Source organism: Rattus norvegicus, chromosome 15 (assembly GCF_036323735.1).
Source record: "Rattus norvegicus strain BN/NHsdMcwi chromosome 15, GRCr8, whole genome shotgun sequence".
NCBI lineage: Eukaryota > Metazoa > Chordata > Mammalia > Rodentia > Muridae > Rattus > Rattus norvegicus.
The window spans coordinates 7,160,352-7,232,440 of NC_086033.1; the positions used below are offsets into that span (position 1 = coordinate 7,160,352).

Genomic DNA, 72,089 nt, shown 5'->3' on the forward strand with positions numbered 1-72,089 from the left:
GTTGCTACTGCTGCTGCTGGCCGCCACCCTCCTCCCCTCCGAATTAGATAGACCATGTCACTCTTAGCCGCTAGACCCGGATCTGCGTTTTGCCTTTTGTATGGGTGGGTGGATCACGAGGTTGTCAAGTGTGGGCAGAATCTGGGAGACAGCTTTGCCTATCGAGGTTGGTGTTAGTCTTTGTATGGTTACCAGGGACCAATTCCAGATCCTCTGGAAGAACAGTAAGTGATTTCAACTGCTGTGATATCTTCCCTGCCCCTTCCTCTATACCTTGATCTTTCTTTTTTTTTTTCTTTTCCGGAGCTGGGACCCGAATCCAGGGCCTTGCGGTTTCTAGGCAAGCGTCTACAACTAAGCTAAATCCCCAACCCCATACTTTGATCTTTCTGTAGTCTCTCTGACTCCATCTGCCATAATGAAGACTTCATCTCATAAAACACTGTGGACAATAGCTACTGTGAAAAATACCATAAGTTGACAGAGCCTCCATTTTCACATAAATATATAAACACATAAATACCTAAAGAAACACAGAGACACACATAAACACACGCACAGAACACACAAAGACACACAGAGACACACACAGCCCAAGTCATCATATTCTTTAGTAATTCTGTCCAGAGCCAAGTGGTTATAGGGATAGAAGAAAGTACAATTCCCAGCAATTTCAACTGAATATCATGTAATGCATATTTATGAAATGCATACTTCACAGTATTTTAGGATTCGAGTACATTATACTATCTATCCTTTATTTTCAAAAGTATCGAAAGTTATGAAGAGAATTCCAGCCTAGTTTCAGACTTGTGTCCATCAGAATCAGAACAGTTTGCTGTTTGAAACTTTCTTTTATTACAACTGTATCCTAATGTCACATAGGAAAACCGGCTTCAGCCAGAAATGCCTTTAGCTACCACATGCATCTGAATCTCACCCTGGGAAAACCATGAGAATCCATGAGAGAATGTGTGTGGCTCTTTGATGTCCAGCTTTCCTGTAGGTCTCTTCTGGCTTGCACGGATACCACTCCTTGATTCCTCCCTCTAAATGGCCGTGCAACCTTCTTGCCTTGCTCTGCTGCTGGTCACTGACAACTTGAGGAAGGTAAAAATTGCCTAGTGTGTTAGTGAAGCAGGCCTTTGAATGTCGCTCTGAGGGGTTTTGGGGAGAGAATCGACGTAAAGCTCACTCTGAATGGTGGTAACACCATAACACTCAGGCCAGGTGCCTGCACTGAATGGCACAGAGAGGAAGCTAAGAGCTAGAATTTCCCTATTTCTGCTCCCTGCTCCACCCACATGGAAAGAGTCTCATTCACATCCTGCCAGCCAGTCCACTTCTACCAAATGCACCTCTCACGGCTACACTCACCCCTTATAGGATGGAGTCTGTGCTTCCCGACTCTGAGCCAATGGAACCCTCCTTTCTTAAAATGCTTCTGTGACAGAATGGGAAACACGACCAGTGCAGTCACTGCTTCCTTCTGCCTTTTGCAGTCTCCTCCCGCCTGGTTCCCTCACAGCCTTCGCAGTCCAATGTGTCTATAAGAAAACAGGGTAAAGATGTCACCTTAATTCTCCTTTGACTTGTCTCTGGGAAGAGCCTTTTGCTACATCAGCCCAGATAGAAGAGTGAACGAGGAAAAAGAAAAGAGAAGACAGTAGATGGCCTAGGCAAGGGATAACTGAAGTTCTCCTTGTAACACAAGCTACTTCCCAAGATATTACCACTAATCCAGTTTCTGTGTCAATATGACCCCCAAAACCTAACCACCTATCATTAGAGCACATTTGCTGACAAAATTTTGTTGCAGTTAAATTTCTATTATATGTCTTTCCAAACACATCTAAAAGTGGAGTGGGCTTTTCCAGCTTGATTCATGACCTCCTCTCTCCCACACAGCACCCATACTCAAATCACCTGTGACATCTTGTTTCCTAAACACAGGTATGGCTGTCACTTTTACTTTTCTCCATGGGATAGTTTAGGTAGAGTGACCTGACCACACCTGCCCATCAATGATTGGCCTTCTAGCTTTAATGACTTCGAAAAATTTATGTTTGTTGATAATGGAAATCCTCCCACAGTATAAAGTCATTTGCTCCTGCTCTCAAACAGAGGAAAAGAAAGAGAGAGAAGGTCTGCCTGCTAGGCATAGTCAAGGTAGGGCAAGGCCTGTTGGCAGATTTTTCAGCCTGCTGAGGTATGAAACCTTAAGAGAAGGTGTACTTGAGGCTTAAATTTCTATTGACCTTGGTGGTTAAAAACAGAGTAGTTTGGGGGATGGGAACGAATGCATTGTTTATTTTAACAATTTGTTTCTGTCAGCTTGTGGTTATGCTTCCCACAATGCTATAGTAAAATAGGGCTTTGAGAAATGTGCTTGTTGTTTCCTTGTACCCACCAGCAGCCCCTTCATAGCTGTCTCTTTCCTCTTCTTTTGGCCTTTCCTCATCTGCCCCTCAGAGAACCTTTCCACTTCCTACCAGTCAGTCCACCAAAGTAGGGCCATGCCGTTTCAGGAAACTGGAATTTCTGAAAAGCCCATTGAATATGGAAAGCAATATACCCCATGATATGTCCTGCAGCTCAGAGTAAGATGTTGCAAAAAGAGGATAACTGACTGATCTCCCAATTTGTGCTTTCAAAAAGAACAAATACTTCAAAACCATAGTTTCTTCCGCCTCTCCATTACAGAATCTGATTTCAGCCCTGCACACTGTGCTCTCCTGGATCCATGGATGCTAAGCTGCAGGTTCTGGAGATGCCAACCCCTCAGATGAATTCAATGTCTGCTCAACTCAGTCCATTCATTCACAATTCCTGGAGTCTTTGCGTCCACCGACCCAGACGCCCATCGCCGGTCGAGAGTATTCCACGCAGCGGATCGAGTTCCAGCAAGCAGAAGGATCTTCAGTCACAGAGCACATTGCAGAACTTACCTGACAGGCTGGACAGAACTAAGAGGTTAGTGAGAAACAAGTTTGTGAAAAGGATCCTATGTCGCCATCTTCTGGGCAAATACAGAATTACATCCTATTACCTTACTTTGGAGTCTGAGGCTTCCTTCTAGCCTCGCATGTGCCTCTGTTCAAGACATAGATGCAGATATTCACAGCCAACCATTGGACTAAGCCTGGGGACCACAATGAAAGAGTTAGGGAAAAGCCTGAAGGAGATGAAGGGGATTGGAACCCAATATGAAGAACAACAATATCAATTAACTGGAGCCTTCAGAGTTCCTCGGGACTAAACTACCAACTAAAGAGGATATATGGTCCCGGCTATGGCTCCTGATACATATAGTGTAGAGCATGTGTAGCAACAACTGGCTCATCTGACATCTCTGGGATGGGAGGCAAATGGCCCTGTAGAAACTTGATGTCCCAGAGAAGGGGGATGCTAGAGGGGTGAAGTGGAAGTGGGTGGGTAGATGGAGGAGTGCCCTCTTAGAAACAAAGAGGATTGGGAGGGTATGGGGGTTCAAAGTGGAGAGACCAATGATGGGGATGACATTTGAAATGTAAACAAATAAAATGACTAGTGTATAATAGATGGTAACAGACGTCTCCATAAGGACTAGATATTCATTATCTGTAACAGGTTCATTGAAAGTCAAAATCCATAACTGTTGTGACTTACTTATTATTGAAATTTCACATAGATGAACACAATCAACATTTTAACTTCTCTCCTTGCACCCATAATAAATCATTAGTTACCTTTATAAAACAATTTAAAAAGCAATTAGGGTTTCTACTCTCTTAGGCTTCGATACAGCGCCTCATTTTACTGTCCCTCTCTATGTTCCCTCCATTGCTGCCCTCTCCCTGTCTCTCCACATTTCACATTCCTATCCCTGACAGTGTCCCTCAGCCATCCATGAGTGAACTTGTACTTCCCTAAATGAGGACAGTCTGGCCCACGTCCCTAGACCCTCACACTAAACTGATCATACAGTCACACAGATTGAAGAATCAACAGCTAACACCCACACCCACATTTCAGTGAATATGTATCCCATTTGTCTCTTTCAGTCTGGATTGCCTCATCCAGAATGACTTTTACTAGATCCATTCATTGTCCTGCATAGTGCATGCTTCCTTTTTGCCTTTTGTAATTGTTAAGCAGCAATGCAGTCTGTAAATGCACCACGTTTTCTTTATGCATTCATCCGTTAAGGGACAACTTAAATATTTCCAAATTCTAAGCATTATAAATGAGCTTCACTGAACATGGTTGAGCAAGGGTCTGTATTCTAGGATGAATCAACATCTGGACATGAGACCTGGAGTTGTATCTTAAGGTACAACAATTTTCACCTTCCTGAAGAACCATCATACTGATCTCCGAAGTTGCTATAGAAGTTTGCCTTTCCACCAGGAGAGTATGAATGTTCCCCTTGCTCCATAACCCAGTCAGCTTGAGTTGTCACACGTGTTATTAACCTTAGTCATACTGACAAGTGTGAAAAGTGATCTCAGAGTAATTTTGATTTGCATTTGCGTGATGTGGAAGGATGATGAATATTTCTTATGAATTTCTGTCATTTGAGTTTCTTTTATTATGAATGTTATGCTTAGATATGTAGCACTTTTTAATTATTTTTCTTCATATACAGTGTTTTAGTTTTTCCAATATATATTTATATTAGCCTGTTGGGCCCTACCTTGGAGTGTTTCCCTTCCCCCTCGCTGTGCCTTTCAGCCTACTATGGCCAGAAGTTGTTTACACCCTTGGCAGCTTCTCTAGGTCCCTGATTTGGGGCCAGGACCTTCCATGGCACCCATTCCTCTTGCTGAGCCTTTCAGCTTCTTATTGTTAAGAAGTTGTTTACGCCCCTGTGTTGGGGCCGGGACTTGCCACGATGCAGATTTTTCCTGTTTTCCTATTTTCCTGGTTGGGGTTTTCACCTGCTTTATTGTTTTTCCACGGCTTTTGCCTCTGGTATATAAGGAGATCTCAGTAAAGCGTGGACAGCCTTCTTTTAACACGAATGACCCGAGTGTGTGTTTCTTCTTAACTCTTATAGGCCTATGCCCGGTTCTGAGTGTCCTGATGACACAGGCATCATCAAATGGAGGTCCCACCAAGATTGGAAAAGAGAGGACAACCTGACGAGATGGTCCCAGGAAGCCGGCCAGTGAAGGAGGGACGTATTAGGGAAAATGGGCCAGGAAAGGTCCCAGTAAGCAGGATACAGAAGCACCATGGGCATTGAAAGCACTTGCAAAGAAAAATAAAGATTTGGGGTACTGGTGAGTAAACCTTGTAAAAAGGGACAAGGTAATAATGGTCAAATGTTTTTGTGTGTGTGTTCTTTTAGAGTTATGCTAAAATCTAGAGAAGCAAAGTTAATTCTCATAGATGCTTTTAGTCTTTGGACCCTGATTAGAGACAGTTTACACCCTAGACAAGAGAGAAAATGGTTTGAGAAAAACATTCCTCCCAGACTCTCCACAGATGCTTTGGCAAAAGAAGGAAAGTGAGATTAGGCTTTTTAAGAGCTCTCCTAGGGACATCCTGCCTCCTTGCTGGCTCCTATTGGAGAAGTGCTTATTTCTGGTTCTATGTCCTTTAGGTAGGGTATCTGAGTCCTTTTGGTGGGACACCATCTAGCTCCTTCCCTCTATGTCTATTGTCTGTCCTTGTTGCACCAAGCTGTCCATGGATGTCAATGTATGTCTGGGTTGTGCTTCTTGTTGCTTGAATGTTTTGTGTTTCATGTTTAAAAGAAAAAATGGTGAAAACTTTAAATGCTGGTTGATTCCCCCTTGATTTAGTTTTAAGTCCTTTCAAGAAAGGAACAAATAAATAAAACAGTTTCAATTGACCTTTGGAGCCCAGCATCCTAGATAACTAGTTATCTCTGGTGTTAACTGTCATGTGTGTCTCTGACTGAATCCTGCCTCAATGGAGGAATGTAGCTAGGAGCCTAGGTCTGTCCACTGGGGAAGCTCCCCAGGGGGCTGGCTCAATGTCTATACTAGCTGGCCTTAAAGGTGCCAGCAGCTTCAAAGCTTCTATGGTAATGGAGCTGTTAGCTGTTTCTCTTAGAGAAATCTTTGACTGTGATATTTGGAATCAACAGGTAACAAGGTGCTTCTTTTAAAATGACAGCTAAAGAAGTAAAAATGGTGTTTGATCTAAGTACTAAAGATATGTGTAGTCACTTCATTTTTTTCTGTTTGGTTTTAAATGTATAATAAGCTTTACATGTCTTGGCTATAGGTGACTGGCTTTTAAGTAATTGGGTATGGTTGAAAATTTGTAATATTTGTAATAGAATGTTGGCTTAAAAAAGGAGTCATTCGAGAAAACACGTGGCATGTGCCAACCCAGGGAAACAGGTCTAGATTGGGATAATATTTTAATATAACTCTTATCATGGAAACCGGACTTGTAAAATAATTTAGGGCAATGTCTCTTTGGTGAGGTATTAGAGCCTGCAATATCGATCCTTCATATGCAAGGCTTGGCCGTCATACTTTATAGCATGAGGAATGGACTTGGTGTTTTGGAGAGACTGGATTTTGGAGGATAGTTTGGTGGAGGGTGAGTTTTGCTTTCCAAAGATATGGCTGTGCTCTGATGTTACAAGGGAAACTTAAAGATTGTGGCTAATGATTGCCAGTGTTACATTGACTACAGTTTACAGTCTGATCACAGACAGACCTCGGGATTCTAACTCACACATATTTGTGCTTAAGAAAAAATCAAACAGGTGGAGATTGTCACAAGGGTTGATGAGGCTATGGAACTTATAAGAGCATGACAGCCTGCTTCCTCCAACTGCTATTTCAAGAAATACATATAGAATTATTATAGATTTAAAAGATTGGTCTTTTTTTTCTTTTCTTTTCTTTTCTTTTTTTTTTTTTTTTGGTGCTGGGGACCGACCCGGGGCCTTGCTGCTCTACCACTGAGCTAAATTCCCAACCCCTAAGAGATTGTTTTTATACTGTTTCTTGCACTCTTGGGTTGTTGTGAAATATTTCATTTCTTGTGTTTCCTTGGGTTTTGTTTGACTTGACCATACATTTGTATGCCTTTTTGAAAGAAAAATGTACTAATTTTTATTTATTTTGGTGAATTGTTCTTTGGATGACTTTTGTCTGTGGTTCCTCTGAATGCAGTTCCAACGGTGGCCAGAGAGACACCAGATACTGAGTTATAAATGATGGTTAAGCACCCTGTAGGTCCTCAGAGTGAAGCCAGCAGGTTGCCCAGGTTGAACTCCAATTCTAGCTCCCAGTGCACCATGATGTGCTACAGCTTCTCTGCTTCCTCTTGCTCTTCCTTGGCCAGCAGCACCTCTGCATTCTGCCCCTCCATGGCTCTCGCTTGGGTCTCAGTTCCTCCCTCACTTTTGGGGATTTTAACTTTAAGAATGGACAGAAAGTTTACAATTTGATGTTTGCTCTATACCTGAGAAGCTTTTTTGCCAGGAAAAGGGAGTTTCCATTGCACAAAATGGGATGGTAAGACAGAGATTTCAGGAAAAAACATGGGTGAATATATTGAAACCATGACCCCTCTCAAGGCACACTCCATGAAACAACATACTCCAACTTGCATACATTTAAAGGTGAAGGAAAAAAATATTCGCCTCTGGGGAACAGTAACAACTGTAGAAATTGGACTATATGTCACATGCATGGACACTGGGTTTATACATTTCAGGAAGAAGAATATCCCTCATCCACGGTCTTTAGACCTTCGGCTGTTAACAAAGATGTTCTATCCATTTCAAGGTCTGATACAACTCTCCCTCTCCTCAGCAACTGAGTTGTAATGAAGGAGTGAGAACTCTGAAGCTCTGGAAGGAGAGTGAGCGAATGGGTGTTCCCTGGCTCAAAAGTGAGTCTCTGGAAAAGCCATTGCAGGAACTGGTCAGTCTGGGTGGAGGTAGTTAGCAAGTAAGCTATGGCATTTCCCAGTGACATCGCCGGTAGTGTCTTCCCTGGAAATTCTCTTGTATCCAAGAGACACTAGAATGTTCTGTGATGTCAGCAGTGTTGTGGTGACACCAACTGCCTGAGTGATTTCCCTTCATTTCCTAATGGGTTCCCGAGGAGGCATGTTCTCCAGGATCCTCAGTCTCTTTCGGAGGGACAATCATATCCATGCAGGCACCAGACCAAGGCAGAGGGAGGCCAGCCTTCTATCATGTTGGAGATGACGACGAATGGAAAGGTCCTTGAGGAGGTCAAGTGAGTACTGGGCAGGGCAAGGGGAGCTCCCTGGAGGAGGTTGGCTTGTGTTGGTCCTTCCAGGAGTAGGACATATGATTTAGAGCCTCAGTCTTCCTAATGGCTGACCCAGACACAATAATTTCTGATCATTAGTTTGACAGAAAAACAAGAACTGTTATATGTCAAGGGGCTTTCCTTGGATCTCTTTAGTGTCCTGGGCAGTGTCAAAGAATACCAGGATGAGCCTTTTAAGAATAACAAAGTGTCTCTTCCAGGATCGGCTGTTGAAACACTTCATTCTCAGCAGTGTCCTGTAGATTACTTGGGTAATTGATGCCAAGAGGGATACTCTCCTGGTCATATACCAAGGTCTCAGTTACTTTGTCCTTGAACACACATGATTAGGGATTCAAGACGTTAAGCAGTTTGAACTCAAGGACTTACCTGCCTCACATCAGACATTAGCTGAGAAGGTCCTCCAATTCTTCTTGTTTAGGCCAGCTTTAGAATTTCAGTGACAGAGGAATGGATTTAGGAGGTGTGGTCTATATCTATGGTGGCATATGTCATCATATGGCTATGATGGTGGGAACAGGGAACTAGCTGAGTTCAGCTTAAAGATAGCTTTCTTGCTCTGTCAGGGATTCACTGTATCTGTAGAACTGTTCATCCTCAGACTTCTGTTTAGAGTAAGCATAGTTTTCCTTGACACTGTGTCCACATATATGCCTGTTTACTGGTGTTTATCTACCTACAGAGTTTGATCAGAAGGCATCGTCCCAACCCTCCACGACACCTGTTGAAGAGGAGAGAATGAAGCGTTTGGAGAACATCAAAATTGCTCTCCAGAAGATGCAGAAGGAGAGAGATGAACTCAGGAGTATCCTGGCCGATTACCCGGGAAAGAATTTAAATGACAGGTAGTCACAATGCAAGTTCTGTTAAATCCACATTTCCTCACATCACAGTAGGCTACAACTCCAGGGTGTCCTCATGGTCAAAATCACTTTCCTGATTGCATCAGAATGTGAAGTTCAGATGGGAATGGGATGGTGGCACAGGCTATTTTAATTCCTACAAACGGAAATCATAGCCTGTGGCCTGATTGAATCACAGTCTGGGAGTGAGGGTAGTAGTGTGTGAGCTCTCATTGTGTGGTTTAAGGAGACTGGACAGGTGTTGGCTTGTGGGAATTTCTAGGTGCTCTGATTATGACCAATCATTGTTGTAATTGACGTGGAGGTGCTTTGGGTTCAATAGGTCCTGTGAAGAGCTGGAGGGACCCAATCCCACTTGCTGCCTCACAGTGTGTGACTGGACTGACAACAGGGGATCATTGGTTTTCTCTGATTTTATTCATTGTATTTGGAGATAATGCCACATCCTTATATTTAATTGGCATTCTAATTGTATTTGAGAGAGAGAGAGAGAGAGAGAGAGAGAGAGAGTGTGTTTTGTGTGAGTTTGTGTGTGTGTATGCATGTGTGAGTGTGTTTGTGTGTATCACTTAAGATCTGGGTATTCTATGTACTGATTTGGCCTGAGAATTATCCTGTGTCAATTTCCATGGCATGATAATGATGAGGGTGAGAGCCTCACTGTGAGCAGTAGAACATTTCACATCTGCTCAGGTGGACGCACATGGGAATCTCCTGGTGCGTGTTATGAATTCTTTTCCCTGTAAATACTGTTCATGTTCCTTTGGGTTTTCATGTAGCAATAGATTCTATGATTGAGAATTGTTACCTAAGAACAGGAGAATAGTCTTCATGGGCTTACGTTGGAGCCTGGATTGTGACACAGGGTCCTCGAATGTTCTTGGCAAGCTAGTCTATTCCTTCAAACCCCCTCAGGGAGCTCAAGGAAATCAGCTCCCTCCTTCTGTTTCCTGGCACTGCTGTCTCCGTGTTCACAATAATAAACTTAATAAATATCAAATGACCCAGTACCAAGAAGCAAGGGCGTGGCATGTCCTAGGCTGGGATAGTTCAGGATTCAGTCTGAATTCATGTAATTCTTGAATCCTTCATTCATAATGTTATTTCATCCTTGGACCATGCCTTACCACAGGAACAACTTTGAGTCTGAGATGCTCACGATGCAGCACCAGGAAGTGATGACCGACATGAAGAAAATGAGCGAGCAGGTCAATAGAGCTTTGGTCAAATGTACACACCTCACACTGGAAAATGACTGGTACTGGTGAGTAACTTACAAGGTTGTGACCCCAGCACTAGGCACAGCATGTGTCAGCCCATTCTTATCTTTGAAGTAAAGTGAGGATCAGGCTTTTTAGTGTTTGAAGCAGACCAGGAAGCCTGTGTCTAAGGAAGGCTCTAGGACACACAGGACACAGAAAGATTGGCCTCCAAGCGACATTCTAATAAAATGGACAAATAAGCACACATGGGGATTAAGTCCTCTTCTGGGAAAAACTTGAATCAATGGTGTCAGGTTTTTGAGAAGTGCCCTGAGTCTTCTGGAATGTGGCTCTTTTCTCCATTTGACCTGTCTCTAGGTCATGCTCCATGGCTACTGTGGACTTGGACTATAATCTTTGACTCTCTTTAGATCAGGACCCTAGAAGGAGTAATGGACTTGGAGATGTGGGAGGAAGTTGGAGACTGGCTGGGATTCACCATTTTTTCTTTGTGTCTCAGACGCAGCTTCTGCCCCCTCCTAACTGAGTTGTTTGAGCTGAAGAACAATGCCCAGAGAGCACGGCATGAGAACAGGGAGCTTTTATGGGAACAGATTGCACTGGAAGAGTCTATTAAGGAAACAACAAGGTTCTGTGGGGAAGCCAGTATGAAAATCCGTGTAACAAGCAGCCTCAGGTAGGATGAATTATGCATCAAGGGCAGGTTTTCCTGATATCTAAGCATAAACCAAGTCAAACCAGTTTAACCTTTCTCCACCTTATCCAGACACTCTCCTAGGTCTCATCCAGTTGTTCATCTCTTTGAACATTTACAAAACTTTCTGTGATGTTAGCTTCATGCAAGAAACTGGAGGATTGACAACCAAATCCTCCTGCTCAACTAGAAAATGCATTTCCTTAAGGGGGATCTGTTGATCACACACTGCACACTTACATGCCATTATGCTAGAGGGATGCCATGAGGTAGCCGTCTTTGTAGTGCACAGAACTGATTAGAGTTCAGTTCAATTGCCAAAAGAATGGCTCTCATTGTCAATTATGATGGGGCTTGTGGACTTTCTCTTCTTTTCCCCATACATTGAAAATGGTCCCTTCTGCCTGTCCAAATCGTGGTTTCTAGTGACAGAGCTTGAGAAGCAGTTTGTCCGTCCTGTTTTATGTCAGTGTTTTAGTGTTTTTTCCTGTGGCTTATGTCCTGGAGCTGACTTGATGAACAGGGATGTAGGAAAGACTTCTCTCAGGGTGAGGGTTTGTGTGAGATATGTGAGGATTAGAGGGATATTTTTGTCCAGCTCTCTCAACCTAGTGTGCCCAAGAAGTGCATTCTCTACACAGGTTTACTCTATAAGGGAGGGATAGCAGTGTCTAAGCTCTCACTTGACACATTTCCTTTGCCTAATCTGTATTCAACAACTGTTCTTCCAGCCTGATGGCCTCCCCATTCTTTTCTGCTTCTCACTTATGATTTCTGTTCTCTCTCTCTCTCTCTCTCTCTCTCTCTCTCTCTCTCTCTCTCTCTCTCTCTCTCTCCCCCTTCCCCTCTCCATCTCTCTCTGACTCTGTGTGTGTGGGGGGGTGTTTTTTTGTGTGTTTGTGTCTGTGGGCACATACATGTGTGATCATGTTTATGGCTATGATGCATATTGTACTTTGGAAGTTGTTTGTTTTAATTGTTTGTGATATGGGTGTCTTATATATAGAAGTGTGTGTATATGTGTGTTTTTTCGCATGTGTGTGTGTGAACTCATCAAGTTTCTGAACACAGACACATATACATGTATTTATATATATTGTATAAGTCTATATGTGCATATTTAGAAACATGTAAAAGTATACACACACACACACACACACACACACACACACAAACACTCAGAGAGAGAGAAGAAGAGAAAACCTAATCTTTCCAATTACATTTTAAACTGTTCTTAATGGGGTCTTGATCACTATTCAAACTATTTAAACTGGGAAAACTATTCATCAACATTGACATTACTTGGAGAAAAACTCAGGAATAGGGTACAGGGATGTGAGGAGAGGCTGCTGTGTGAAATCCATGTACCTGAGTGTGGAAACTGATGACTGAGGGCTCTTCTGCCTTCTTTGCTCTCGGTGTATAGTAACACTGGAAGGTCATGTGGCTTGTTGTGTCTTCTCAACATCCTGGTTATGTTAATCATTTCCTGCCACCACTTTCTTTACAGATTGGCCTAAACTTGGTTGAATATACCTTGGCTTTGGAGTTTGGCCTGGAATTTGTTATTTGAAAGATTAATTTGCTTAGAGTTGAATCTGCAAGCAGAAGATGTCCAGGAGTTATGCTGAGGTGGAATCACATCTTTGCCTCAGACAGAAACTTAGGCTCAAAATAGTCCATAGCACTCACCCTGTGCTGTGTTGTGGCACTCTTAAACATTGTTATTCAAAATCATTTGATCTGAGTGAAAATCATCTGTAAGGAGGGTTTAGAACAGTGAGACCCTCAGACATTGCTGGAGGTGTCAAATGGGTAGCCCTGTGAGACACCATGTACAACTCTTGTGAAAGTTCAACCTTTTGACACAGCGATTCCAGAAGAAGAAGTAGGTGTGAGCAGAGAAACTGGGGCACATTAGTGTTGTAGGGGTTCACCTCAGAGCAGCCATGAAGTAAAATTATCCAGATGTCCACCAGTCAGAAAGTGAAAAGGTACAATGTTGTCCAGCCCTTCCATGGACTGTGGCTGAGTTTGATTATACCTGCCAGCATTTGGCTTTGAATTAGCCTTCTCTTACTCGAATTATATCTGATAGCATCCCAGTACAAGTTTTACCTTGGATTGTGGTTATGGAGATTTCCTAGCTGTTTGTGCTGGTAGTTTGGCTCCCCTGTCAGGTACTGTATGGTAAAGGGACCTCATATTGGAAAATGCAGCTCACTTTGCATGCACTGGGAAACAGTGAGCAGAGGACTGAAGAGGCTCACCTGCCCCCACCCAGTGCTCTGTTGCCTGAAATCAGCCTCCTGTGCACAGCCATGTGACCTTGCTAAGGAGGCTTGGCTAACAGGCCTAGATGTCACATTTCTAATTTCTGATTTTCATGGGAATACACTTTATTGGCTGAGCTGTCTTTAGGCTATGCTCACTGTGTACTTACCCCATTCCAGGTTTTTTTTTTCTTATGCCACAATAGTAGACTGGGTGATCTCTTCTATTACCATTAACTGGGAAACTAACCACATTCTGCAAAATACTCTGCTTGTATGTGTGAACAAATATAATTGGGTGAGTTCAAAAGTGTGTATGTCTGGGTATCTGTCTGTCTGTGTCTGTATACATGCATGCCTCCATGGGCAATATAATCTTCTAATGACCAGGATGAGGAGAGCATGGAGGAAAGTCTGCAGGAGCCCCTGAATCAGCAAAAACTGGTCACTGAGCAAAAGGCCTTGTCTGAGAAGATGCAGCATCATTTCGGTGTCACTGAGATGATTTGAAAGCACAGGATGAGAGGACCCAAGTAGATTCCCTGTACTTATAAACTGTCTTATTGGGTGTGTGACTTTCTCCATAGTTCTCAGCATCTGTCAGCTAGGAGCAGATCAGAATATTATTCTTGTCCATTTTAAAAGACATTCCGTCCATGAAGTGTATGTGATCCATAGAGATTCTGGCTAGTGTGTACTGATCCCTCCAGTCTGAGCTCTCTAGTATTATCTGAGCCCAGTGCCTTTAAGTCTCCCCACAAATAGTTTTACGATACCCATAAACAAAGGAGTGGTATAGTTTATTGTCTGCATGAATATGTGCTTTAGAGTTCAATGCCTACCCTCGGCAAGATTTCCATGTCGCATATTCTTGCCAAATATAATATCACTTCAGTGTGCTTGTACTTCTTGCGATATTGTTTCTCTGGGTCTTTGCTGATATTGAGGTTGTCAAGTGGACCCCAGGCATATTCCTGCACTGGAGGAATAATAATAGTCTTCATTTCAGAGATGGCCGGGTTTCCAAGGCCTTCCTATTGTTTTCTAGTTTGTTCATATCTCTCCTCAACTGACATTTAGCCATTGCTACATGATATTAAAATATAATGTATATGTATGATTGGATTTATCTGCTCTCCACTGTTCAATTTTTAGCAGTTTTAAAAGCTGAGAAAATATGCAGGCCTGTGGGATCTCTTCCCCTTCTCTCTTGGGCATGAGAGAATGACCTCAGATGAAAGATCATCCTGGATTATCCTGCTGAATTGTGCTGCTGTGTATGGGATAAGTGACATGGCAGGTCCTCACCAGGTCTTTTCCACCCCTAGGTCTGAACACTGCAGCAGAAGGTTTCCCAGGGCACAGAGCAGGACTACAGCTCTCAGAGACAGAACTGTCCACCAGGAGCACTGAGGGTGCAAAGATTGACACCACCTCCCCCATCTCAGTCCTTGTAACCATAGCAATCTTGGGCTGCATTTGAAAGACCTTGAGATGTGGCCTGGAACACGCCTCACGTTTAACCTCTTGACGACTTGTCCATCAACAACCAACCACCCGGAATGAGGCGTCTACATTCATCTTGAGGAGATTTTTACCATCTTACCTGCCGTTCTGCTGTGTTTGCAAGGCCAGCAACAGGCTGGAGTTATATGTTGAAAACTGTGTAGCAATTGAATGCTGACTAATTTACTTGTTATATTTGATATTTAGTTTGAAGTTTGGTTTTATGCATTTGGTTTTATTTGTTTAAGTTTGAAGTTTTGTTATTTATTTGTTAACTTTAGTTTTTTAATTAATATGCTATATTCCTAATGCTATATACATTGAACTCATTGACTCCCCACTTTAAAATGTTCTTGAATAAATTAATGCTTGCCTATAAATAAAAATGTGACCTTTAACCCTTCACTCACAAGACCGTCCTGAGTCGTCTGTGGTTCTTCCTCCTGTAACAGCACAAGTGTAAGGCAACAGTGGTGTTCTGCAAGTCTCATGCAGCTTAGGCTTCATCATCAGTTCACAGCCAGCCAGAGCTGCACAGGAACCTGTGCTCTTGATGTAGACAGTTTGTCATGCTCTGTGGAACCCACTTTCATGATGAAAAATATCCTTGCTTTATCCTTGTGCTCACAAATTTAGCTTCCTTTATAATGACAAACAAAGGAGAAACACAGAAGTATTTCTCTAATACCTTAGAGGAAATAAAATCATTCCGTATGGGAATATAGAAAGCGATCAGGACACATGGAGCTGTATGCCTCTGCATTCCTTTTTATACAGCATCGGTTATGACTGCAGATTTATTGAATTCCAGCAAATTTGGAGGAACGATACTTTTAAAATTTTTATTAGACACAGTTCTTTATTACATTTTAAACATTATTCCCCTCCCTTGTTTCCTTCCTTAAGCCCCCATTCCCTTCCCTCTCCCTACCCCATATGTGTATCCCCTATACATCCCCCTTATTGTTCACCACTATTCCCCTGCACTGCCCCTGGAACATTTTCTATATTGTTTTGTTGGTTTGTTTGTTGTTATTCTTTTTCTCCCATTTTTATTAAATTGGGCATTTCTTATTTACATTTCAAATGTTATTCCTTTTCCCAGTTTCCTGTCCATCAGCCCCTTAGCCCCTCCCCTTCCCGTTCTAAATGGGTGTACCCTCCCCGTCCAACCCCCATTACTGCCCTCTCCAACATTCCCTACACTGGAGGTTCAACCTTGGTAGTACCAAGGGCTTCCCCTTCCACTGCTGCCCCAACAATGCTATTTACTGCTACCTACGCAGGGTCAGTCCATGTGTAGTCTTTGGGTAGTGGTTTGGTCCCTGGAAGCTCTGGTTGGTTCTTATGGGGTTGCAAGCCCCTTCAGCTCCTTCAGTCCTTTCCCTACTTCCTCCAATGGGTGTCCCGTTCTCAGTTCAGTGGTTTCCTTCTGGCATTTGTCTCTGTATTTGACATGTTCTGGCTGTGTCTTTCAGGAGAGATCTATATCCGGTTCATGTCAGCATGCACTTCTTAGCTTCATCCATCTTATCAAGTTTTGGTGGAGATATAGATATAGATATAGATAAAGATATAGATATAGATATAGATATAGATAGATAGATATTGATAGATATAGATAGATATAGATAGATATAGATAGATATAGATATAGTAGATATATACATAGATAGATATGGACCACCTGTGGGGCAGGCTCTGAATGGCGTTCCTTCATTCTCTGCTCTAAAATTTGCTCCCTATCCCCTCCTATGGATATGTTGTTCCCCCTTTAAAGAAGGAGTGAAGCATCCACATTTTCATCATCCTGCTTGAGTTTCATGTGGTTTGTGCCTTAGATCTTGTGTATTTCGAGTATAACCAAGAGGCGAGGATGCAAAAGAATCAAATGGATAGCTTGACGCCAGAGGTTGGTGGTGAACACCAGAGGGAAAGATCATTCTTCCAGAAACAATTGGCAGGTTTCTGGTAACTCAGCTTTACCAGACTACTTGTTTCGGTCCACAGAACTCTCTCAGTTGCCATCAGCAAGGTATGTTATACCCACATACACTGGACAGTGTAGAAGGAGATGTCAAAGCCAGATGTCACATTTACACCTATGTAAATAAAAAACAGAGATCATTTACCCAGAAGGATTGCATACAGGTAGCCAATGCTCTGATAAATTATGGGAACCTGAATTAACTGACACATGGCCTCCTAGAGTAAGATAAAAGTACCTGCTTGTTTTATTGATACCTTTTCTGGGTGAGTAGAAACTCACTACATCAGACTGAAACTGATCATAGAGCAACTAGAAAGCTCTGCTAGGAACTTTCCCGCTAATTTTGCCACTCACTAGGAATGCTGCCATATAATAGCCCAGCTCTCACGGCCAAAGCCTGTAAAGAACAGTCAAAGATTTATGCATAGTTTGGAGTCTTTGTTGTGCAGAATTCTGGGCAGGTGGAAATAATGAACAAGATGTTAAAGGAAACACTATGGAAACTTTCATTAGAGTCCAGGAAAGGTGGAAAGGCTCTTTTCTTATTTTGGGCCTGCTGTACTCCATACAAGGAGGGATTGAACCATAGAATATTATGTTTAGAATACACCCCCCATTGCTTCTAAGTCTTAGAGATCAGCACTTGGCAGAATTCTTCAACTATTTTATTCTTGAAATCCTGTCCGTCCAGTTCTCTGTAAAGTCTATTACTTTGACTATCAGAGAGACCCAGTAAACCTCTAAATCTATCAACAACATCCCCTAATTTGGACCTAGTGGTAGTGAACCTGCATGAGCCAACTGGGCATCAAAAAGGACAATGAAAGCAATTTGCAAAGGACCTACGTGGCGATGTTTTACACTCTTACAGCTATGAGGTTAGGTGGAATTTTAACATGGATTCCTCACAACTAGGTCAAGAATATAGAAGCCACAGATGACAAGGCCAAATAGACTCCCTCCAGAACTTCTGGACCTATTAAAGTTGAGCTTTCACCTGACCTCAAGCCCTTCCACTCCCTGCCCAACCTCCTGGATCTTACATTTGGCATGAATACAGGATCATGGTCCAAACTCTAACACCCTCAGGCCTGGCCCTGGGACCTCAGGAAGGTGGACACTAGAGAAGAGACGTCTAATGGAACTGCAGAGGACCAATCTCCGTCCACGTTGTCCTTTGCTCACTGATATCTGGTTATTTTTTGGAGAAAGGATTTGGAAGTTTATCATCTGAAGTAGGTGCACAACATTTAAAGTTTTATATTCACTGTGTAACTGGGTTCACTATGTTACCAAGATCATTGCAACAGAGGGATGCGAAACAGAGACTTTGTGAGTACACATCCATGAATATGTGTAAAGAAAGACACCTTGGAAGGAATGCACAATAAGAAAATGAAATCCAATATCCAATAAATTAAAGGTCTGGAGGGAAATACTGACTTTTGGGAAACAGGAAAACCTAGGAAATTGGAATGTATGTCACAGGAATGGATCTGGGAATAAAATTATTATGGAGAAGACTCTTCCACCCCATGTCCCGTGATGTTTTCTCCCCATGCCAAGCCCCTGACGAAATCTGCCCTTTCAGAGCAGGTAACTACTAATGGAGCAAAGAGAAATCTCTAGCTTTAGAGGGAGGAGATATGGAAAGGGTTCCAGTGTGTCACTGGAGAGCCTCCTGGAGATGGCACCTCAGAATCTGGTCACCATAAGGAAAGCTGGTTAGCAGGAGGCCCTGGCAGTTCCCAGTGACGTCGTCAGTAGACCCTTCCCTGAACAATCTCTTGTATCCAGGAGAGCCCTAGCATCTTCTATGATGCCACAAGTGTTGTGGTGGCACCAACTGCCTGTGGGATATTTCTTCAATGCCTCCAGATTTCACTAATCAACCTGTTGTCCAGGCTAAGCAGCCGTTTGGGAGAAAGAGCAAAGAGCATGAATCGGTGAGAGTTGGGGAGAAGGAAGCTGGCCTTCTGTCTTGTTGTAAAAAAGGAAGAAATAAATGGTCCTTGGGAAAGCTCAGTGAGCTCTGGGCAAAGGGTGAGGAGGTTCCTTGAGGAGATGGCCTTGAGCTGAGCCTTCCAGGTATGGAAACCCAGAGCCGGGAGCCTATAAGAAGCAGCTGGACTTCCCTGCTTGTTATGGTTCCTGGAAGTCAGAGACTTTACATCATTAATTTCTCTGTTTCAGAAGCCAGTTGTTGGGAAGGGCACCACTGTTTTCCTGAGAAATTAGGGCTTTTACTCCTTTTACTTAGAAGACAAAGGTCCTTAGGAAGAAGGGAGAGACTAGTGTCGTATCCTTGGCTCAGGGCTGACTGTTCCCCTTTTGGATTGGTTCAGTTTGTGTCTGACACTAATATCTGGGAGAGAGAAGAACTTCTAGATGAGACCTCATCATCTCAGGCTTTCCACTCGAGTTATTCTGACTGCCATTCCCTGATAGTGGTCCCCTTAGATTTCTGAGTCAACATGTGTGAGTGTCATGCAGTTTTCTAGTGCAGTGAAGAACTGTTAGTCAGTGAACCAGAACTAGGACTGGCTCCTTCCTGACTTCTCTAGGTGTCCTGAGCAGTAAGTAGGGGAACTAAACGACCACGTTCTACCAATACAAGGCATCTATTACTACAGTCCTGGGATCTAGAGAGATCTATCCATGATTCTGGGCATCTCCATAGCAACTGAGTGCTGATGGAGTTTTCATCCTGGCTTCTATACCTCAGACTAGGGTGTTCTGAAGTCAAGTTCCATCCTGTGCAGCTGTGAATATGCCTGAGGAGGCTGTCTCCTTGGTTTTCTGAAGCATTGCTAAGGGAGCCAGAGGAAATCAGCACCCGCTGCTCAACAGAGCTCTGGAGATGTTGACATTCTCAACGTCAGCTACATGTTAAACTGGGTCAAAAGATCACCTGTCAGGTCCATTCTTAAATATCCTACAGGGTGCTAGGGGTGGACTATAATGAAGTAGTATGCAGGAGAGGCGCTGGCCCTCAGCTGCTACATATCAGTGTGTGTGGGAAACACCTGAACTCTTCTATTACAGATCAGAGAGATGAGCTGCAATCTCATTCAATAGACTGTGTGCATTCCTGGGGTTTGGCTTTGACCATGCAGGTCTGTTGTCTCATACTTCATTGTTCATGTGGCCACGTTCTGGGAAAGCACCACTCACAATTGTTTCCCATCCTCCGTCCTAGGGTCTTAGATTTTAGCACAACACTTCACATCTTACCTTCTAGATCCAGTCCTAACTTTACTTCAACATGCGCGTCTCCATTATCCTTGCACCGGGTGTGTGTGTGCGTGTGTGCGTGTGTGTGTGTGTGTGTGTGTGTGTGTGTGTGTGTGTGGTTAGTTTGCATACAACTTTAGGGAAACTTGCCACTGAAATCCTCTAGGAGTCTATGTAAGTAATCTGTAAACTGTGGATGGGGCAAAATCCAAATGCTCTCCCGAAACGTGGCCTTCTAGAAAGAGTAGCATAAACTGCAATAAAAAGATACACTTGAAAGTAAAACTTGGAGGAAATGCCCTGGCTTATCTACATTATCACTGTGAACTGTGACATGGCTCTCTTGGCTTCTGTGCCCAGACATGAGGGCTCTGAAGCTATGCTGCCTCCTGTGAACTGTGAATGAGCTTGTGTCACACGAAGCATATGAATGGAGTGAGAAGACAGTAGGAGGACATTGTGACACTGCCCTCCCAATGGAGACATGGAAGTGTTGACAATCACAGTGGGTGAGTCTCATGCTGCACTTTGAGACCCAGCCACGCTACGTTTCACCTGTCAGCTCACTTCCTGCACATCCACCACAGGCCAAGGGCAGGCTCAGATGAAGCTCTGTTGATGACAGGCGCTGTCCCTTGTGAGCTGCATCTCAGGGTATGCGGAAGACCATTCAGCCTCCTGTGATATGGGAGAGCAGAGTAGTAAGAGGCAGGCAAAGGGGACAGTTCTGTGTTTGCTTTTCTTGGCTACCATAACTACATCTTCCAGGCTAAGGGTTTGGTCATGGAAGTCTGCTGTGTCACTTTTGTAAAGGCCAAGCTGTCTGAAGTCTCAGTAACACAACTGGCTCCAGGCTGCTTTCTCAGTTACTGGGATTTACACGCAGTCCTTCGTACCTTGTCTTCTAGAACCACAAATTCTTGTCTGGCCTCATATGGACAAGGCATATTTTCTCACTGTCTCTTTCTAGGGACCAGTAGGAACACACATATTGGATAGCCATGCTTATTGTCTAAACTGGCAGGTGTCCATGTAGGGCATTAGTGGATACAGCATCATATCTCAGCATCTCTTACTGTACGGGTTGGAACAGAACTCCCCCATCTCATCCTGGGTGATGATGTAGATTAGACCCATCAGATTAAGTAAAGAATTGAAAAATATTTCCTGGGGGGGGAGTGAAGTGGTAAGGAAATCATGTTGCCGTCCCATAAATGCACTGCTATGAACAAGCTTCAGACAGCCTGGGAGGATGCAGCCTGCAGCAGAGACCACAGGCCTTTGGTGGAGAATGATTCAGTTCAACACTGGGAAGGGAGAAGGATGGTTGATATTGTTCCAGAAGATCTCACTGCCTATAAAAAGAGTTTCTTCCAGATCAGTGAATGATTCTTGTAAAGCAGCTCCTGGACTGGACTACTGAGACCAACCATGAGCCCTCCAGACTGGTGCTTTCCAACCAACAAACAAAAGTATCCACTCTACGAATGATACATAGATATATACACAGAATACGAGATGGATACAGAGTTTCTTCAGTTCCATGAATGAGGGATTCAGCAGGTGAGATGGCTCAACAGATAAAGGTAATTGTTGCCAACTCCCTACACCTGAGCTCCTTCCTAGGACCTACATGATTGAAGGAAAGAACAAACGTCTCACAACTTGTCCTCAGATTTTTATGTAGTTGGGTTTTTCCGGTCTTGGTCCACAGAAGCAAAGACATCAGGTTTTCCAATCACATTTGACACGGGACCAGTACCCTCAACCGAATGTTCCTTCCTGGAAAGCTGCAGCCTGTCAGCGTGGCTCAGTGGTTTGTGAACTGCAAGTTCCCATCTGGGAAGGTGGTCGTGTTCATCCAGCCCACCTGCCCCTATTGCAGAAAGACCCAAGAAATCCTCAGTCAACTGCCTTTCAGTCCTGGTCTTCTGGAGTCTGTGAACATCACAGCCACTAACAACACCAATGAGATTCAAGATTAATTACAACAGCTCACTGGATGGAGAACAGTTCCTCAGGTCTTCATAGGTAAAGAAAGACTGCATAGGCAGACGCAGCGATCTGATCTCCATGCCACAGAATGGAGAGCTGATGACCCGGCTGAAGCAGATTTGAGATCTTCAGTTAGGAAAGGGGTGCAGGCAGAGCCCATGCCGAGAGCCATCATCCAGCCATTCCGACGGCCAGTGCCCCTGAGAGATGATGTGCATCACAGAGGATCTCACTACTTTTTGGTGATGGGGATTTTCAACAAATTGGCTTTTATTTCTTCTTTTCCTCAGTGCTAAAACCTGTTGCTATTTGCCTCTAACCATGGGGCTGAGAAGCTTAACAGACCACACTGGCTTTTCCACTCTTCATGTGCTGACACGTCTCTGCCTCTAAGCCCATGTTTCCCATCCAGTTGATCTAAATCCCCATTGAATCTGTTTCTGGTTTCCTGCCATGCTGGTCAGCTCAAGTCATTTTGCAGAAGTCCACTTCCTGAATGGTCATTAAGTCAATGGATATTGTGAATTTGTTCATGAGCCACATTCAGGCCTTTCCCTCCCTCCTGCATGCATCGTCCCACTTCTCCATTCACAGCCCTCAGCCAGTGTTCTCAACCTTGCCCTCCCACAACCCACAGAGGTTCACACCTGTATGAGCACGCTGTTTGAAAAATCAGATGAAGAACTTTAGCATACTTGGTCCTCACTGTAGCCATAATAACATAGATGACAGAGCTGATGGTTCATTCATCTCTATTCATAAAGGAGATTAAGAAAATCCCAAGAAGTTTTATGTTGATCCCAGTCAGAGTACCAGCAAAGTCAAATATGAAATGCAAAATTGCAGAGCTCTCCTTCCAAGAATATCTGTATCAAAACTTGTTTGCAAAACACTGTCCTAAATAATTTCCTCCATTCACACTTTGACATTTTGTTTTGATGTCTTGCTATGACATTTAAGTATCATGGAACTGTAGGTCTCTTCTCTGGTCTCCAGTGAGAAGGACACATTCCTAATAATGATGTATCTGTAGATGACTAAAAAAGAAAAAAGAAGATCAGGATTAAAGTTCTGGGTTAAAGGTGTGACTTCCTACCTCAAATATCCAGATTAGAAGTAAATTTGAATTTACATTAAACGGAAATCCCTCACAGATTTCCCCTCTACTTTTGTGGTTTGGTTAGTCTCAGATGAAGACAATTCAACAACCAAGAATAACCTTTAGAGTCAAATTCTCCTTCTCACTAATATTCTTGAAGAAATGGCACACTAAAAGATCAAAAGGAAGGGATGGTTATAGTGAAAAGCTACATCTGGGTCAGCTCTAACTCTCTTAGTCAAGGTGACTTTGGATTCCCTCCTTAATGCCCATGGATTGCTCACATAGGACTCTGTAGAGTGTTGTTTCTACTGCCTCACTTTAAGCTCTCGGCAGACCAAGCTATCAACCCTGCCCAGGTTTCTTTGGATTGCACATAAAAGACACATACATTAAGATACTTTTGATGAGACGGCTCAGTGGCCAGGTTCTTCTAAGCCTCCTCCAAATAGGATGCCCTCCTTTTTACTCCCAGCTCAGCACCTCTAAATCTGCCCTCAGCTCAGTTGCTAAGTTGCCTTTGGTCATAGCTCAGCACCCAAATCTGCTCTTAACTTTATTGTGTTTATAACCTCCTGGCCGCTACACCAAGCCCAGTCTGGGAGACCATCAAAGGCCACTCAACCCTAGATATCAAATGGCTGGTAGCTCTTACTCCCTCTGAAGTATTAAATCCCTTCTCCTCTCCTGTGTCTCCTAGCCTGCCTGGAGGAAAACTAGAAGACCTGCCTATGCCACCCAGCTGGTTGGCCAACAGCATCATTATTGAACTATCAAGAATCAGCGTTCAAAGGAAGATTCCTGATCTAAGCATCAAAACCACACCCTACAGGACTCAACGCCTGTCTCTGGTTTGTAGTGGGAGATAGAGTAGTTAGAATTGGATAATTGAATTTCAAATAATTATGATAGATATGTTACTAATTACGCCTGGATAAAAGGCTCCAAGAGAGTGGTAATGAGTAACATGTAAGGCAAAAGGGAAAAAGCCCTAATGCAGCAAACACAGTGGACCTGCCAGAAAGACTGGGGTCTTTCTGCACATCGGAGTTTGTACTTGAACTTCTTCTGACCATTTCATGATCACTCTAAGAAGATCCTAAGAAGAATAGAACAAAAAGAAAAACAAAACAAAAGAAAAACAAAAAACCTAAAACAGGAGGACTGAGGGAAGATTGCTTGAGGTCTTCATTGTTAACTACAACTACAATGGCTTTCAATGCAAAAATTATTTATTATTTTACTTGAAGCTTCTGTCTGGGTCAAAGAAACAATATTTGGAAGCAGCACCACCAGGAAACTGGAACAAATAATACTATAGAGCTCACCACTGATTATTACCATGGTGACTGAGGGGACAGCAGAGAATACTGGTGTTAGACAATGGGTCTTTTGGTGTTCTAGATGCTTGCAATATCTATGACTCTGAAATGAGTTAGAGCCATCCTGAAATCATGACTAAATGGACTCTTCCATTTCTTTGGAGCACAAGATCTGTCATCCAATTGACTGACTATGATTAGTACTTGGGACCTGGCCTCTGTACTAAGGCTAAGGCTTCTGATGGAAAATCCTTCACCAAAACAGTGAATGGGCCATGGTGGTGCCAGCCAACAACCATGCCCTGCGTCCACCCTGCAGCCTCCAGAAGAGGTTTGAAGAGGTCAAAGTTACCAACATTTTATCTGTGGCTTTGACTTGTTGTCACTTTTTACTTTAAATAAAGTTCGATTTCTGTCATAATTCCTTCTAATTTCTTCCTCACATGAAACTTCACTTGTGACCTCAAATTCTATTCATGAAGTGTTACTTTTCTCTGGAATAGGCTAAGGTTTGTATTTTCCTTTTATACCTTGCTGTGATGGCTAAGTGTAGCTGTCTAAATGGTGCATTCTTGAGCAATTGACGCCATCAGAATGGCTGGCAGGCTGTGTCTTTGGCATTTTCTTGATGGCAATTGATGTATGGGGACTTAGCCCACTGTGGGTGGTACCAGCCCTAGTAAGGGGAGGAGAGGTCATAGAGAAAGGTAGCTGAGCAGATGAATAATCAGAGTTCCTATCTGTTGTCAAGCTGCTGCCTTGTGTTCTTATCTCGTATTCCATTGATGATGAACTGTAATTTATGGGGTGAATAAAACCTTCACTTTCCCACATTGGCATTTTTATGTTTCCTATAACAATAGGAAACTAATTTGAACATTCAGAATTTTCTTGAGATCTGCTCTGATAATCCCTCCTCCTGAAGGTTTTTAAATCAATAAACACAGTTCCTGGACACTCTAATCTGTTGAAATATTCACTCTGCCAACCGCATGACACTGCTTAAGTATCTATCACATTTTTTTCTCATGACAATTTTTCCTTCCTCTTTTTTTCTCTTTAAAATTATATTTCTAAACATGTTAGCTCTTTGTACTTTAAAAGTTGTCCTTTTTCCCATAGTAGAATATTTATATTCAAATTCATGCGTTTCATAAAAGTGGGTGATTTATTGTAGTAAAATTTTCTAATCACTATTTATTGTATTAATTTTATTAATTCATCAAAAACTGACCTTATTATATTATCTACTTATCCATAAAGATATAAAAGCTTTGATTTATTCAAGTCTTTAAGGTCTTTCAGAACATCAGTTGGAAAGTTCTTATATGTATTCAGGATGGATCATGGGTACTTCCTATGTCTTCTTACTAATAGTATGCTTTATAAGTGTGCTTATCCAGGGTGTTTTGTTATATATTTTAAGAGTATTTTGAGTAGAATATTTCCCTAATTTCTTTCCCATGGTTTGTTTTTGGTATACAGGAAAGATAATGAGTTTTGTGTGTTATTTTGCATTCTACTACTTTAATGAATGTATTTTCAGCTATAAGAAACTTAATTTTTTAGAGACAACTTGTCTGTTTAGCATCACCTCTAGCTAGTTCATAGTTGTCTTTGCATTAAATATTTTAATCCACATCATTTTATTTTATATTTTCAAATTATTATGAGGGGAATTTTTCCCAGATTTTCTCATGGTATGAATTGGATTGGCATAAAGGAAGGCTAAGAAATTTTGTGTGTTCACATTGTATTGTGCTTTTATGAATGTATTTATCAGTCTTAAAAGACTGTGATACATTTTTAGAGTTTTTAAAATAGAATCAGGTCATCTGTAAATGAGGACATTTTGACTTCTTCATTTTTCATTTGGGTTACCCAAGTTCACCACCCACCACTGATGCTTATTGTCATTGATTCCACTTTTCCTCTGGGTTTCTCTCTTGTCTCTTTTCATTGTTGCTACTCCCCCCGCCCCTTGTCCATCCTTCCCTGCCTCTACCTAGGTCCCTCCATCCCTCTGCCTCCCATGATTATGTTCTTCCCCTTCTAAGTGGGTTTCAAGCATCCACAATTTGGCCTTCTGACATGTTACCCTTCATGTGATCAATGATTTGTATAGTGGGTCTTCTGAACTTTTGGGCTAACAGCCATTTGTCACTAAATACATCCCATGTTATGTCCTTTTCGATCTCTGCTACTTCACTGTTTTCCAGTTCCATCCCTTTGCCTACAAAGGTCCTGCTGTATTCATCTTTGATACCCGAGTACTGTTCCTCTGTTTAAATAGAGCGCACTTTCTACATTCATTCCTCAGTTGAGCTGAGGTCTATCGTGGTTCTTTCCAGCATTTGACTAATATAAGTAAGGCTGCTATGAACATATTCAACCACACGTCCTTGTCATATGTGGATCAGGTTTGAGTATATGCGCTGAAGTGAGTGGTAAAGCTGGGTCTTCAGGTAAATCTATTTGCATTGTTCCCATTATCCTCCACATTGATATCCAGAGTGGCTATACAGCTAGTAATCACACTAACAATGGAGGAGTGTTCCACTTTCTCTACATCCCAGCCCAATCTGCTGCTGCCTCAGTTTTCTATCTTAGCCATTCTGATTGGTGTAATGAAGGATCTCAGGTTCGTTTTGATTTGCCTTTTTCTGATAACTAAGGATGTTGAACATTTCTTGATGAGTTTCTTAGGCACTGAGATCCTCAGTTGAGAATTCCTGGTTTAGCTCTCTGACCCAGTGTAAAAGTCGGGTTATTTGTTAGTCTGGGAGTTTACCTTTTTGAGTATTTTGTTTATTTTGAATGTTGGCACTCTCTCAGATGTAGGGTTGGTAAAACTCTTCTACGAATCTGTAGCTTGCTGTTTTGTCCTACTGGCAGTGTCCTTTGCTTTAAAGAAAGTTTTCAGATTGTTGAGATTTCATACATTTACTGTTGATCTTAGAGCCTGACTCTTTGGTATTCTGTTCTGAAAACTTTCTCCTGTGCAAATGTGTTCTAGAAACTTTGTGACATTTTTCCCTTCTATTAGCTTCTGCATGTTTGGTTTTATGTGGATTTCCTTGATTCACTTGGACTTGAACTTTGTAGAAAGAGATAGAAATGGATCCATTGGCACTCAACTACATGCAGACCACCAGTTAGGGTAGCATCATTTCTTAAAATGCTTTCTGTTACGTTCAAAATCCTCAGTCATCAGGGAAATGCAAATCAAAACAACCCTGAGATTCTACCTCACACCAGTCAGAATGGCTAAGATCAAAAACTCAGGTGTCAGCAGATGCTGGCGAGAATGCGGAGAAAGAGGAACACTCCTCCACTGTTGGTAGGATTGCAAACTGGATAACCTCTCTGGAAATCAGTCTAGAGTTTCCTCAGAAAATTAGACATTGAACTGCCTGAGGACCCAGCTATACCTCTCCTGGGCATATACCCAAAAGATGCTCCAACATACAACAAAGACACATGCTCCACTATGTTCATAGCAGCCGTATTCCTAAGAGCCAGAAGCTGGGAAAATACAGATGCCCTTCAACAGAGGAATGGATACAGAAAATGTGGTACATTTACACAGTGAATACTACTCAGCTATCAAGAACAATGACTTCATGGAAATCTTACGGCAATGGAAGGAACTAGAAAATATCATCCTGAGTGAGGAAACCCAATCACAAGAAAAGACACATGGTATGCACTCAGTGATAAGTGGATATTAGCCCAAAATCTCAGATTACCCAAGATGCAATCCACAGACCACATGAAGGTGAAGAAGGATGACCAAAGTGTGGAAGCTTCAGTCCTTCTCAGAAGGGGGAACAAAAATACTCACAGGAGGAAGTGTGGAGATGAAGTCTGGAGCAGAGACTGAGGAAAGGCTACCCAGGGACTGCCCTAACTGGGGATCCAGTCTATATACATCCACCAACCTCAGACAATATTGGTGATACCAAGAAGTGCGAGCTGACAGGAGCCTGATATAGCTGTCTTCTGAAGGCACTGCCAGAGCATGACAAATACAGAGTTGGATGTTTGGAGTCAACCATTGAACTGAGAACAATGGAGAAGGCAGAGAAAGGATTGAAGGAGCTGAAGGGGTTTGCAACCCCATAACAACAATAATACCAACCAACTACAGCTCCAAGAGACTAAACCACCATTCAAATGGTACACATGGACAGACCCAGGGCTCCAGCAGCATGTGTAGAAAAAGATTGGCTTGTTGGGCATCAATGAGAGAAGAAGCCCTTGGTCCTGCGAAGGCTCTATGCCCCAGTGTAGGAGAATGTCAGGGCAGGGTGGCAGGAAGGGTTGGGTGGGGGGGAGAACACCCTCAGAGAAACAGGGTGAGGGGGATGGGGTAGGGGGATATGGGTGTGAAACAGAGAAAGGCTGTAACATTTGAATGTAACTAAAAACATATAAAGAATAAAAAAATTTAAAAGGCATAACAAATGCAAAAGGTTGGGTTGCCATTCCATAGTCGTGATGTGTTTCTTCTGTGAGAGCATACTGGTTAACTCACTTCTCTATGACGGTCTTCTTATTTGAAAGTAAATAATGGGATCATCTGTGGAGTGGTTGGTAAAAATAAAAGCATTGCCTAACATGAATAGGTTCCTCCAGAGCATGTGTTTAACATTCTAGGTATAGAGCAATTAGCTTGGGGGATTAAAAACAAAAACCAAACAAAAAACAACATCAACGATTAAAATAAATTTTGAATGCTGGGATTAAGGTGTGTGCCAACTGTGATAGGCTTTGTAGATATTTCTAATAAACAAACACAGGTCCTGTCACAATTCTAGCAGTCGCTAGCAGAGAGAGCTGTGAGGTAGTGTGTGCTTCTTCCTTCCAAGATACCCCATGGACTCAGGCCTGCATCCAGTGAGCTGGAACGAAGAGCAGCCTAGTTGAAACTGCTGATGTGTTGATTACCTGAGACCATATGAGTTAACTCTTTTTCATGCCTGTTTTGCTTATTTGAAAGTAAATAATGTGATCATGTGCGGTGTGGGTGGTAAGAATAAAATCTTTAACATGAAGAATAGGGCCATGAAGAGTGTGGGTAACATTCTAGGTACAGAATAAATAGAGGGAATTACCAAAGAAAACAATGGGAATTCTAACAACAATTGCAAAAAAAGAAGAGAAAAAAGGAGAAAAAAACTTTATGGGTGCTGGGATTAAAGGCATGTATCAACACTGACCAGCATTGTAGGTATTTCCAATAAAATATTAACAAACAAACAACCCTATTACTCTTTTAGCAATTGCAGCAGAGAAGACTGAGAGATCGTGTGCTGCTGCCGCCATGCCAAGATTCTGTAGCAACAACTTCCTTGGTGATAGGAGCCTGTATGCAGCAGGCCCCTTGGTGGGCCTGTCATCTCACAAAAAGATGCTTCAGTAATCCAAAAGATTGGACTCCAGTATACTTCAGGCCAGGAATGAAGCCAGCTACCATGGGTAAAGAACAAGGGAAAAATTACATTGGAAAAATATGTGCCTTATTTGGAAGAAATGACCCTAAACTTCTAAGGCGTCCACCATCTCCACCCCTCTGTTTTGAGCTTTGCATAGCGATGATGTCCAACTCCAGGTGGGAGTCAGAGGCAGAGCCCTTCCCAGAGAAGCCATACATGTTTTTGTCTCTAACATCTGTGAGGTTAGGAGGCGTCATAGCACAGACTGAGCACACCTACGATAAGAACACAGAAGCCACAGATGACAATGTCAAATGGACTTTCCCCTGAACTTAGGGACCCACTAAAATTGAGGTTTAACCTGACCTCAGGCCATTCGACTCCCTGCCCATCCTGCTGATTCTTATGTTTGTTAGGAATAAAGTATCAAGGGGCAATCCCCGATATCCTCATGACTGGACTTGGAAATTAAGGAAGACAGATATTGGAGAAGTGATGGCTATCTGGCTACAATGGAGGACCACGAGGTCCAGGTTGACCTTTACTCACTGATGACCAATTTAATTGTCTGAGTGTATTTGAGAAAGGGAGGATGTCCAACTTAATATGTAAAAGAAGGGACAGAAATTTATGATTTTATATTTGCCCTGTATCTGATCCCCTATATTCCCAAGAAAAGGGAGTTTTTATTGCAAGAAGTAGGATTATTAACCGTTGACTTTGTGAAATACGTGGACGTGTATGTGGAAATAGTCCTGGCTATCAAGGAATGCACAATAAGCAAATATTATTCAGGTTTTATAAAATTAAAAGTATAGGAGAAATATATTGGCCTCTAGGAAACAGGGAAACTTTGGGAATTGGACTGTATGTATGTGCATTGTCTCAGGTGTAGACTTATTATTGAGAGAAATCTCCCTCATTTATGGTCCCTAGAGATTTGGATACTAACAAAAATCTCTTATCCAATTAAGGGTTGTAACCAACTCTCCCCATCAAAAGCATTGATGACATCCGATGAAGCAGACAGAAATATCTAACTTTGGAGGAGAAGTTGTCAAAGGATATTCCCTGGGTCACAGGAGAGGCTGCAGAAAAGGGCCCCATAGAAATTGGTTGCTTTTGGGAGAGCTGGGTAGCAGGTAGGCCATAGAATTTCCCAGTGATGTCATCAGTAATGTCTTCCTTGGACAATCTCTTGTATCTAAGAGAGCACTAGAATCTTCTGTGACGTCACCAGTGTTGTGGTGACACCAACTGCCTGTGGGATTCCTTCAGTGCCTTTTGGGTTCACAAACAGGCATGTTTCACCGGCTGTTCAAGCTCGTTCAGAAGGAGAGGGGAGACCAAGGAGAGAACAGACCGAGGCAGAAGAAAGCTGGCCTTCTGTCTTGTAAGTACGGAAGAATGAAATCATTCTGGGGAAGGCATAGTGAGTACTGGGTAGAGTTGGGGAACTTCCTCCAGGAGGCAGGTTTCAGCTGTGCCTTTCAGGAGTAGTCCTTACAGGCAGGAGCTTTGGAATTTGTCAATTGCAGACCAAGAGTCAAGAGTCCTGGTGATTAATTTGACAGAGAGCCAGGAATTGGCAGGCCTGCAGCTTCTTTTCTATGAGCTTTTTAATTTCTACTGCCAAGGAATGCCAGGAGGAAGCCCTATGAGGATAACAATGTGCCCATTCATGGTTGGGTGCTGAAGCACTTCATCCTCTAGATTCCTGTAGGTTACTAAGTCTGTGATGACAAGAACAAGGAAGGATGCATCCCCTAGTCATGAATTGAGGTCGCAGACACTTTAAGCTTGAACACACGATTAGGGTTTGATGGTGCTGTGAACTCCAGGATTTACCTGCTCCACAACTGATATCTGCTGACAATGTCCCAAATCTTTATGTCTGAGGTAGATTCTATCTTTCAGTATGAGGGATCATGTAATAGTGAGTGAGGCTTATGTATGGCAATGGAGGTTGGGAAGAGGGAAATAGCTTAAGAGTCCACATTAGAGATAGCTTTTCTTCTCTTTCAGGGATTCAACAAGTCTCCAGCCTTTCCTCTTCCTCAACCTCCTTTTTGAGATTCAGAATGGTCTTTTCTGCCCATGGGCTATCAAATATGTACATTCACTTGTGTTTATCTATCTACAGGGTTTATTCGGAAGGCATAATCAGAAAATTTCATCAGTAACCATGAAAAACGTATAAAGAAATTGGAGGAACTACAATCTGAAATCCAGAAGTGTAAAATCGAGCGGGATGAACTTTCTCGAATCCTGGACCTTTATGTCAATGATGGTTTGAACTACAGGTAGTCATTATGCCCTGTAACCTATTGAGTGTCTGTGCTCTCTCTGCTAAGCCAAGATTTCCTCACATCCAGAAAGTGTTTCACCTCTCATCCTGGACTTTAAGGAGCCTTGGCGGGTGCTGGCCTGTGAGAGAAGCTAGGTGCTGTGTGTTTAGGGTCAACCTCTCTTGTACTTGACCCTGAGCTCCTTGGAGTTGGATTGGATTTTTTCAACAGCTGGAAGGACCTGCTCACACTTGCTGCATCTAAGTGTGTGAATGAAATGCCTGAATGTCCTCACTCTTACTCTGATTTTGGTCGTTATACACTGATTCTATGGCACCTCTATGATAAAGTTGGCATTCTAATTATGTTTATATATGGGTTGGTATGTATGGGTGGATGTGAAAGTATTTGTGTGTGTTTTGCTCAGGATCAGGGAGTCTGGGACCTTTGATTGGGTCTGAGGATTTGTTTGATGAACAGTTTGCAGGTCATGATAGTGATGAGTCCATGGAGGCCGTCATTGATCAACAGAGCACTTTGCTCCTTCTGTTTACCTTGCTGGCACATAGGGCTCTCCTGAGGGGAGGAGGTGTTATGAATCCTCTTCCCTGTAAAAAGTAGTTACGGCCTCTGGGAGTCATGTAACAAGGATTGAGAATCTCTGCATTCAAAACAAGAGAAATGTCATCACATCTTTCTGTTGGACCCAAGGCTATGGCACAGACTGGAGGAAACATCTTATACTTCTTACACAACTATTCAATTACTTCATGCTTACCTGGCCAGATCTTGAAGGTCAGCTCCCTCCATTTGGTCCCCTGGCTCTGCCGTCCAATGCCCAGGATAATGAGTTTAACCAGCACCAATAGGAAGGAGCAAGTTTGTGTTATATAAATTGGCTTAGGTAGTCCAGAGAACACTCTGATTTCACTTATTTATTTATTTATTTATTTATTTATTTATTTATTTATTTATTTATTTATTTTCCTGCTTTGAATTTTCTTTTCTTTTTTTAACTATCCAAGGATGGTTTATTGTGACCTAGAAAAGGTCACTGTGGGAATAAATTCTTGGCACTTGTTATTCCCAAACATGCAGCTCTCAGACTTTCCCCCCTCCTATACAGAGGGTCTTTGTAGGACGGTATCTCACTAGCCTTTTAAGGAGCCCTTATTTCAAAACAAATGTGTGCTGATTTGCAGAGAAATATTTTCTATGGGAGAGTGATGGTTTGAGTCTCACTGTTGTGTTTTTGCTGTGGTCTTTGAGTTTTCCACTTTCTTCCCTAGCCCCCATTCCTTGAATTTGAATTTTTTATTGGGTACTTTTTATTTACACTTCATATAATTCTGAAATCATGAGTTCAGACAGTTATTTGTTCCTTGGGTCATGTTCTAACACAGGCTGAGTGTTGAATTGCCAATGCTTAAATCCCAACATGAGATGAGAACGATGGATATGCATAAGATGACCAACTGGATAAGTGATGCCATGGAGAAGTACAAGGAGCTCACACAAGAGAACAATTCCTACGGGTGAGTCACTGACAGAAAGGAGACCCCAGCACTAGGCAGGGAATACTTCTGTCCAGCTATGACTTTGAAAAAAGATCTGGGATCCATGAGAAACACATGGGAAGATTGTATAGCTGCTGGGTCTTCTATCATCCTTCAGAGGGGATTGGCCCTCTACCTGCCAATGGCTTTAGAATACCATGAACACATAAGCACCCATATGCACCATTTCCTCTGCTTTGATGTATATATACCCTCTAGTGTCAGGATTTTCTGATGTACTTTGATTCCCGTGGACTGCGGACTCGGGATTTGACCTGCCTCTAATTGGTGCTAAAATGCAAACTGTGGCTGTAGTCTGGAGATGCCTGGGGATGGGGCCCTTGAAGGGATGATTGTACTTGCAGGAGTGGCAGGCAAATAGAAACTGCCTGGGATTTACCATTATTTGTTTTTGATTCAGCATCAGAAACTTCCACCTCCTGAATGAATGCAGTGAATTGAAGAAGAATGTAAGGATTTTGATGAATGAGAACAGAAAACTGCTGGTGGAGCAGACTGAACTGCAAGCATCCTGTGAGGAGGGAAAGAGGTTCTGTGAGGAGGCCAGCAAGACCATGTACACCGCAGATACTGAATCCTTGTGTCCTGTTACTTTTGAGTAAATCAAATGTATCCTTGTGAATCAAACAGTGATCTCGAACTCGTCACTCTTAAGAACCTTCTTTATTGAAGTGTGATGTAACCTTCTGAAATCCCACAGCTCTCAGGCAGATATGGATCTCTGCATTCTCACAGGGATTGGGAATCATAATGACTTCCCAGTCAGACTGAGATACAAAAAAAATTGTACTTTCAGTGTAGATTGTGTGTCCAACTCTGAATATCAACTTCATGATGAAAAAAAATCAATGCAGTATCCTTATCAAATATTTAGTGACCACTAAAATATACTCTTTTGTGGAAGAGAGTGTTGAACATATTAATGGAATATTCATCAGGTGTTCTGTAGTATCTCCCAGGAAATAAAACAATATTATAGGGAGTATAGAAGCAGTCATGAAACAGAATTGCTTGCTTTTGGTTTCCTTCAAACATGATATCAATTGTAACTGCACAGAAGAGATAATAAATTGCAAGAGCTGTTAGGGGATAGGGTTTTTATGGTTGGTTGTTTTCTTGTTCTTCTTGATTAGGATGATGACTTTTGTTCTTGATAATGTACTGTGTTCCATTTGGGATTTCAACTCAAGCAGACCACATAGTTTACAATTCAGTTTCTAGATTTCTTTAAAAGCTGGACAAAATATCCAGGCAAAGGTGCCCTATGAGTTTTCTCCTTTGATTTTCCCTCCTTTGGGTGCTTTTGTTTTTGTTTGTTGTTGTCGTTGATTTATTTTATATTTATGAGTGTTTTGCCTTCTATAGGTCTGTGCATGCTGTTCCCCAAAGGCCAGAAGAGGTCACTGTGTTTCACCTGGAACTTAAGTGACAGAGGATTTTTAGGTGCCCTGCAGGTCTTTTGAGAAACAAATTCTCAAATGATGAGCCATCTCTCCAGCCCCTACCATGGACGTTTGTCCTTCATCGCGTTCCTTACTAGTTGCAATGGATCATACCTGAACAAAGTGTTTCTTCAGATATGTAGGGACACATTTATGGGGTCTGCATGCTAATTATCTAGACTTCCAGGCATCTATGTGAAGTTTTTATTTAGGGTTTCACTGCTCTGAACAGATACCATGACTAAGACAAATGCTATAAAGGACAGCATTTAATTGGAGCTGGCTTAAAGGTTCAGATCTTCAGTTCTTTATCATCAAGGTGGGAGCCTGGCAGCATCTAAGCAGATATGGTGCTGTAGGAGCTGAGAGTTCTACATCTTCATCTGATGTTTGCTAGCAGAATATTCAGTCTCAGGCAGCTAGGATGAGGGTCTTAAAGCCCAGACCCACAGCGAAACACCTGACCCAACAAGGAAATACCTACTCCAAAGAGCCGTACCGTATAATAGTACCGCTCCCTGGGCCAAGCATATACAAACCTGCACATTCCACTCTGAGGCTTCCAGAGGCTTCTTCAAACATATGAGACGATGGGGGCCACATAGTGGTGTTTCTGAGACTTCCTTTTTCAATCCAATTTATCTGATTCTCTTAATCTAGGTCTCACGCAGACTCTTCAGACAAGTGCAAAAGGTAGCCACATTCTTTACCATAAAACCTCCCCAAAGAGTCTCTACGCAAATATTGAAATTCTTCACAGAAGGCTTGGGACAGATTCACACAATCTAAACCACTTTTAGTAACAAAGTCTTCCATATTTGTTCTAGGAGAGCCCATTAAGCCCTATTTAAAGCATTTCCACAGCTTTCCAGATCCAAAGTCCCCATGAAAGAGCCCGAGTTGGAACAAATCTGAGGCCAGTGGGAAAATTCCACCACAAACCTCTGAGCACAGAAGGACCCCTCCCTTCCAGGAGGAGTAGAGCTAGTGTAGTTCCTGCAACAGCTGCAAACCAGACTGTTGAAAAAGCCTCCTGTGACTCCCCATCCGACACCCTCAGAAAGTCCCAGAACAGCCCACTGACTGCCAGTCTATTTGGAGGTTGCCTCTCCCCCCTGATTGTACCCTATCTAGTTACCTTTGTACAAATTCTGCCCCAATTGTTTGAATTCTACCTTAATTGTAAGTATATAACTCCCTGGTAGACTCTGCTCAGGGACTTCTCTCTTTGAAATGGGATGACCCCGATATTTTGGAATGACTAAACTCTTGCCTTTACATAGATTTCCTCCTCTGTGAGTGACATTTCAGGAGGTTCAGGTAGTGGTTCAATTTGTACCTCATATTTTGTGTATTGGCCAGTAAACTCCCCTCTTGGAGGAGACCCACAGGAGAGTGGTGAATCGGGGAAGTGACAGCTTGAGCAATGTACCACAGTTGTCTACGTCTCCTCTATCTAGCTTCCATGTGTTCTGCTTTTGGTTAGATTCATATGTGCAAGCTTAAGGAGGGCTCGGACAGCCTCAGTAACAGGACTTTGATCTGGCCAGTGGCTGGAGCAGAAGGCCTGAGTTATCCTGTCCGTGGCATGGACAGGCTGGTCTGTGTACTTCAGCTGCGAAAGAGGGCACTTTGTGTTAGTTGTTCTTTTGTTTTCTGTGTTCTTGGACTTGGACTGATGAAATTTTTTGACATGGGACAGGTTGTTAGGACTAATGACCACTTAATGTAACTTAGAGTGGCCTGCTTTTGATGTTAAATGGCCACAGGACCCCCCCCCCAAGGTGTCAGCAGTAGAGGATATAGTGTTTCAGAAGTTTTCCCTCCTCCTTCCTGCTAACACTTCTTTGTCAACGGGAACAAAATCTGAGTCCAGCCTAGCGGTTAGCTCCATCCGTGTTGACAGTGTTAGCTTTGGGGCTGGAGAGATGGCTCGGTGGTTAAGAACACTGACTGCTCCTCCAGATGTCCTGAGTTCAATTCTCAGCAGTCATTTGTTGAGTTTCTTTTTCCCTCAGGACCAGCTCCAGGTTTTACATTTCTCACCGGTTTATCCCCTCTTCCCCTCTCCTTCTGCCTAGGGCAGACACCGTGCAGTCTGGCATCCAGGGTCCATGACAGGAGAGGCCCCAAGTGGTCATATGTATCCATTAACAGAGTTTGCAACTGACTCCTGCTCACATCTTTTGTTCAGTAAATGAATATCCTTCTTGCCAAGAGAAATGCATGCTCCCTGTCCGAGTAAATGTGGTCTCTGAGTTTTTAAGATGAAAAAGATTTATTTTATATAAAGAAAGGGGATGCCTCTGGTAGGCTCATGTTGAGGCATCTCTTCCCCTGAGGGACCAGCCACCGGATGGCATAATGTAGAATAAACTGTATTCAGGACATGACACCAACTCCCCCGAAAAGTTCTTACAGGTTCTCTTCACCACAGACATAGGCCAAGAAACTGGCCCTTGGGCCCACAGGGAACCCACCCAGATTGGTTATTTAATGGGTGTAAGGGTTAGGGATCTCCTCCAGATTTGCCACCAGGCTCTGTAAGCAGGTTTAAACAATAATTGGCCAGTGTTTAGATATGATATTAAATAAGAGAAAACAGAGAACTCTAGTACAGGGCTTTCTTCAATTAATTAGTGCCAAATATTAGATAAAAGTTACAGATACAAGCTAATAAAAGTTGCAAAGATTATAGAAGAGTGCAGATTAGACAAGAAGAATGAATTAGAGCCCCTCTAGCCAACAAAGCCCTGGATCCAGGAGAAAAGACTACCATAGAAATGGCCAATGGCTTATTTATCATAGAAACTGGACTCAGTGACAGCAGGATTGCCTGCTTATTATTGTTGCCACAGCACTGTTGGATAAAGATGCAGATAAGTTAACTTTGCGACTCATCACACACACACACACACACACACACACACACACACACACACACACACACACTTCTGATTGTTGTTTAGTAATGCCTACAGGCTTCATTTTCAGACTTTCTCAATTTACCATGGCTTACATATTTTCCAGCCACCTGTTTCCCCGAACCGTGTATTTCTGCTGCCCGACCCTGACTTGGACTGTCCACTCCATCAAAGTGATTCTCCTCTGCCAGAGACAGAACAGATCTGGTTTATTAACAAAAGCAGCTTTACCCATGAGGGTCAGAGGAGAGCAGGGGCAGTGGTGACACTGGAAATGGAGGTAGTCTGGACTCAGTCTGTTCCTCCAGACACTTCAATTCAAAGGGCCAAGCTAATAACATTAACACAAGCCCTCATCATGGAAAAAGAAACCAATGGCTAGAGATAACACTTGGGCTAACAAGGCCACTAAGGACATAGTCTTAAAGAAAACAGCATCTCTAGATTGGATACTGTTCTATCTGAACCACCTAGATCAACTGATATATGGAGAAAAAGAAATTAAATGGGATGGTGATGATCGACTGAATGTAAGCTAATATTATCCATCTCTTTAACAAGAACTCTTCTCAGAAAGATCCACAGAGTCACTCACTTTGGAGTAAAACGAATGACAAACTTTAAAGCTTATCAGCTGAGCAACACTCCCAGTCACCCCAAATATCCAAACTCCTGACTGAGAGGTAAGAGCCTGGAGGCCTCTACTGGGAAAATTGATTTTATAGAGATTAAGGAAGAAAGACATGGCTCAAAATACCTGCTGGTTTTTGTGGACATTTCCTCCTGGATAGACGGATAGAGATACTAGAAGAGATTTTCCCAGATTTGAAGCACCTAAAGTAATAGGACCAGATAATGGGCCTGCCTTCATATTTCAGAAATGTCAGTGACTAACTAAGATCTTGGGGACAAATTGGAAGCTTCATAATGCATATCATCCCCACAGTTAAGGGCAGGTAGAAAGGATAAATAGAACTCTAAATTAGACCTTAACTAAATTAGCCTTAGAGACTGCTGGGACTGGATGATGCTCCTTCCCTTTGCCCTATACTAGATGTATATGGCATTCTAGCCCCCGTTGTATCCAGCCTGCAGTTGGCAGCTATTACAGAACTGAAAATGATAATTTAATACTTAAGGTCAGCGCTACTCAATAGGCTCATGACTATGTTTGCCCTAAATTATGTGCCCTCAACACCCTGGCAGTCCCCTACATTGGGGAAATTATCCTTCACAGGACCATGAACTTAGGGTTTTACTGCTGAGAACATATAGCATGACCAAAGTAAGTCTTATAAAGGACAACATTTAATTGGGGCTGGCTTATAGGTTCAGATGTTTAGTTCAATATCTTTAAGGTGGGGACGTGTCACCCTCTAAGCAGGTGTGGTGCTGTAGGAGTTGTGAGTTCTCCATCAGAAGGCTGCTAGCAGAATACTAACACTCAGGCCTTTCTCTGACCCCAGATATCTTAATCAAGCAACTGGCTTTTGAAAATGCTAGTACAGTAGAAAAACCCTGTCTCAAAAACCAACCAACCAACCAACCAAACCAACAAAGACAAATTAAAAACAGCAGCAATGGGGTTGGGGATTTAGCTCAGTGGTAGAGCACTTGCCTAACAAGCGTAAGGCCCTGGATATGGTTCTCAGCTCTGAAAAAAAAAAAAGACAAAATAAAAACAGGAGCAGCAGCAACAATAACAACAACAAACGAAAGAAAGAAAACACCAATGCATACTCTTATGTGACCTTACCTCCAAGTTATTTCTGAATTGTAAATAAAAATGCCTATAGTCAAAAGCTGTGCAGAATTAAGATAGGTGTTCCCTGGTGGTTCCAATTGGGGGTGGGAGACCATGACAGACGGGGTAGAAAGAAGAACATAAATAGAGGAGAAGCCACCATGAGGTAAGAATCTTTAAATAATGGACATGTGAGTGGGCTAATTGGAGTGAAAAGCATCCCAGACAAAACCATGGCAAATTATATAACAGAATTATTGGAAAAATATGCATAATAGTATAGAGGATAGCTATCTGCCCAGTTTTTGTGCTAATTAAGGATTATCATAGATATACAGCTAGTGTGAATCTTTTATCCAGAAACTAACTGGGCAAAGGATGGGCAGAAATCCATGGTTGGGATCAAATACTTTCTACACACAAAACCAGATTCAGCACCTAGAATTACAATCTTCCCAACCCCAGATAACTACAGACCTGCATAGAAACACAACCAGTAACAGCCAGGGCATTCAAATCTCTATTAGAGCCCATCAACACTATGACAGAAGGCCCTGAATATGTCAACATGATTGAAGAACAAGAATAAAAAAGACTGTAAAACAGCATTTGCACATATGGGAGAGGCCTTTAAAGAGAAAGTAAAGAAATGTGTGAAAACACTAACTGTGGAAGGAAATGAATGAAGGAAACCTAAACAGAGAGATGTGGATGAGTAAAATGTAGGAACTCAAATAGTCTCTCAGAGGCAGACCTTAATAACAGACTCCAACAGATGGAATAGAGAACCTCAGGCATTGAAGAGATGATAGAAGGAATGGATACGTAGATAGAGGAAATCTTAAATCCAAAGGGAGGAAAAGAGTGGAGGGGGAAAGGAATAAAGGAAAAGCAAAGGAAGAAAGGAAGGAAGGAAGTCAATCCTGGAAGAAAACATCCAAGAAATAGACAGGATTTTTCTGCAAAATAACAAATATAATAATGATAAAGACAATAAAGTATATAGGAAGGATGAAAATAAACTTGGGTCAAAGGCAAATAAAACAAAAAACAAAAACAAAAACCAACAAACAAACAAACAAACAAACAAACAAAAATTCTCAACAAAATCATAGAAGAAAATGTCCTTAACTTAAACAAGAGACTCATCAAAGTAAAAGGAGCACACAGTATGAAATAGACTGGAGTCGAAAAGAAATTCCCCTGGGCATATATTTCCTAAGACAGTGAAGATGGAGAACAAACAAGTGTAATAAAAGCTGCAAGGGAAAAAGTACTGGTAACATACAAAGTCAGTCCTCCTATGAGAATCACACATTACTTCTCCCAGAGACTCTAAAAGCCAGAAGAGCCTGGATAGATTCACCGAAGACTAAGAGACCAGACTAATAAAGTTGGATTTTAGTTGACCCAAGGGCCTCCCTTCTTTTATCACATACGATATTTAGATACTTCCTAAAATTGCCTTCAGAGCTTCTTTGAGGAAGCCTGAGGAGCTTAAGACCTCTGATAAAGTATTTTGTACAAAAGGACCAGCTTCCTTTTTCCTTATTTCTACTACAGCAGGATGGAGGCAAAGTTTTTTGCAAACTACTTTTAATAAGTAGCCCACATCATAGGTAATGGAAGAGAAAAGTTATTAGGATGTGGGGAAGAGGACCTGTTCAGCAATAGTTCTTCAGGAACGAGCTTGTTTTTCTTTGGCAGCAGTTCAGTACAACAGCAAGCAGCAAACCTGACTCTGGAGGGGATTTCTCAGGGGAGGAAAGCAGGAGTGAGGTGGAAACATTGTGGCAGCGGCTGTGCAGACTCAGGAGCTCCTGCTCAAGCTGCAACAGAGCACCCTGTGCTCTGAAGCACAGCAGCTTAGCCAGTTAGCTGGAGACCTGGCTCTCCCACTGCCCGCCTGACCTGGAATCTGCACAGAATACAAGAGGACAAACAACTGTGCCCAAGCCGAGCAGGCAGCGCAAAAGCACCTGTGAAGGACCCGCAGACACCACCTTAGTCAGCTTCATCAGAGCAGAGAGTCTAAAGTCTTTTCCTCCTTCAAGCATGGCACCCCAGCCCATTTTCTTTCATTCCCTGCCTTTATTTTGATGGCTTCTACTTCCCTTCATAAGTTTGTCGTTTAGTTTCTTTTCTCTCTTTTTTGTTTCTTTGTTACTTTCTTTCTATCAACTAATATAAAGGACCAGCAATTTGATGTTTCTAACCTAATATTTGTTGTGGTTTATGCCGTACATATTTGCACATTAAAACTCTTTTTTCTTGCATTTGCCACACTTTAATCGGACTCATTAGCTTAGCTCAATTTCAGTTCTTGGGTTTTCTGAGGTAAGTGAATGTTGGGGTGACCTCATTCCCAACTCCTGATCCTTGTGCCTCTAAAGTCAAATGCTTATGAATTTTCAAAGTTTTCTTTGCCAGTGGATATGTGTGTGTGTGTGCACATATGTGCCACAATATTCAGTCCATGTTTGTACCATGGGTCCCAGGTATTGAACTCAGATAATCATACTAGTGTAGCAAGTTCTTTTACCTGCTAAGGACCTTGCTGCTATTGCACAAGTGTGTGTGTGTGTGTGTGTGTGTGTGTGTGTGTGTGTCTGTGTGTCTGTGTGTTTGTGTGTGTGTCTAATTTTCATATATGTATACACCATATATTGCGCCAATCTCTGCCTCTCAATACCATTGTCCTTCCTTTCCTCACCTCTCCTATCATTTCTTTTTATCCCTCTGGACAGTTTCTCGTTGTTGACATCAATTTAAAATGTAGGAACACACACACGCCATTTGAAACTAAGTTAAAATGAAAAAATAAAAATATGCAGTCTTTTTGATCAGTACTCCTTAGCAATAGCTTTTCTTTGATTTTTTTATACAATTGATATATAATAATTAATGGGCAATCAGCTTGCAAATTTTCCTTAATGATTATATCCTTGGAATTTTCATAAATGTTAGTATACTATCTGTGGATAAAAATGTCAACTTTTAATTCCTACTAGTGACGGGCCTTAAATTATCACCTTCCTCCATTCTGACCACAGCAGTCTGCTGTCTATAAGGGTGATCACCACTTAATAAATAAAAGGGAAACAGAAGAGTGGTCTTGTTCTGACCCCTTCTACCCAAATGGTGTTACATGTTTGTCCTGAAGAAATGAGGATATGTTTTGCCAGGTATGGGGTGCCACCTTGTGGAAGTGAGAATTTAGTGCACCTGAGTGATGTCTTCTCCCACAGTTGCCTTGGCTGGAGGAGACCTGAATCATCCCAGTCACAAGCACTCCTCTCTCGAAAGAAACCCAACCTCAGCTTTAAAGGAAATGGACACTTAATATCCAGTGAGATTCGTGCACATCCCTCACTCTGGCATAAGTCCAAAAGACTTTCAGAAAAATCAAAGGGCACTTAGCGCCATTAGAAAATTCATGCCAGAGTCTTCTGTCTAGTCCAATGGAACAATGCCTCGAAATACCCAGCTACAAGTTGTTAATCTATACGCCATGCCGTGAATCATCTAAGGTGATAGTATATTTCATAACGCCCTAGTAGGTACTTAATTGCTTTTTTGTGGATTTTTTGTGATTTTTCATGGTGGTGGTCCACTGTTACTTCAAGAGTTCAAGCAGGAGGGCAGAGGCAGGGAGTAGAACATCCTTGTTTACATAGATAGTTCCATGCTAAATACAAATAAAAAGATCTTGGATTACAAATACAAAACCCCAAATGAACATGTCATTGCAGATGTGTGTCCCTTCTGAGCGCACAGGTTAAAATCAAACTTTATCATGCCAAGAGAACATCCACAAGAAAATTGCTGGAGACACCAGGCAGATTAGAATAGAAGTAATGGTGCCGGAGAGGTAGTTCCACAGTTAATACTGGCTACTCTTCCAGAGGTCGGAGTTCAATTCCCAGCAACCACATAGTGGCTCACAACCATCTACAGTGAGATCTGGCGCCCTCTTCTGGTCTGCAAGCATGCATGCAGGCAGAATGCTCTATACGTCATAAATCTTAAACAAACTAAAATAAAAATAAATAGGTTTGGAAAGCTATGTGTATTATATATAAAAAGTGCAATTACATCTACTGCTATCCTGCATAGATATACAGGGGCCTGCAGCATCCTTCTATTTCTGATAGTTCACCCACCACTTCAATATCTGAGACCAGTGTCACTTATGAAATACTTCATTTAAGTTATAAATGTACCATTGTCATTCAAGCCTGGAAATATTAACTCTTTGAATGAATGTACAGAGAATTTTAGTCAGTATGTTGCCACAGGATCTGTCAGGGGTTGGAGAGATGCTTCACGGATTAAGAGTACCAATTGCTCTCCCAGAGATCCTGAGTTCAAATCACAACAACCACATGGGTACTTACAGAACTCTGCAATGTGATCTGATACACTCTTCTGGTGTGTTTGAAGATAACTACAATGTACTCACAAGTAGATATTATATACTAAAAAAAAGGAAAAATAGGACTTCTCACTTTAATCTGGCAGACGTAAATGTCATGGACTTACTGGATGGAGGAGGGTGGGCTTGATCCTGTAGGAATGTACCCAAGCACTGAAATTGGCACTTTGAGTCACTATGCCCAGTTGTGAAGAGTCCTTTCATGGTTGTGGTGAGCAACTTTGCTTATCCTTTCCTATCAGCCAATTCTTTCTATATAAATGAGATCATTTCTGTAGTGTCTGGTTTCAGGTGAATTCTGATTGGCTCTGTGATTCTGACATTTTTGTGGCTTCAGTTGACTAAAGAGGAAGCCATCCATGGTTTTCTAGGTCTCTGAGTGTTTTACCTCTTTTAAAAATATTAATCAATCATGTTTATTTAAAGTATTAACATCAGAAATTTTTAATGCGAATTATTTTAAAAAATCATTAAACAACCAAATCGATTTTCCTATTCTAGCCATATAAGCCAGCTGGACTTTGTAAGGAAAATTATCTAAAGCATCAGTGTCAAGGACTACAGAAAACTGCCACCCACAGGTAAACTGCCACAGTAAAGTGACTACAGCATGGTTCTGTCATTCATACCAGACAACCCAGAATAAATACCTTATAAAAAGAATTAAAATCTATCCAAACCACTTAAAATACTTAAATGCAGAAACCTTAATTTTCCTTCAGTTGGGCCAGAAACCACCACAGTCGCTATGGTCAGTGTTCCAGGGAGAACGAGTGGAATGTTTAAGCTTAGGCCAACCAACATAGCCCTCGACTTTTCAAAGAAATCGTTTACTCAGGTATACTGTAAACAAGGACTGTGGCAACACAGGAAACAAAGGCAGTTGGCAAGTGAAACTTCTAGAAGCTCATGAAAACAATACCATCCAAACTGCAGATGGAAAAGGAGAGACAGGTAGTGCCAGGTTCTCTGCAGTCGTTCGGTCGTGCAGGGTGTCAAACAATCGCTGCTTCCCACACCAGGATGTTAGCCCACAGGAGGGGCTGGCGGGACCTGTCCACTGTGAGGACTGGAGGGCTTTCCAGGAAGGCTGAAGCCTCTCAGGTTAGGAGGCCTCAGTAGAAAGAGGAGCACAGCGATCACCATCCAGGCCATCAAGATCACAGTGATGCTGATGCCACTGTCACCGGAGGGCCCTGGCAATTCCCGAAGGCATTCTGTGTTGGTACAATAGGCCCGGGACTGCCGGAGCAGATTGATGAGTCTTCTCATGGCGCGTTCATGAGAGCAAATACATTCACAGGGATCCTTCAACCATGGTTGGTTACCAGCTTGATTTTACTCAACTCTTTAAGGCCGCCCAAACAAGTGGTGGGTGGGGAGGGAGGTGGCCTGGAGTGTTCTGGATGCCCCTGTCGCTGCCCTGCTGCTGGCCGCCACCCTCCTCCCCTCCCGATTAGATAGTCAATGTCACTCTTAGCCGCTAGACCCGGATCTGTGTTTTGCCTTTTGTATGGGTGGGTGGATCACGAGGTTGTCAAGTGTGGGCAGAATCTGGGAGACAGCTTTGCCTATCAAGGTTGGTGTTAGTCTTTGTATGGTTACCAGGGACCAATTCCAGATCCTCTGGAAGAACAGTAAGTGATTTCAACTGCTGTGATATCTTCCCTGCCCCTTCCTCTATACTTTGATCTTTCTTTCTTTTTTTTTTTCTTTTCCGGAGCTGGGGACCCGAATCCAGGGCCTTGCGGTTTCTACGCAAGCGTCTACAACTGAGCTAAATCCCCAACCCCATACTTTGATCTTTCTGTAGTCTCTCTGACTCCATCTGCCATAATGAAGACTTCATCTCATAAAACACTGTGGACAATAGCTACTGTGAAAAATACCATAAGTTGACAGAGCCTCCATTTTCACATAAATATATAAACACATACATACCTAAAGAAACACAGAGACACACATAAACACACGCACAGAACACACAAAGACACACAGAGACACACACAGCCCAAGTCATCATATTCTTTAGTAATTCTGTCCAGAGCCAAGTGGTTATAGGGATAGAAGAAAGTACTATTCCCAGCAATTTCAACTGAATATCATGTAATGCATATTTATGAAATGCATACTTCACAGTATTTTAGGATTCGAGTACATTATACTATCTATCCTTTATTTTCAAAAGTATCGAAAGTTATGAAGAGAATTCCAGCCTAGTATCAGACTTGTGTCCATCAGAATCAGAACAGTTTGCTGTTTGAAACTTTCTTTTATTACAACTGTTTCCTAATGTCACATAGGAAAACCGGCTTCAGCCAGAAATGCCTTTAGCTACCACATGCATCTGAATCTCGCCCTGGGAAAACCATGAGAATCCATGAGAGAATGTGTGTGGCTCTTTGATGTCCAGCTTTCCTGTAGGTCTCTTCTGGCTTGCACGGATACCACTCCTTGATTCCTCCCTCTAAATGGCCGTGCAACCTTCTTGCCTTGCTCTGCTGCTGGTCACTGACAACTTGAGGAAGGTAAAAATTGCCTAGTGTGTTAGTGAAGCAGGCCTTTGAATGTCGCTCTGAGGGGTTTTGGGGAGAGAATCGACGTAAAGCTCACTCTGAATGGTGGTAACACCATAACTCTCAGGCCAGGTGCCTTCACTGAATGGCACAGAGAGGAAGCTAAGAGCTAGAATTTCCCTATTTCTGCTCCCTGCTCCACCCACATGGTAAGAGTCTCATTCGCATCCTGCCAGCCAGTCCACTTCTACCAACTGCACCTCTCACGGCTACACTTACCCCTTCTAGGATGGAGTCTGTGCTTCCCGACTCTGAGCCAATGGAACCCTCCTTTCTTAAAATGCTTCTGTGACAGAATGGGAAACACGACCAGTGCAGTCACTGCTTCCTTCTGCCTTTTGCAGTCTCCTCCCGCCTGGTTCCCTCACAGCCTTCGCAGTCCAATGTGTCTATAAGAAAACAGGCTAAAGATGTCACCTTAATTCTCCTTTGACTTGTCTCTGGGAAGAGCCTTTTGCTACATCAGCCCAGATAGAAGAGTGAACGAGGAAAAAGAGTAGAGAAGACAGTAGATGGCCTAGGCAAGGGATAACTGAAGTTCTCCTTGTAACACAAGCTACTTCCCAAGATATTACCACTAATCCAGTTTCTGTGTCAATATGACCCCCAAAACCTAACCACCTATCATTAGAGCACATTTGCTGACAAAATTTTGTTGCAGTTAAATTTCTATTATATGTCTTTCAAAACACATCTAAAAGTGGGGTGGGCTTTTCCAGCTAGATTCATGACCTCCTCTCTCCCACACAGCACCCATACTCAAATCACCTGTGACATCTTGTTTCCTAAACACAGGTATGGCTGTCACTTTTACTTTTCTCCATGGGATAGTTTAGGTAGAGTGACCTGACCACACCTGCCCATCAATGATTGGCCTTCTAGCTTTAATGACTTCGAAAAATTTATGTTTGTTGATAATGGAAATCCTCCCACAGTATAAAGTCATTTGCTCCGGCTCTCAAACAGAGGAAAAGAGAGAGAGAGAAGGTCTGCCTGCTAGGCATAGTCAAGGTAGGTCAAGGCCTGTTGGCAGATTTTTCAGCCTGCTGAGGTATGGAACCTTAAGAGAAGGTGTACTTGAGGCTTAAATTTCTATTGACCTTGGTGGTTAAAAACGGAGTAGTTTGGAGGATGGGAACGAATGCATTGTTTATTTTAACAATTTGTTTCTGTCAGCTTGTGGTTATGCTTCCCACAGTGCTATAGTAAAATAGGGCTTTGAGAAATGTGCTGTTGTTTCCTTTCATAGCTGTCTCTTTCCTCTTCTTTTGGTCTTTCCTCATCTGCCCCTCAGAGAACCTTTCCACTTCCTACCAGTCAGTCCAACAAAGTAGGGCCATGCCGTTTCAGGAAACTGGAATTTCTGAAAAGCCCATTGAATATGGAAAGCAATATACCCCAGGATATGTCCTGCAGCTCAGAGTAAGATGTTGCAAAAAGAGGAAAACTGACTGATCTCCCACTTTGTGCTTTCAAAAAGAACAAATACTTCAAAAACTTAGTTTCTCCCTCCTCCCCATTACAGAATCTGATTTCAGCCCTGCACACTGGGCTCTCCTGGATCCATGGATGCTAAGCTGCAGGTTCTGGAGGTGCCAACCCCTCAGATGAATTCAATGTCTGCTCAACTCAGTCCATTCATTCACAGTTCATGGAGTCTTTGCGTCCACCGACCCAGACGTCCATCGCCGATCGAGAGTATTCCACGCAGCGGATCGAGTTCCAGCAAGCAGAAGGATCTTCAGTCACAGAGCACATTGCGGAACTTTCCTGACATGCTGGACAGAACTAAGAGGTTAGTGAGAAACAAGTTTGTGAAAAGGATCCTATGTCGCCATCTTCTGGGCAAATACAGAATTACATCCTATTACCTTACTTTGGAGTCTGAGGCTTCCTTCTAGCCTCGCATGTGCCTCTGTTCAAGACATAGATGCAGATATTCACAGCCAACCATTGGACTAAGCCTGGGACCACAATGAAAGAATTAGGGAAAAGCCTGAAGGAGATGAAGGGGTTTGGAACCCAATATGAAGAACAACAATATCAATTAACTGGAGCCTTCAGAGTTCCTCGGGACTAAACTACCAACTAAAGAGGATATATGGTCCCGGCTATGGCTCCTGATACATATAGTGTAGAGCATGTGTAGCAACAACTGGCTCATCTGACATCTCTGGGATGGGAGGCAACTGGCCCTGTAGAAACTTGATGTCCCAGAGAAGGGGGATGCTAGAGGGGTGAAGTGGAAGTGGGTGGGTAGATGGAGGAGTGCCCTCTTAGAAACAAAGAGGATTGGGAGGGTATGGGGGTTCAAGTGGAGAGACCAATGATGGGGATGACATTTGAAATGTAAACAAATAAAATGACTAGTGTATAATAGATGGTGACAGATGTCTCCATAAGGACTAGATATTCATTATCTGTAACAGGTTCATTGAAAGTCAAAATCCATAACTGTTGTGACTTACTTATTATTGAAATTTCACATAGATGAACACAATCAACATTTTAACTTCTCTCCTTGCACCCATAATAAATCATTAGTTACCTTTATAAAACAATTAAAAAAGCAATTAGGGTTTCTACTCTCTTAGGCTTCGATACAGCGCCTCATTTTACTGTCCCTCTCTATGTTCCCTCCATTGCTGCCCTCTCCCTGTCTCTTCACATTTCACATTCCTATCCCTGACAGTGTCCCTCAGCCATCCATGAGTGAACTTGTACTTCCCTAAATGAGGACAGTCTGGCCCACGTCCCTAGACCCTCACACTAAACTGATCATACAGTCACACAGATTGAAGAATCAACAGCTAACACCCACACCCACATTTCAGTGAATATGTATCCCATTTGTCTCTTTCAGTCTGGATTGCCTCATCCAGAATGACTTTTACTAGATCCATTCATTGTCCTGCATAGTGCATGCTTCCTTTTTGCCTTTTGTAATTGTTAAGCAGCAATGCAGTCTGTAAATGCACCACGTTTTCTTTTTGCATTCATCCGTTAAGGGACAACTTAAATATTTCCAAATTCTAAGCATTATAAATGAGCTTCACTGAACATGGTTGAGCAAGGGTCTGTATTCTAGGATGAATCAACATCTGGACATGAGACCTGGAGTTGTATCTTAAGGTACAACAATTTCCACCTTCCTGAAGAACCATCATACTGATCTCCGAAGTTGCTGTAGAAGTTTGCCTTTCCACCAGGAGAGTATGAATGCTCCCCTTGCTCCATAACCCAGTCAGCTTGAGTTGTCACATGTGTTATTATCCTTAGTCATACTGACAAGTGTGAAAAGTGATTCAGAGTAATTTTGATTTGCATTTGTGTGATGTAGAAGGATGATGAATATTTCTTATGAATTTCTGTCATTTGAGTTTCTTTTATTATGAATGTTATGCTTAGATATGTAGCACTTTTTAATTATTTTTCTTCATATACAGTGTTTTAGTTTTTCCAATATATATTTATATTAGCCTGTTGGGCCCTACCTTGGAGTGTTTCCCTTCCCCCTCGCTGTGCCTTTCAGCCTACTATGGCCAGAAGTTGTTTACACCCTTGTCAGCTTCTCTCGGTCCCTGATTTGGGGCCAGGACCTTCCATGGCACCCATTCCTCTTGCTGAGCCTTTCAGCTTCTTATTGTTAAGAAGTTGTTTACACCCCTGTGTTGGGGCCGGGACTTGCCACGATGCAGATTTTTCCTGTTTTCCTATTTTCCTGGTTGGGGTTTTCACCTGCTTTATTGTTTTTCCACGGCTTTTGCCTCTGGTATATAAGGAGATCTCAGTAAAGTGTTCTTTTAACACAAATGACCCGAGTGTGTGTTTCTTCTTAACTCTTATAGGCCTATGCCCGGTTCTGAGTGTCCTGATGACACAGGCATCATCAAATGGAGGTCCCACCAAGATTGGAAAAGAGAGGACAACCTGACGAGATGGTCCCAGGAAGCCGGCCAGTGAAGGAGGAACGTATTGGGGAAAATGGGCCAGGAAAGGTCCCAGTAAGCAGGATACAGAAGCACCGTGGGCATTGAAAGCACGTGCAAAGAAAAATAAAGATTTGGGGTACTGGTGAGTAAACCTTGTAAAAAGGGACAAGGTAATAATGGTCAAATGTTTTTGTGTGTGTGTTCTTTTAGAGTTATGCTAAAATCTAGAGAAGCAAAGTTAATTCTCATCGATGCTTTTAGTCTTTGGACCCTGATTAGAGACAGTTTACACCCTAGACAAGAGAGAAAATGGTTTGAGAAAAACATTCCTCCCAGACTCTCCACAGATGCTTTGGCAAAAGAAGGAAAGTGAGATTAAGCTTTTTAAGAGCTCTCCTAGGGACATCCTGCCTCCTTGCTGGCTCCTATTGGAGAAGTGCTTATTTCTGGTTCTGTGTCCTTTAGGTAGGGTATCTGAGTCCTTTTGGAGGGACACCATCTAGCTCCTTCCCTCTATGTCTATTGTCTGTCCTTGTTGCACCAAGCTGTCCATGGATGTCAATATATGTCTGGGTTGTGCTTCTTGTTGCTTGAATGTTTTGTGTTTCATGTTTAAAAGAAAAAATGGTGAAAACTTTAAATGCTGGTTGATTCCCCCTTGATTTAGTTTTAAGTCCTTTCAAGAAAGGAACAAATAAATAAAACAGTTTCAATTGACCTTTGGAGCCCAGCATCCTAGATAACTGGTTATCTCTGGTGTTAACTGTCATGTGTGTCTCTGACAGAATCCTGCCTCAATGGAGGAATGTAGCTAGGAGCCTAGGTCTGTCCACTGGGGAAGCTCCCCAGGGGGCTGGCTCAATGTCTACACTAGCTGGCCTTAAAGGTGCCAGCAGCTTCAAAGCTCCTATGGTAATGGAGCTGTTAGCTGTTTCTCTTAGAGAAATCTTTGACTGTGATATTTGGAATCAACAGGTAACAAGGTGCTTCTTTTAAAATGACAGCTAAAGAAGTAAAAATGGTGTTTGATCTAAGTACTAAAGATATGTGTAGTCACTTCATTTTTTTCTGTTTGGTTTTAAATGTATAATAAGCTTTACATGTCTTGGCTATAGGTGACTGGCTTTTAAGTTATTGGGTATGGTTGAAAATTTGTAATATTTGTAATAGAATGTTGGCTTAAAAAAGGAGTCATTCGAGAAAACACGTGGCATGTGCCAACCCAGGGAAACAGGTCTAGATTGGGATAATATTTTAATATAACTCTTATCATGGAAACCGGACTTGTAAAAGAATTTAGGGCAATGTCTCTTTGGTGAGGTATTAGAGCCTGCAATATCGATCCTTCATATGCAAGGCTTGGCCGTCATACTTTATAGCATGAGGAATGGACTTGGTGTTTTGGAGAGACTGGATTTTGGAGGATAGTTTGGTGGAGGGTGAGTTTTGCTTTCCAAAGATATGGCTGTGCTCTGATGTTACAAGGGAAACTTAAAGATTGTGGCTAATGATTGCCAGTGTTACATTGACTACAGTTTACAGTCTGATCACAGACAGACTCTGGATTCTAACTCACACATATCTGTGCTTAAGAAAAAATCAAACAGGTGGAGATTGTCACAAGGGTTGATGAGGCTATGGAACTTATAAGAGCATGACAGCCTGCTTCCTCCAACTGCTATTTCAAGAAATACATATAGAATTATTATAGATTTAAAAGATTGGTCTTTTCTTCCTTTTCTTTTCTTTTCTTTTTTTTTTTTTTTTTTTTTTTTTTTTTTTTTTTTGGTGCTGGGTCCGACCCAGGGCCTTGCTCTACCACTGAGCTAAATTCCCAACCCCTAAGAGATTGTTTTTATACTGTTTCTTTCACTCTTGGGTTGTTGTGAAATATTTCATTTCTTGTGTTTCCTTGGGTTTTGTTTGACTTGACCATACATTTGTATGCCTTTTTGAAAGAAAAATGTACTAATTTTTATTTATTTTGGTGAATTGTTCTTTGGATGACTTTTGTCTGTGGTTCCTCTGAATGCAGTTCCAACGGTGGCCAGAGAGACACCAGATACTGAGTTATAAATGATGGTTAAGCACCCTGTAGGTCCTCAGAGTGAAGCCAGCAGGTTGCCCAGGTTGAACTCCAATTCTAGCTCCCAGTGCACCATGATGTGCTACAGCTTCTCTGCTTCCTCCTGCTCTTCCTTGGCCAGCAGCACCTCTGCATTCTGCCCCTCCATGGCTCTCGCTTGGGTCTCAGTTCCTCCCTCACTTTTGGGGATTTTAACTTTAAGAATGGACAGAAAGTTTACAATTTGATGTTTGCTCTATACCTGAGAAGCTTTTTTGCCAGGAAAAGGGAGTTTCCATTGCACAAAATGAGATGGTGAGACAGAGATTTCAGGAAAAAACATGGGTGAATATATTGAAACCATGACCCCTCTCAAGGCACAATCCATGAAACAACAGGTCCAGCTTGCATACATTTAAAGGTGTAGGAAAAAAATATTGGCCTCTAGGGAACAGTAAAAACTGTAGAAATTGGACTATATGTCACATGCATGGACACTGGGTTTATACATTTCAGGAAGAAGAATATCCCTCATCCACGGTCTTTAGACCTTTGGCTGTTAACAAAGATGTTCTATCCATTTCAAGGCCTGATACAACTCTCCCTCTCCTCAGCAACTGAGTTGTAATGAAGGAGTGAGAACTCTGAAGCTCTGGAAGGAGAGTGAGCGAATGGGTGTTCCCTGGCTCAAATGTGAGTCTCTGGAAAAGCCACTGCAGAAACTGGTCAGTCTGGGTGGAGGTAGTTAGCAAGTAAGCTATGGCATTTCCCAGTGACATCACCGGTAGTGTCTTCCTTGGAAATTCTCTTGTATCCAGGAGACACTAGAATGTTCTGTGATGTCAGCAGTGTTGTGGTGACACCAACTGCCTGAGCGATTTCCCTTCATTTCCTAATGGGTTCCCGAGGAGGCATGTTCTCCAGGATCCTCAGTCTCTTTCGGAGGGACAATCATATCCATGCAGGCACCAGACCAAGGCAGAGGGAGACCAGCCTTCTATCATGTTGGAGAAGAAGACGAATGGAAAGGTCCTTGAGGAGGTCAAGTGAGTACTGGGCAGGGCAAGGGGAGCTCCCTGGAGGAGGTTGGCTTGTGTTGGTCCTTCCAGGAGTAGGATGTATGATTTAGAGCCTCAGTCTTCCTAATGGCTTACCCAGACACAACAATTTCTGATCATTAGTTTGACAGAAAACCAAGAACTGTTATATGTCAAGGGGCTTTCCTTGGATCTCTTTAGTGTCCTGGGCAGTGTCAAAGAGTACCAGGATGAACCTTTATAAGAATAACAAAGTGTCTCTTCCAGGATCGGCTGTTGAAACACTTCATTCTCAGCAGTGTCCTGTAGATTACTTGGGTAATTGATGCCAAGAGGGATACTCTCCTGGTCATATATCAAGGTCTCAGTTACTTTGTCCTTGAACACACATGATTAGGGATTCAAGACGTTAAGCAGTTTGAACTCAAGGACTTACCTGCCTCACATCAGACATTAGCTGAGAAGGTCCTCCAATTCTTCTTGTTTAGGCCAGCTTTAGAATTTCAGTGACAGAGGAATGAATTTAGGAGGTGTGGTCTATATCTATGATGGCATATGTCATCATATGGCTATGATGGTGGGAACAAGGACCTAGCTGAGTTCAGCTTAAAGATAGCTTTCTTGCTCTGTCAGGGATTCACTGTATCTGTAGAACTGTTCATCCTCAGACTTCTGTTTAGACTAAGCATAGTTTTCCTTGACACTGTGTCCACATATATGCCTGTTTACTGGTGTTTATCTACCTACAGAGTTTGATCAGAAGGCATTGTCCCAACCCTCCACGACACCTGTTGAAGAGGAGAGAATGAAGCGTTTGGAGAACATCAAAATTGCTCTCCAGAAGATGCAGAAGGAGAGAGATGAACTCAGGAGTATCCTGGCCGATTACCCGGGAAAGAATTTAAATGACAGGTAGTCACAATGCAAGTTCTGTTAAATCCACATTTCCTCACATCACAGTAGGCTACAACTCCAGGGTGTCCTCATGGTCAAAATCACTTTCCTGATTGCATCAGAATGTGAATTTCAGATGGGAATGGGATGGTGGCACAGGCTATTTTAATTCCTACAAACGTAAATCATAGCCTGTGGCCTGATTGAATCACAGTCTGGGAGTGAGGGTACTAGTGTGTGAGCTCTCATTGTGTGGTTTAAGGAGACTGGACAGGTGTTGGCTTGTGGGAATTTCTAGGTGCTCTGATTATGACCAATCATTGTTGTAATTGACGTGGAGGTGCTTTGGGTTCAATAGGTCCTGTGAAGAGCTGGAGGGACCCAATCCCACTTGCTGCCTCACAGTGTGTGACTGGACTGACAACAGGGGATCATTGGTTTTCTCTGATTTTATTCATTGTATTTGGAGATAATGCCACATCCTTATATTTAATTGGCATTCTAATTGTATTTGAGAGAGAGAGAGAGAGAGAGAGAGAGAGAGAGAGTGTGTTTTGTGTGAGTTTGTGTGTGTGTATGCATGTGTGAGTGTGTTTGTGTGTATCACTTAAGATCTGGGTATTCTATGTACTGATTTGGCCTGAGAATTATCCTGTGTCAATTTCCATGGCATGATAATGATGAGGGTGAGAGCCTCACTGTGAGCAGTAGAACATTTCACATCTGCTCAGGTGGACGCACATGGGAATCTCCTGGTGCGTGTTATGAATTCTTTTCCCTGTAAATACTGTTCATGTTCCTTTGGGTTTTCATGTAGCAATAGATTCTATGATTGAGAATTGTTACCTAAGAACAGGAGAATAGTCTTCATGGGCTTACGTTGGAGCCTGGATTGTGACACAGGGTCCTCGAATGTTCTTGGCAAGCTAGTCTATTCCTTCAAACCCCCTCAGGGAGCTCAAGGAAATCAGCTCCCTCCTTCTGTTTCCTGGCACTGCTGTCTCCGTGTTCACAATAATAAACTTAATAAATATCAAATGACCCAGTACCAAGAAGCAAGGGCGTGGCATGTCCTAGGCTGGGATAGTTCAGGATTCAGTCTGAATTCATGTAATTCTTGAATCCTTCATTCATAATGTTATTTCATCCTTGGACCATGCCTTACCACAGGAACAACTTTGAGTCTGAGATGCTCACGATGCAGCACCAGGAAGTGATGACCGACATGAAGAAAATGAGCGAGCAGGTCAATAGAGCTTTGGTCAAATGTACACACCTCACACTGGAAAATGACTGGTACTGGTGAGTAACTTACAAGGTTGTGACCCCAGCACTAGGCACAGCATGTGTCAGCCCATTCTTATCTTTGAAGTAAAGTGAGGATCAGGCTTTTTAGTGTTTGAAGCAGACCAGGAAGCCTGTGTCTAAGGAAGGCTCTAGGACACACAGGACACAGAAAGATTGGCCTCCAAGCGACATTCTAATAAAATGGACAAATAAGCACACATGGGGATTAAGTCCTCTTCTGGGAAAAACTTGAATCAATGGTGTCAGGTTTTTGAGAAGTGCCCTGAGTCTTCTGGAATGTGGCTCTTTTCTCCATTTGACCTGTCTCTAGGTCATGCTCCATGGCTACTGTGGACTTGGACTATAATCTTTGACTCTCTTTAGATCAGGACCCTAGAAGGAGTAATGGACTTGGAGATGTGGGAGGAAGTTGGAGACCGGCTGGGATTCACCATTTTTTCTTTGTGTCTCAGACGCAGCTTCTGCCCCCTCCTAACTGAGTTGTTTGAGCTGAAGAACAATGCCCAGAGAGCACGGCATGAGAACAGGGAGCTTCTATGGGAACAGATTGCACTGGAAGAGTCCATTAAGGAAACAACAAGGTTCTGTGGGGAAGCCAGTATGAAAATCCGTGTAACAAGCAGCCTCAGGTAGGATGAATGACGCATCAAGGGCAGGTTTTCCTGATATCTAAGCATAAACCAAGTCAAACCAGTTTAACCTTTCTCCACCTTATCCAGACACTCTCCTAGGTCTCATCCAGTTGTTCATCTCTTTGAACATTTACAAAACTTTCTGTGATGTTAACTTCATGCAAGAAACTGGAGGATTGACAACCAAATCCTCCTGCTCAACTAGAAAATGCATTTCCTTAAGGGGGATCTGTGGATCATACACTGCACACTTACATGCCATTATGCTAGCGGGATGCCATGTGGTAGCCGTCTTTGTAGTGCACAGAACTGATTAGAGTTCAGTTCAATTGCCAAAAGAATGGCTCTCATTGTCAGTCATGATGGGGCTTGTGGACTTTCTCTCCTTTTCCCCGTACATTGAAAATGGTCCCTTCTGCCTGTCCAAATCGTGGTTTCTAGTGACAGAGCTTGAGAAGCAGTTTGTCCGTCCTGTTTTATGTCAGTGTTTTAGTGTTCTTTCCTGTGGCTTATGTCCTGGAGCTGACTGGATGAACAGGGATGTAGGAAAGACTTCTCTCAGGGTGAGGGTTTGTGTGAGATATGTGAGGATTAGAGGGAAATTTTTGTCCAGCTCTCTCAACCTAGTGTGCCCAAGAAGTGCATTCCCTATACAGGTTTACTCTATAAGGGATGGAGAGCAGTGTCTAAGCTCTCACTTGACACATTTCCTTTGCCTAATCTGTATTCAGCAACTGTTCTTCCAGCATGATGGCCTCCCCATTCTTTTCTGCTTCTCACTTATGATTTCTGTTCTCTCTCTCTCTCTCTCTCTCTCTCTCTCTCTCTCTCTCTCTCTCCCCCCACCCCCGCCTCTATCTCACTCTGGGTGTGTGTGTGTGTGTGTGTGTGTGTGTGTGTTTGTGTGTTTTTGTCTGTGGGCACAGATGTGTGAGCATGTTTATGGCTATGGCGCATATTGTACATTGGGAGTTTTAAGTGTTTGTGGTATGGGTGCTTATATACAGAAGTGTGTGTATATGTGTGTATTTGTGCATGTGTGTGTGTGTGTATGTGTGTGTGTGAGAGAGAGTGTGTGTGAACTCAAGTTTCTGAACACAGACACATATATTTATATATATTGTATTAGTCTATATGAACATATATAGAACCATGTTAAAGTATATATATATATATATATATATATATATATGTATATATATGGAGAGAGAGAGAGAGAGAGAGAGAGAGAGAGAGAGAGAGAAAGAGAGAGAGAGAGGAAACACAAATTTTCCAATTAGTTTTAAACTGTTCTTAATGGGATTTTGATTACTATTAAAATTATTACACTGGGGAAACTATTCATCAACATTGACATTACTTGGAGAAAAACTCAGGAATGGGGTACAAGGATGTGAGTATCCATGTACCTCAGTGTCGAGACTGATGACTCAGGGCTCTTCTGCCTTCTCTGCTCTCGGTGTATAGTAACACAGGAAGGTCATGTGGCTTGTTGTGTCTTCTCAACATCCTAGTTATGTTAATCATTTCCTGCCACCACTTTCTCTCCAGATTGGCCTAAACTTGGTTGAATATACCTTGGCTTTGGAGTTTGGCCTGGAATTTGTTATTTGAAAGATAAATTTGCTTAGAGTTGAATCTTCAGGCAGAAGATGTCCAGGAGTTATGCTGAGGTGGAATCACATCTTTGCCTCAGGCAGAAACTTAGGCTCAAAACAGTCCACAGCACTCACCCTGTGTTGTGTTGTGGCACTCTTAACCATTGTTATTCAAAATCATTTGATCTGAGTGAAAATCATCTGTAAGGAGGGTTTAGAACAGTGATGACCCTCAGACATTGCTGGAGGTGTCAAATGGGTAGCCCTGTGAGAAGCCGTGTACAACGCTTGTGAAAGTTCAACCTTTTGACACAGCGATTCCAGAATAAGAAGTAGGTGTGAGCAGAGAAACTGTGGCACATTAGTGTTGTAGGGGTTCACCTCAGAGCAGCCATGAAGCAAAATTATCCAGATGTCCATCAGTCAGAAAGTGAAAAGGTACAATGTTGTCCAGCCCTTCCATGAACTGTGGCTGAGTTTGATTATACCTGCCAGCATTTGGGTTTGAATCAGTCAGCCTTATCTTACTGGAATTATATCTGATAGCATCCCAGTACAAGTTTTACCTAGGATTGTGGTTATGGAGATTTCCTAGCTGTTTGTGCTGGTAGTTTGTTTCCCCTGTCAGGTACTGTATGGTAAAGGGACCTCATATTGAAAAATGCAGCTCACTTTGCATGCACTGGGAAACAGTGAGCCAGAGGACAGAGGACACTCACCTGCCCCCACCCAGTGCTCTGTTTCCTGAAATCAGCCTCCTGTGCACAGCCTCGTGAACATGCTAAGCAGGCTTGGCTAACAGGCCTGGATGTCACATTTCTAATTTCTGATTTTCATGGGAATACACTTTATTGGCTGACCTGTCTTTAGGCTATGCTCACTGTGTACTTACCCCATTCCAGGTTTTTTTCTTTTTTAATGCCACAATAGTAGCCTGGGTGATCACTTCTATTACCATTAAGTGGGAAACCAACCACATTCTGCAAAATACTCTGCTTGTATGTGTGAACAAATATATTTGGGTCAGTTCAAAAGTGTGTATGTCTGGGTGTCTGTCTGTCTGTGTCTGTATACATGCATGTCTCCATGGACTATATAATCTTCTAATGACCAGGATGAGGAGAGCATGGAGGAAAGTCTGCAGGACCCCCTGAATCAGCAAAAACTGGTCACTGAGCAAAAGGCCTTGTCTGAGAAGATGCAGCATCATTTCAGTGTCACTGAGATGGTTTGAAAGCACAGGATGAGAGGACCCACGTAGATTCCCTGTACTTATAAACTGTCTTATTGGGTGTGTGACTTTCTCCATAGTTCTCAGCATCTGTCAGCTAGGAGCAGCTCAGAATATTATTCTTGTCCATTTTAAAAGAAATTCCGTCCATGAAGTGTATGTGATCCATAGAGATTCTGGCTAGTGTGTACTGATCCCTCCAGTCTGTGCTCTCTTGTATTATCTGAGCCCAGTGCCTTTAAGTCTCCCCACAAATAGTTTTACGATACCCTTAAACAAAGGAGTGGTATAGTTTATTGTCTGCATGAGTATCTCCTTTGGAGTTCAATGCCTACCCTTGGCAAGATTTCTATGCAGCATATTCTTGCCAAGTATAATATCACTTCGGTGTGCATGTACTTCTTGAGATATTGTTTCTCTGGGTCTTTGCAGATATTGAGGTTGTCATGTGGACCCCAGGCATATTCCTGCACTGGAGGAATAATAATAGTCTTCATTTCAGTGATGGCCAGGCTTCCAAGGCCTTCCTATTGTTTTCTAGGTTGTTCATATCTCTCCTCATCTGACATTGAGACATTGCTACATGATATTAAAGTATAATGTATACATATGATTGGAATTATCTGCTGTTCACTGTTTAATTTTTAGCAGTTTTAAAGCTGGGAAAATATGCAGGCCTGTGGGATCTCTTACCCTTCTCTCTTGGGCATGAGAGAATGACCTCAGATGAAAGATCATCCTAGATTGTCCTGCTGAATTGTGCTGCTGTGTATGGGATAAGTGACATGGCAGGTCCTCACCAGGTCTTTTTTACCCCTAGGTCTGAACACTGCAGCAGAAGTTTTCCCAGGGCCCAGACCAGGACTACAGCTCTCAGAGACAGGACTGTCCACCAGGAGCACTGAGGGTGCAAAGATTGACACCACCTCCCGCATCTCAGTCCTTGTAACCATAGCAATCCTGGGCTGAATTTGAAAGACCTTGAGATGTGGCCTGGAACACGCCTCACGTTTAACCTGTTGACGATTTGTCCATCAACAACCAACCACTCCGAGTGAGGCAGGTCTACATTCCTCTTGAGGAGATTTTTACCATCTTACCTGCCGTTCTGCTGTGTTTGCAAGGCCAGCAACAGGCTGGAGTTATATGTTGAAGAATCAGCAGGAATTGAATGCTGACTAATTTACTTGTTATATTTGTTTTTAGTTTGAAGTTTGGTTTTATGCATTTGGTTTTATTTGTTTACGTTTGAAGTTTTGTTATTTATTTGTTAACTTTAGTTTTTTAATTAGTATGCTATATTCCTAATGATATATACATTGAGCTCATTGACTCCCAACTTAAAAGTGTTCTTGAATAAATTAATGTTTGCCTAAAAATAACAATGTGACCTTTAACCCTTCACTCACAAGACCGTCCTGAGTCGTGTGTGGTTCTTCCTCCTGTAACAGCACAAGTGTAAGGCAACAGTGGTTTTCTGCAAGTCTCATGCAGCTTAGGCTTCACCATCAGTTCACAGCCAGCCAGAGCTGCACAGGAAACTGTGCTCTTGATATAGACAGTTTGTCATGCTCTGTGGAACCTACATACATGACGAAAATTATCCTTGCTTTATCCCTGTGCTCACAAATTTAGCTTCCTTTATAATGACAAACAAAGGAGACACACAGAAGTATTTCTCTAATACATTAGAGGAAATAAAACCATTCAGTATAGGAATATAAAAAGCGATCAGGACACACAGAGCTGTATGCCTCTGCATTCCTTGTAATATAGCATCGGTTATTACTGCACATTTATTGAATTCCACCAATTTTGGAGGAACGACATTTTTAAATTTTTTTATTAGATATATTTCTTTACTTACATTTCAAACGTTATTCCCCATCCTTGTTTCCTTCCTTAAGCCCCCATTCCCTTCCCTCTCCCTTCCCCATATGTGTATCCCCTATACATCCCCCTTATTGTTCACCCATATTCCCCTGCACTGCCCCTGGAACATTTTCTTTATTGTTTTGTTGGTTTGTTTGTTGTTATTCTTTTTCTCCCATTTTTATTAAATTGGGCATTTCTTATTTACATTTGATAGGTTATCCCTTTTCCCGGTTTCCTGTCCATCAGCCCCCTAACCCCTCCCCTCCCCTTCTATATGGGTGTCCCCTCCCCATCCAACCCCCATTACTGCCCTCTCCAACATTCCCTACACTGGGGGTTCAACCTTGGTAGTACCAAGGGCTTCCCCTTCCACTGCTGCCCCAACAATGCTATTTACTGCTACCTACGCAGGGTCAGTCCATGTGTAGTCTTTGGGTAGTGGTTTGGTCCCTGGAAGCTCTGGTTGGTTCTTATGGGGTTGCAAGCCCCTTCAGCTCCTTAGGTCCTTTCCCTAATTCCTCCAATAGGTGTCCCGTTCTCAGTTCAGTGGTTCGCTTCTGGCATTTGACTCTGTATTTGACATGTTCTGGCTGTGTCTTTCAGGAGAGATCTATATCCGGTTCATGTCAGCCTGCACTTCTTAGCTTCATCCATCTTATCTAGTTTTGGTGGAGATGATATAGATATAGATATAGATATAGATATAGATATAGATATAGATATAGATATAGATATAGATAGATATAGATATATATAGAGAGAGATGGACCACATGTTGGGCAGGCTCTGAATGACCGTTCCTTCATTCTCTGCTCTAAAATTTGCTTCCTTAGCCCCTCTTATGGATATTTTTGTTCCCCCTTTAAAGAAGGAGTGAAGCATCCACATTTTCGTCATCCTTCTTGAGTTTCATGTGGTCTGTGCCTTAGATCTTGTGTATTTCGGGAATAACGAAGAGGCGAGGATGCAAAAGAATCAAATGGATAGCTTGACGCCAGAGGTTGCTGGTGAACACCAGAGGGAAAGATCATTCTTCCAGAAACAATTGGCAGGTTTCTGGTAACTCAGCTTTACCAGACTACTTGTCTTGGGTCCACAGAACTCTCTGAGTTGCCAAGAACAAGGTATGTTATACCCACATACACTGGACAGTGTAGAAGATGTCAAAGCCAGATGTCACATTTACACCTATGTAAATAAAAAACAGAGATCATTTACCCAGAAAGGATTGCATACAGGTAGCTATGATAAATCATGGGAACCTGAATTAACTGACACTTGGACTCCTAGAGTAAGATAAAAGTACCTGCTTGTTTTTATTGATACCTTTTCTGGGTGAGTATAAGCTTACTACATTGGACTGAAACTGATCATAGAGCAACTAGAAAGCTCTGCTAGGAACTTTCCCCTAATTTTGCCACTCACTGGGAATTCTGTCATATAATAGCCCAGATCTCACTGCCAAAGCCTCTGAATAACAGTCAAAGATTTATGCATAGTTTGGAGTCTTTGTTGTGCAGAATTCTGGGCAGGTGGAAATAATGAACAAGACATTAAAGGAAACACTATGGAAACTCTCACTAGAGTCCAGGAAGGGTGGAAAGGCTCTTTTCTTATTTTGGGCCTGCTGTACTCCATACAAGGAGGGATTGAACCATATAATATTATGTTTAGAATATACTCCCCATTCCTTCTAAGTTTTAGAGATCAGCAGTTGGCAGAATTCTTCAACTATTTTATTCTTGAAATCTTGTCCTTCCAGTTCTCCGTAAAGTCTATTACTTTGACTATCAGAGAGACCCAGTGAACCTCTAAATCTAACAAAAATATCCCCTAATTTGGACCTGATGGTAGTGAAACTACATGAGCCAAGTGGGCATCGAAAAGGACAATGAAAGCAATTTGCAAAGGACCTACGTGGTGATGTTTTACACTCTTACAGTTATGAGGTTAGGTGGAATTTTAACATGGATTCCTCACAACTAGGTCAAGAACGTAGAAGCCACAGATGGCAATGCCAAATAGACTCCCTCCAGAACTTCTGGACCTATTAAAGTTGAGCTTTCACCTGACCTCAAGCCCTTCCACTCCCTGCCCAACCTCCTAAATCTTATGTTTGGCATGAATACAGGGTCATGGTCCAAACTCTAACACCCTCAGGCCTGGCCCTGGGAACTCAGGAAGGTGGACACTAGAGAAGTGATATCTAATGGACCCGCGGAAGAGCAATCTCTGTCCATGTTGCCCTTTGCTCACTGATATCTGGTTATTCTTTGGAGAAAGGATTTGGAAGTTTATCATTTGAAGTAGGTGCACAACATTTAAAGTTTTATATTCACTGTGTAACTGGGTTCACTATGTTACCAAGATCATTGCAACAGAGGGATGCAAAACAGAGACTTTGTGAGTACACATCCATGAATATATAAAAAGAAAGCCCGCTTTGAAGGAATGCACAATAAGAAAATGAAATCCAATATCCAATAAATTAAAAGTCTGGAGGGAAATACTGCCTTTTGGGAAACAGGAAAACCTAGGAAATTGGAATGTATGTCACAGGACTGGATCTGGGAATAAAATTATTATGCAGAAGAATCTTCCACCCCATGTCCCTTGATGTTTTCTCCCCATGCCAAGCCCCTGACGCAATCTGCCCTTTCAGAGCATGTAACTACTAATGGAGCAAAGCGAAATCTCTAGCTTTAGAGGGAGGAGATATGGAAAGGGTTCCAGTGTGTCACTGGAGAGCCTCCTGGAGATGGCACCTCAGAATCTGGTCACCATAAGGAAAGCTGGTTAGCAGGAGGCCCTGGCAGTTCCCAGTGACGTCGTCAGTAGACCCTTCCCTGAACAATCTCTTGTATCCAGGAGAGCCCTGGCATCTTCTATGATGCCACAAGTGTTGTGGTGGCACCAACTGCCTGTGGGATATTCCTTCAATGCCTCCAGATTTCACTAATCAACCTGTTGTCCAGGCTAAGCAGCCGTTTGGGAGAAAGAGCAAAGAGCATGAATCGGTGAGAGTTGGGGAGAAGGAAGCTGGCCTTCTGTCTTGTTGTAAAAAAGGAAGAAATAAATGGTCCTTGGGAAAGCTCAGTGAGCTCTGGGCGAAGGGTGAGAAGGTTCCTTGAGGAGATGGCCTTGAGCTGAGCCTTCCAGGTATGGAAACCCAGAGCCGGGAGCCTATAAGAAGCAGCTGGACTTCCCTGCTTGTTATGGTTCCTGGAAGTCAGAGACTTTACATCATTAATTTCTCTGTTTCAGAAGCCAGTTGTTGGGAAGGGCACCACTGTTTTCCTGAGAGATTAGGGCTTTTACTCCTTTTACTTAGAAGACAAAGGTCCTTAGGAAGAAGGGAGAGACTAGTGTGGTATCCTCAGGGTTGACTCTTCCCCCTTTGGATTGGTTCAGTTTGTGTCTGACACTAATATCTGGGAGAGAGAAGAACTTCTAGATGAGACCTCATCATCTCAGGCTTTCCACTAGAGTTATTCTGACTGCCATTCCCTGATAGTGGTTCCCTTAGATTTCTGAGTCAACACGTGTGAGTGTCATGCAGTTTTCTAGTGCAGTGAAGAACTGTTAGTCAGTGAACCAGAACCAGGACTGGCTCCTTCCTGACTTCTCTAGGTGTCCTGAGCAGTAAGTAGGGGAACTAAACGACTATGTTCTACCAATACAAGGCATCTATTACTACAGTCCTGGGATCTAGAGAGATCTATCCATGATTCTGGGCATCTCCATAGCAACTGAGTGCTGATGGAGTTTTCATCCTGGCTTCTATACCTCAGACTAGGGTGTTCTGAAGTCAAGTTCCATCCTGTGCAGCTGTGAATAGGCCTGAGGAGGCTGTCTCCTTGGTTTTCTGAAGCATTGCTAAGGGAGCCAGAGGAAATCAGCACCCACTGCTCAACAGAGCTCTGGGGATGTTGACATTCTCAGCCTCAGCTACATATTAAACTGGGTCAAAAGATCACCTATCAGGTCCATTCTTAAATATCCTTCAGGGTGCTAGGGGTGGACTGTAATGAAGTAGTATGCAAGAGAGGTGCTGGCCCTCAGCTGCTACATATCAGTGAGTGTGGGAAACACCTGAACGCTTCTATTACAGATCAGAGAGATGAGCTGCAATCTCATTCAATAGACTTGTGCATTCCTGGGGTTTGGCTTTGACCATGCAGGTCTGTTGTCTCATACTTCATTGTTCATGTGGCCAAGTTCTGGGAAAGCACCACTCACAATTGTTTCCCATCCTCCATCCTAGGGTCTTAGATTTTAGCACAACACTTCACATCTTACCTTCTAGATCCACTGTCCTAACTTTACTTCAACATGCGCGTCTCCATTATCCTTGCACCGGGTGTGTGTGTGCGTGTGTGTGCGTGTGTGTGCGTGTGTGTGTGTGTGTGTGTGTGTGTGTGTGTGTGTGGTTAGTTTGCATACAACTTTAGGGAAACTTGCCACTGAAATCCTCTAGGAGTCTATGTAAGTAATCTGTAAACTGTGGATGGGGCAAAATCCAAATTCTCTCCCGAAACGTGGCCTTCTAGAAAAAGTAGCATAAACTGCAATAAAAGGATACACTTGAAAGTAAAACTTGGAGGAAATGCCCTGGCATATCTACATTATCACTGTGAACTGTGACATGGCTCTCTTGGCTTCTGTGCCCAGACATGAGGGCTCTGAAGCTATGCTGCCTCCTGTGAACTGTGAATGAGCTTGTGTCACACGAAGCATATGAATGGAGTGAGAAGACAGTAGGAGGACATTGTGACACTGCCCTCCCAATGGAGACATGGAAGTGTTGACAATCACAGTGGGTGAGTCTCAAGCTGCACTTTGAGACCCAGCCAGGCTACGTTTCACCTGTCAGCTCACTTCCTGCACATCCACCACAGGCCAAGGGCAGGCTCAGATGAAGCCCTGTTGAAGACAGGTGCTGTCCCTTGTGAGCTGCGTCTCAGGGTATGCGGAAGACCATTCAGCCTCCTGTGATGTGGGAGAGCAGAGTAGTAAGAGGCAGACAAAGGGGACAGTTCTGTGTTTGCTTTTCTTGGCTACCATAACTACATCTTCCAGGCTAAGGGTTTGCTCATGGAAGTCTGCTGTGTCACTTTTGTAAAGGCCAAGCTGTCTGAAGTCTCAGTAACACAACTGGCTCCAGGCTGCTTTCTCAGTTACTGGAATTTACACACAGTCCTTCGTACCTTGTCTTCTAGAACCACAAATTCTTGTCTGGCCTCATATGGACAAGGCATATTTTCTCACTGTCTCTTTCTAGGGACCAGTAGGAACACACATATTGGATAGCCATGCTTATTGTCTAAACTGCCAGGCGTCCATGTAGGGCATTAGTGGATACAGCATCATATCTCAGCATCTCTTACTGTACGGGTTGGAACAGAACTCCCCCATCTCATCCTGGGTGACGATGTAGATTAGACCCATCAGATTAAGTAAAGAATTGAAAAATATTTCCTGGGGGGGTGAAGTGGTAAGGAAACCATGTTGCCGTCCCATAAATGCACTGCTATGAACAAGCTTCAGACAGCCTGGGGGGATGCAGCCTGCAGCAGAGACCACAGGCCTTTGGTGGAGAATGATTCAGTTCAACACTGGGAAGGGAGAAGGATGGTTGATATTGTTCCAGAAGATCTCACTGCCTATAAAAAGAGTTTCTTCCAGATCAGTGAATGATTCTTGTAAAGCAGCTCCTGGACTGGACTACTGAGACCAACTATGAGCCCTCCAGACCGGTGCTTTCCAACCAACAAACAAAAGTATCCACTCTACGAATGATACATAGATATATACACAGAATACGAGATGGATACAGAGTTTCTTCAGTTCCATGAATGAGGGATTCAGCAGGTGAGATGGCTCAACAGATAAAGGTAATTGTTGCCAACTCCCTACACCTGAGCTCCTTCCTAGGACCTACATGATTGAAGGAAAGAACAAACCTCTCACAACTTGTCCTCAGATTTTTATGTAGTTGGGTTTTTCCAGATCTCGGTCCACAGAAGCAAAGACATCAGGTTTTCCAATCCCATTTGACACGGGACCAGTACCTTCAACCGAATGTTCCTTCCTGGAAAGCTGCAGCCTGTCAGCGTGGCTCAGTGGTTTGTGAACTGCAAGTGTCCGTCTGGGAAGGTGGTCGTGTTCATCCAGCCCACCTGCCCCTATTGCAGAAAGACCCAAGAAATCCTCAGTCACCTGCCTTTCAAACCTGGTCTTCTGGATTCGTGAACATCACAGCCACTAACAACACCAATGAGATTCAAGATTATTTACAACAGCTCACTGGATGGAGAACAGTTCCTCGGGTCTTCATAGGTAAAGAAAGACAGCATAGGCAGACGCAGCGATCTGATCTCCATGCCACAGAATGGAGAGCTGATGACCCAGCTGAAGCAGATTTGAGCTCTGCAGTTAGGAAAGGGGTGCAGGCAGAGCCCATGCCGAGAGCCATCATCCAGCCATTCCGACGGCCAGTGCCCCTGAGAGATGATGTGCATCACAGAGGATGTCACTACTTTTTGGTGATGGGGATTTTCAAAAAATTGGCTTTTATTTCTTCTTTTCCTCAGTGCTAAAACCTGTTGCCGTTTGCCTTTAACCATGGGGGTGAGCAGCTTAACAGACAACACTGGCTTTTCCACTCTTCATGTGCTGACATGTCTCTGCCTCTAAGCCCATGTTTCCCATCCAGTTGATCTAAATCCCCATTGAATCTGTCTCTGGTTTCCTGCCATGCTGGTCAGCTGAAGTCATTTTGCAGAAGTCCACTTCCTGAATGGTTATTAAATCAATGGATATTGTGAATTTGTTTATGAGCCACACTCAGGCCTTTCCCTCCCTCCTGCATGCACCGTCCCACTTCTGCATTCACAGCTCTCAGCCAGTGTTGTCAACCTTGCCCTCCCACAACCCACAGAAGTCCACACTCGTATGAGGATGCTGTTTGGAAAATCAGATGAAGAGCTTTAGCATACTTGGTCCTCACTGTAGCCATAGTAACATAGATGACAGAGCAGATGGTACATTCATCTCTATTCGTAAAGGAGATTAAGAAAATCCCAAGAAGTTTTATGTTGGTCCTAGTCAGAGTACCAGCAAAGTCAAATATGACTTTAGTCAAGGTGACTTTGGATTCGCTCCTTAATGCCCATGGATTGCTCACATAGAACTCTGTAGAGTGTTGTTTCTACTGCCTCACTTTAAGCTCTAGGCAGACCAAGCTATCAGGTTTCTTTGGATTGCACATAAAAGACACAAACATTAAGATACTTTTGATGAGATGGCTCAGTGGCCAGGTTCTTCTAAGTCTCCTCCAAATAGGATGCCCTCCTTTTTACTCCCAGCTCAGCACCTCTAAATCTGCCCTCAGCTCAGTTGCTCAGGTGCCTTTAGTCATAGCTCAGCTCCCCAAATCAGCTTATTGTGTTTCTAACCTCCTGCCTGCTACACCAAGCCCAGTCTGGGAGGCCACCAATTGCCACTCAGCCCTAGATCTCAAATGGCTGGTAGTTTTTACTCCCTCTGAAGTATTAAATCCATTCTCCTCCCTTGTGTCTCCTAGCCTGCCTGGAGGAAAACTAGAAGACCTGCCTATGCCACCCAGCTGGTTGGCCAACAGCATCTTTATTGAACTCTCAAGAATCAGTGTTCACAGGAAGATTCCTGATCTAAGCATCAAAACCACACCCTACAGGACTCAATGCCTTTCTCTGGTTTGGAGTGGGAGATAGAGTAGTTAGAATTGGATAATTGAAATTCAAATAATAATGATATATATGTTACTAATTATGCCTTGATAAAAGGCTCCTAGATAGTGGAAATGGGTAACATTTAAGGCAAAAGGGAAAAAGCCCTAATGCAGCAAACACAGTGGACCTGCCAGAAATGCTGGGGGCTTTCTGCACATCTGAATTTGGACTTGAACTTCTTCAGACAACTTCTTGATCACTCCATGCATCCTGAGAAGAATAGAACAAATAGAAAAACAAAACAAAACAAAATAAAATAAAAAAATCACCAAAATGGAAAAAAAGCAAAAGCAAAAGCAAAAAACAAAACAAAACAAAAAACAAAAAACTTAAAACAGGAGGACTGAGGGAAGATTGCTTGAGGTCTTCATTGTTAACTACAACTACAAGCTACCAATGGCTTTCAATGCAAAAATTATTTATTATTTTACTTGAAGCTTCTGTCTGGGTCAAAGAAACAGTATTTGGAAGCAGCACCACCAGGAAACTGGAACAAATAATACTATAGAGCTCACCACTGATTATTACCGTGGTGACTGAGGGCACAGCAGAGAATACTGGTGTGAGACAATGGGTCTTTTGGTGTTCTAGATGCTTGCAATATCTATGACTCTGAAATGAGTTAGAGCCATCCTGAAATCATGACTAAATGGACTCTTCCATTTCTTTGGAGCACAAAATCTGTCATCCAATTGACTGACTATGATTAGTACTTGGGACCTGGCCTCTGTACTAAGGCTAAGGCTTCTGATGGAAAATCCTTCACCAAAACAGTGAATGGGCCATGGCAGTGCCAGCCAACAACCATGCCCTGCATCCACCCTGCAGCCTCCAGAAGAGGTTTGAAGAGGTCAAAGTTACCAACATTTTATTTGTGGCTTTGACTTGTTGTCACTTTTTATTTTAAATAAAGTTCGATTTCTGTCATAATTCCTTCTAATTTCTTCCTCACATGAAACTTCACTTGTGACCTCAAATTCTTTTTTTTTCCAAATCTATGAATTTATTTTCCTCCAAAGTACCTTCTTTTTTTAATTTAATTTTATTTTTTAAATTTAGAGAATACTTTATTAGTTTTTGTAATCAAACCCACGTAGATAAGACCTTACATATTTAATACAGTGTGTTACCCCTGTACAAATGGAAAAAACTTAAGTTCAACATTTCTAGACCAATATGGTTGTTAATTTCTGTACAGTGCCAACTCAACACAGTAAACGGGGATACTTTTTTCCAAAGTTGACAGCACAGCTAAAGTTTCAAAAAAATCAAATTATATATCTGTATATATATTTTTATATTTATATAAAAAGACCAATAATAGCAGTGTGTTATGCATCAACAGCAGCAACAGCTTTTCCAGGTTCTGCAGTCATCTGAACAAAACTGTAGAGACATCCAGCACACTCCATTAAAAAAAAAAAGTAAAAAAACAAAACCCGAGAAAACAGCACAGTTCTGTTACTCTTGTGGTACCTGGCACCATTTTTTTTAAATTAGCTTCTCAATCATCATCTGGAAAGAAAACATTCTGAGCAACATCATTAAAAACAGCTCTGATAAAGCACGTGACCTCAAATTCTATTCATGAAGTGTTACTTTTCTCTGGAGTAGGCTAAGGTTTGTATTTTCCTTTTATACCTTGCTGTGATGGCTAATTGTAGCTGTCTAAATGGTGCATTCTTGAGCAATTGACGCCATCAGAATGGCTGGCAGGCTGTGTCTTTGGCATTTTCTTGATGGCAATTGATGCATGGGGACTTAGCCCACTGTGGGTGGTACCAGCCCTAGTAAGGTGAGGAGAGGTCATAGAGAAAGGTAGCTGAGCAGATGAGTAAGCAGAGTTCCTCTCTGTTGTCAAGCTGCTACCTTGTGTTCTTATCTTGTATTCCATTGATGATGAACTGTAATTTATGGGGTGAATAAAACCTTCACTTTCCCACAGTGGCATTTTTATGTTTCCTATAACAATAGGAAACTAATTTGAACATTCGGAATTTTCTTGAGATCTGCTCTGATAGTCCCTCCTCCTGCAGGTTTTTAAATCAATACACACAGTTCCTGGACACTCTAATCTGTTGAAATATTCGCTCTGCCAACCACATCACACTGCTTAGGTAACTATCACATTTTTTTCTCATGACAATTTTTCCTTCCTCTTTTTTTCTCTTTAAAATTATCTTTCTAAACATGTTAGCTCTTTGTACTTTAAAAGTTGTCCTTTTTCCCATAGTAGAATATTTATATTCAAATTCATGCGTTTCAGAAAAGTGGGTGATTTATTGTAGTAAAATTTTCTGATCACTATTTATTGTATTAATTTTATTAATTCATCAAAAACTGACCTTATTATATTATCTACTTATCCATAAAGATATAAAACTTTGATTTATTCAAGTCTTTAAGGTCTTTCAGAACATCAGCTGGAAAGTTCTTATATGTGTTCAGGATGGATCATGGGTACTTCCTATGTCTTCTTACTAATAGTATGCTTTATAAGTGTGCTTATCCAGGGTGTTTTGTTATATATTTTAAGACTATTTTGATTAGAATATTTCCCTGATTTCTTTCCCATGGTTTGTTTTTGGTATACAGGAAAGATAATGAGTTTTGTGTGTTATTTTGCATTCTACTACTTTAATGAATGTATTTTCAGCTTTAAGAAACTTAATTTTTTAGAGACAACTTGTCTGTTTAGCATCACCTCTAGCTAATTCATAGTTGTCTTTGCATTAAATATTTTAATCCACATCATTTTATTTTATATTTTCAAATTATTATGAGGGGAATTTTCCCCAGATTTTTTCCTGGTATGATTTAGATTGGCATAAAGGAAGGCTAAGAAA

The 72,089-nt window shown here is 42.4% G+C and overlaps 1 protein-coding gene and 1 pseudogene across 1 annotated transcript; both read left to right on the plus strand.

Annotated features, from left to right (window-relative positions):
- The first annotated feature begins 18,646 nt into the window (after nucleotides 1-18,646).
- Nucleotides 18,647-34,405, plus strand: LOC134482254 (uncharacterized). Its single transcript, XM_063274945.1, has 8 exons — nucleotides 18,647-18,771; nucleotides 29,758-29,956; nucleotides 31,214-31,302; nucleotides 31,813-31,849; nucleotides 32,081-32,208; nucleotides 33,328-33,344; nucleotides 33,605-33,736; nucleotides 34,179-34,405. Exons 1-8 carry the CDS (start codon nucleotides 18,694-18,696, stop codon nucleotides 34,378-34,380), a joined length of 882 nt encoding a protein of 293 aa, XP_063131015.1. The 5' UTR covers nucleotides 18,647-18,693; the 3' UTR covers nucleotides 34,381-34,405.
- Nucleotides 21,832-22,177, plus strand: LOC134482235 (glutaredoxin-1-like; annotated as a pseudogene).
- Nucleotides 34,406-72,089: the final 37,684 nt, after the last annotated feature.

Excerpts from the sequence above, each read along its gene's own strand:
- LOC134482254 (XM_063274945.1), top strand. The coding sequence starts at position 18,694 with ATGCCTCCAGATTTCACTAATCAACCTGTTGTCCAGGCTAAGCAGCCG. Across the intron at positions 31,303-31,812 it reads AGAAGAAAGCTGGCCTTCTG|GTAGATTCTATCTTTCAGTA; the intron begins TCTTGTAAGTAC and ends TTTATGTCTGAG. Across the intron at positions 33,737-34,178 it reads CAAGAGAACAATTCCTACGG|CATCAGAAACTTCCACCTCC; the intron begins GTGAGTCACTGA and ends TTTTTGATTCAG.